This window comes from Choloepus didactylus, chromosome 7 (genome assembly GCF_015220235.1).
Source record: "Choloepus didactylus isolate mChoDid1 chromosome 7, mChoDid1.pri, whole genome shotgun sequence".
Classification (NCBI taxonomy): domain Eukaryota; kingdom Metazoa; phylum Chordata; class Mammalia; order Pilosa; family Megalonychidae; genus Choloepus; species Choloepus didactylus.
The window spans coordinates 100,327,509-100,399,597 of NC_051313.1; the positions used below are offsets into that span (position 1 = coordinate 100,327,509).

The 72,089-nt window shown below is 41.4% G+C and overlaps 1 protein-coding gene across 2 annotated transcripts; it reads right to left on the reverse strand.

Annotated features, from left to right (window-relative positions):
- Nucleotides 1-20,297: 20,297 nt before the first annotated feature.
- TFAP2B (transcription factor AP-2 beta) lies at nt 20,298-45,060 on the reverse strand. Of its 2 annotated transcripts, none has more exons than XM_037843527.1 (7): nt 44,980-45,060; nt 40,126-40,584; nt 35,288-35,348; nt 27,684-27,903; nt 25,788-25,906; nt 23,533-23,674; nt 20,298-20,645 (listed from the first exon to the last, which is right to left on the reverse strand). In XM_037843527.1, the coding sequence occupies exons 1-7, from the start codon at nt 45,058-45,060 to the stop codon at nt 20,345-20,347; spliced, it is 1,383 nt and encodes a 460-aa protein (XP_037699455.1). In that variant the 3' UTR covers nt 20,298-20,344. The 2 variants fall into 2 exon arrangements, with proteins under 2 accessions (XP_037699455.1, XP_037699454.1); XM_037843526.1 differs by lacking the exon at nt 44,980-45,060 and adding an exon at nt 41,776-41,802.
- Between the last annotated feature and the right edge of the window lie 27,029 nt (nt 45,061-72,089).

Below are 72,089 nucleotides of genomic sequence, written 5' to 3' on the forward strand. Positions count from 1 at the left end.
TACCGAAAACATATTACCTCATGTTTTACAAATGTGTGAGTTATGCTGTTTGACCACACTGAACCTTCAACACTGCCTAGTTTTTTGCATTTAATATGAAGAAATATGGCATTATCTAAGCCTGTTACTTTTACCATCAATTAAAACTGCAAAGCTATTAGTTGTAGAAACATATATTTAGCCTAAAAACATATTTCAGTTTTCCTCTTTTGGCAGCAGAAAGTCCATTCTTGGAAAAAAATGCCTTCTCCACTTAAAAAAAAATTATGTAAAAATAATTTCAAACTTACACAAGTATTGCAAGACTTGAACAAAAACTCCTATATCTACCCCAGATTTACCATTTTACCACAGTTGTTACCTTACTCCCTCCTCTCTCTCTCCTAACCATTTAAGAATAAGTAGTACACAACATATCCCTTACCTTTGTATACTTACCAAATCAAGAAACAACACTGATACAATACTATTTTCTAATATATAAATCCATATTCACATTTCATCAAACTCCCCAGTAAATACTTATAGCAACTTTTTTTCTTTGATCCAGGTTCTAATCCAGGATCATGAATTGCTTTTTGTTGCAAGTCTCTTCAAACATCTTTAATTTAAAACACTTCCCAGGCCATTCTTTATCTTTCACAATATTGATGATTTTGAAGAGTATAGACCACTTATTTTGTATATCATCCCTAAATTGGGGTTAGATTCAGATTATGCATTTTTTGCAAGAAGTGGCATTGTCTCCTCAGGATATCATATCTGGAGGCACATGGTGCTGATTTCTCCAGGATAAATTAGCATTTTTTCCCTTGGAATTAATAAGCAATCAGAGTTGACATACCTTGAGACTATATAAATACGCTATTTCTCATCAAGTTGCACCCATTAGTTTTAAAATCCAATGGTAACTGACTGAGTTAATTTTTGCAATGAAGTTTGCATCATTTTACAATGATGATTTTTTTTAACACTATGACTAATTCTGCTATATTTATTACTTGGCATCCTACTATCAAGAAGACCTTTCCCTATCTCCCTTGTATTGATTGATTGGTTGGACTCATGGATTCTTATATTTTCCATGGGTTATAACCCATTATAGCCCAGTACTATCCTTACTCATTTCAATAGGCAAATTGTCCCAAATTTGATTAATGTGAGCCCCTACAAACTATCTCCTTTATTCAAGTTACTGTAACCAAAGTTCTAATTTAAAAAAGAAAAAGCCTTCCCAGGGTTCTGGGGAGCACTAGTTTTGTCTGATAATCATCAAAATTATGTGGAAAAGGGAAAATAGGGCTAGATTTTCAAATAAATGTTGGCATCTTGTTAAACAAGGATAAACAGACTTCTTCATTGCAGGATTTCTCAGAACCCTTATTATGCTAATATGCATTGATTCTCTAAAAGGAATATCCTGTTAATAGTTTGAAGTCATAGAAACCTTTTTCCATTGAGCTTTTAGGAGGACCAATTTCTTCAGAACATTGTTTGTTAATGATAAACTCTTTAAATCCAAAAGGAATGTTCCCATTTTCAACTGAAGTAAAGTTCTGGTGTAGGGTGTGTGGGGATGGAGGTGAAGGGCAGGGAATAAAAAATGTGGGCCCATCTCTAACTTATTTTGTTAAGCATCCTCAGAGTAAACCATAAAACTCACTCTAGGATCTACTCACTACCCATGAATAAAATTATCTGATTTCTAGGCTAATATCCCTGAAGGGGCAATGACACAAAAGTTTTCTTAGCATTTTTGAGGCCAAGATGTGCGTCAGCCAGGCCGCAAGATAAGAGTTTTCGCTACAACAACCAACCCACACATTAACAAGAAATGGATGAGCCCTAGTTTGGCAAATTTGTTTTCCTTGACGTTTGAGCAGTGAATTTGGAATTTAGTGTACATTAGACTCCCCTGAATGCTTGGAGTAATGGGATTCATATGCTCCAACCAAGAGACTCTGAGTCTGTGAGGCTCAGGAATCTGCATTTTTAACATGATGCCCAGGTGATTCTGATGCTGGTGGTCTTTGGCCACCCAGTGAGAAACAGTGCTCTGCAGGTTCATCTTTACTACCACCAAGGCTGGGGACAATAAAACATTTAAAGGTCATTCATTTTCCTGTCCTTGGCTTTACAGGTAACATAACCAAATCAATTTTATGTTCTTCTTTCACACACAAAATACAAAACAGGGGGGTCCTATTCTTTTTCATTTCATAAATGAAAAAATTCAGCTTCCAAATAAACTAACATTTATAGAGCTACAATTGAAAACGATTTCATATATTAATTCAATTAACCATCACAGCAATCATAGAAAGTAAGTGCTGCTATCTTCATTTTACAGATGAATAAACTGAGTCACAGTCCCTTAAAGCCAAAAATAGCTAGTACTTAGATTTAAAGTCAGGTCATGTGTCTCTACCTAGTGCTTCTTACTTCAAGATTCATATATTTGCCGCCTTCTTGTGTACTTTGACACACGTATAAACCCGACTGGCATGTTAGGACTTTGTTTTTATGATTGACTACAGCAAGAAGATCATCCTTTGTCAGAACTATCATCTTGGGCAAATGGGTGCAGATGATACTCAGGGAAACAAACACATAAGAAGAAAAAAAGGTGGATGGATGAAAGGAAGAAAGGAATGGAAGAAGAGGGGAGGAATGGGAAAGGGAGAGGAGGAAATGGAAGGGAAAGAAAGGTCAACTTCTCTTTGATGAAACATTATTTTTTATTTCTCATCAACTAAAACCAGCCTAAGAAATGGCATCTCATTTCCTAATTTGGTTATCTGGATATAGAGGCTGTGTCTCTTCACCATTCACATTCCCCAAAGTAGCTAGTGCATTTCCCTCTATATATTCAACTTTATTAACTATTAAATAATTGAATCATTTGGTTGGGTTCATAAAAATATTTATCAACAAGATGTAAATTTTCTGAATCTTTCTTTAAGATTTGGAGTTTCCCTTTTGTTTAGGAAAACCATTTCTCTCTAAACCCGTAATTTGGCCAAGTATCTGAGATCTGTACCTTTGAGAGATGGGTCAGATAGGCTACTTCAGAGTAGATTTAGCTTTACTACATATATCACATTTGCTAGAAAACTGAATAATACCCTTTCTGTCCATATGCGATCGTGGCAAATACTTACTTCAGGAAAATATATCCTCAGAGTTTCCAATGACTTTCTTCTTTCAATTTTAGTTCAGTAGTATCTCCATCCCATTGCCCAAAGCACAAAGAGTATTTTATTATGAGTCCTTCCCCTATATCCAAACAGGAAATGACCTGAGTTCATCATTTATATTTTGACTGAAAATCAGGCATACTAATATCCTGTTTCAACTATAGGTTTGTGTTTTAAAACCTTTAATGTGTAATAGCAAACTGAAAAACTTTGCCTCATGTCAAGGAAATTTCTGGCATCAAGAATCAGGTAGAAGAGATATTTAGAGGGGAAAGAAGCCTTTCCTTGTCTTGGAATCTTATTACCTGTCTGGCTGACTCTAATTTACACTTAATATTTTAGGATCCTAAATGTTCAGAAAGAACAGTGATATTACTAACAATGCCACTCTCTTGTTCACTCCTTAATCCATTCTTTCCTTTAGTCCTTCTCTCTGTTCTTCTATATTGCTTTTCTTTCCATTCCTGCATTCTCTTCTTTCCTTCTTTCTTTGCACAAACATTTAACCTACTTTTTGCCTTTCTGTGCTTCTAAGTTCTGATGCTAAGATGCCAGAAAGCAGAACTCTCTCAAAAAGCAGTGCCTTCTCCTCCTATACTACCACCACTGACCCAAGGATTGGAGACACACACACACACACACACATCACTTCAAAAATCATCTAATTTCATTCTTCCCTTATCCACCTAAATTATTGTAGTCAAATTTATAATTGTGCATTTTCTATTGTAATTTATAGGACTCTTGAATGTCCTATTGCATATTAGAAGACTTCCAGAGTATAAATTGAAAAATCTCTTTTTAATTTCTGGTCCCTGAACAAGACTATTAACATTTCCCAACCTCTCTTTACTCAACTGATGGTATGGGGGCCATAATATTCCAGAGTATTATGGATTATGTGAAACAAAATATGTAAAGGAAACCTATAAACTTTAAAAAGCCAAACAAATATAAACTATTATTTTCATAATACCTTACCAAAAAAATTGAGTTTGCATAAGGCCCGAATCTAATATGCTTATATATGCATTGGTTCTGAAGATACCAATTAGAAGAAAAAGATACAGTGTCTCAAGTGAAATAATAAAATTTCAAGATACTGCAAGTATATTGGATTTCTTCTATGTATTTCCTGGGAGCCTTACATTGAAACTGGAAATTTGATTGGCTTACTGATCTTTTTAAAGAAGAGGAAGAAGGAAATGGAGAAGAGTGGCCATTATATATGTTTCATGCATCTTGTCTTCACTTTTTAAATCTCTAAAATAAAAAAAGAAGATGATGACAACAACATCAAGACAAAATATCCATGCATCTGGCAGTTGTGACTAATTCTACCTCTACGGTATTCTTGATAACCTAGTGTCTTTTGATGAATGTTAAGTGTTAAGTTGCTTGTTTTTCTTCCCTAAACAAAGAGCTCAAATGCATTGCCTGTGCTTTGCTTTCTTTAATGCCACTATTGTGCAGGGATTCGCTCAGCAAGCTAGGGAAATAGCATGTGGATACTAAATACAAAGAGGCAGCAGGTTCCACATGCAGCCTCCAAAAGACAAGGCTGTCCCCGTACTCTGCATGGGATGGAATGAAACTGTGTTTTGTCCAAAATTAAAAAAGCCTGACTCGCGGGTCCTTTAGAAGAGAAAAATATTTCCTACGAAGGTGACATCTGGATTCCCTTCTTGCTCCTGCTACTACTGCTGTTTTTACCACCTTTTTCTATATTCCCATTTCTTTGTTGCAACAGTCAAAATTCAAGTTTGGAAATGACATTATATCCTGCCCTCTTGCACTAAATAGTTCAGGGGAGAGGGAAGCTGTGATTTCTCAAACGGATATAGTCATCTTATTTTAAAAGGGTTTAAAGGCCCTACCATTTCTTCCAGAAATTTTAATAAGCATATAGAAATAACCAACTGGCTAACCTGGCCATATCCCTCCTCCCTGTTCATTTTATAGAAAGATCCTGTGGTCAGGAAATATAAAGCTTTCAACACATTGACCACAGCTAGGATTATAGCCTCATATGGTAGAGCTTTTTCCCACTGTCTTTTTCTGGGTGTTGGCAATATCCAGCAACCCTCTCACTGGTGTTAAAGTCACCTTCACCCTTCACTCACCAGGGAGAACTTCAAGATTGACTGCACTAATGAGGGAGCCTGGAATTGAGACATTACACGTAAATCCATCAGTGTGATTAAACTTAGCATGCACACTGTGTGTGCTGGGTAGTTTCAAAGAGCCTGGCTATTAAATGGCTTCATATTTTTATACCTTTTGGCACCCTCATAAAAGGACTTAAGGAAACAGAAATTTTCCTCCACTGCTACAGATGGACTAAGGCAAATCTACGCTAAGAAGCTATAAAATAATTTGAAACGTCTCAGTTTTATTGATAAATCAAGTCAGTAGCTCTGCAGAATATTTTTAAATGTATAAAACATATATTAATAGGGCTATATGTATATATAAATGTAGATATATAGATGCAAAAACCTATTAAGTTGCAAATAATCTGAAACCTCATTAATTCAGACTCCCTTAAATCAGAATTTCTCATCTACCAAAGGTCTGACTGAGCAAAAGTTTGCCTTTACTATATCAATGGAGAAATGATCTCATGAACAAATTGCTGGTATAATTGAAGATTACAAGGAGAATATATAAAATGTTTAAGAGAATGCAGTATTTTTAGTATCCTTGAGCATTTGGGAAGAACCATTTACATAAGAAAAATTAAGAGTATAATTACAAAGCATTCTTATGTATTAAGCAGAGTAAGCACACTGAGGACATTTAAAAGAACTCATTAATTATTCCAAGTCCACTCCTTCTATATACTTTAAAGAGGTAAAACTCTATACTTTTTTAATATTCTATAGTTCAGATTTCTCACAAATGTATGCACATCTTTCCCCAATTGATGTAAATTAATGCTGTCAAAATATACATAAGGCTACAAACTCATTAATATGCCAGTGTTTGGGAATTTTGGGGGGGGGTGAGGAGGGAGCTTTTCAAGTATTTTAACACAACTTAATGTTTGTGCATTTCTGTGATGTGTATGGATGCATACTTAAATTTAGCATCACACATGGCAGTATGGAAAGAGTATTGAACTTATCAGCTCTGCTATTTTTCAGCTAGGTGAACCTGGGTCTCAACCTGAGCCTGGGTTTACTCCCCTGTAAAATCAAGAGAGGTGCCTTTGTACCCATTTTACATAATTTCAAGCTTGTTGCAAGGATCAAATCAAATGATGCTATTTAAATTAACGAAGTAGTTTATAAAGTGAAATGCAAATGTAAGTTATATTTACTTTCTTTATATAATGAATAGATATCTTTGATTTAGAACAAAAATCTCACAAATGTGCAGCATTTAGGAGACTATGGATGGGCCAATCCACAGGCCAGATGAGACAGTCCAAACCTGCAACCAAGTTCATCTGCTTTGAATACAGCCAGGACCTAGAACAGTGGCTGGCACATAAAAGGCATTCAATGACTATCTGTTGTACTATGATGCCTCTTGGTGAACTACCAGCTAACCCTACATAGATCAGCAAATGCAGTAACATCACACTTGCCCTCAAAGACAAAAGACTGCAAATTTCTCAAGGTAAGATATCAAGTCTGTTTTGTTTACAGATACTAGAACTTGGCAATTGCTCAGTGAGAATCTGCTGCATGAATGAACAGCTACCACATGCCACGTTCTATCTCAATTGATTAAGCCATGGTCCTTACACTTTAAGTTTATAATATGAGGTGGCCAGAGAGACAGATATTTATACAATTATAGGACAATAGGGTAAGTGTCATATTATGAACAAAGTGCTCTGAGTAACATAAAGCAGTGGTTTCCAAACCCAATTGCATATTAGAATCACCTGAGGTTTTTTTGAATGCATACCAGTATCCCAGATCAAATAAATCAGAGGATGGGTCTTGGACAAGTGTTTTTTAAACTCTCCCTAGGTGATTCTAATGTACAGCCAGGGTTGAGAACCATGAGCCGTGAGTTTAAAAAGAGTAATTATGACACAAGGTAAAGGAGTTAATAAATAAAGTTTCCTCACATGAGGTGATCTTTATCCTGGGCCTGCTTTTCCCTGTGATCCATGAGCCAGAAAAATGCTGAAATTGCTCCCCTTCCAAATTTCCAACAGAAATTCTCCTCCCCCAAGGACTGTGAAGACCAGCTCCTCCCACCCCCTGCTCTTTCAGCCCCTTTGAAGCACTTCTAAATCCCAAGGACATTTTGTCATCAGAGAGTCTTAAGAGTTCTAAATCTCACCTCACAATATCTTAATCAGGAGCAAGACTGGATGAAAAGGGAGAACCAGGGATATTGTGATTCCCAAGTTGATGAAATGTCCAATATTTTCTATTTTTCTTCACTTTGGTAATTCTTCACATGTGGTAATACCCAATAGCATGTGGTTACCTAAGATTTAATGAAGGCTGGCACGATCTGAGAAGTCATGGTCTTATTTTTATCTGCCATAAGTTTCAATCATGCTCAGTATTAGTTATGTTAAAACGCACTTTTATTTATAATAAAAAGTAAGCAACCTGGTCCACCTTAATGGGAGGGAAAATAATGGGGTTCTTCATCTTATTATCCTGAACTTCCAATGCCAACCTAGATGGAGAAACAAGTTTCACGCTCTTCTTACAAGCTATCCAAAGAATATCCATTGTAAGAGATCTATTTTAAAAGTACTGTACTTCAGTCCTGTAGGATCTGAATTTTTCATGCCCTTTTCCTTCAAAATTACTAAAAGATATGGGGGGTGGCACTAATTTCTAGAAGGACACCCCAAACCTTGTTGTAGAAGAAAGAGCACTTGGAAACAGAAGTTCTAATTGCAGTTCTGCCAGGAGCTAGGTGAATGGCTGTGGACAAGCCATTTTCTAAGCATCTATAAAATGAAGATGGTGTTAAAAGAACCCTTTCCATACTAACGTTCTAAATTCAGCATATAAACTATAGTTTTCAAATTCATCCAAAGCAAGCAAGAGAATATCCTGAGGTAAGAAAAAGCCAAGCTTCAACTTTTGTTTATGGGTGCCAACATTCAAAATCACTTAAAGTTTGATCCCATCGCCACTACCTTTGGAAAAGGCCTTTTACTTGTCACTCTTAGGTATCTTAGCACTAAGGCAGTTCTACCCTGACCAAGTTATGAAGAATCCTGGAAGATTATGCATATTACTTTTGATTAGTTGGCTCAGACCATCTGAACTTTATTGGTACCTAGAAATTTTTCCTCCACAGCTATTGCTATCTAAATTAAAAATCCACCATTCATGCGCTCTTATTTCCTTGCATAAGTAAGGGTGTGTGTGGATAAAATGAAGGGTCTGCAAGGCAGTGGAAGGCAACACACAAATGGTACTGCTATCACTACTGTTTTAGGCCCCATAAGAATTATTGAAGAGCTATAAACCAAAGAATAACAAAGACACATGAGTAAAATCACAGGATAGGTCAGTCCTAAACACAATCCTACCTTCAGACCCATCACTATTGGGTCCAAAATCTATTCAATTCAACTGTGCACTTATAGACCTACCCAGAGCCTGAGAGAATTCATGACCGCTATTGCCTGTACAAACTTAGAGCAGGTGCTTCTGGGAGAGCATAAACTCCTTCCCTCATTGCTATATATTTCATCAGCCTTTCTCTCATATTAACAAATGACATTGGGGATTTCGGATATTGCCTACATGACCCTAAAATATTCACTATCTTTCCTGTGTGGCCAGGTGCTTATGAACCCAAAGACCTTCAAGGAACTGGTTAGATAGAAAAGGAATATAGTATGCATTTGATCAGCATCATGAATTATATTATTAAACCAACCCAGGGTATGGATGATGGCAGGTCCATAGAAGAATTAAAATCACCCAAATCCTCCCTTTAGCTGAGAAGGGCCACAAAGGACTTAACTGATTATAAGGTTAGAAATTATGTTTTCAAGTTCCCATCTGGAGGCATGTTTGTTTCTGGCCGTGTAAGTCTGCTCCTGAGTTCTTCAATGGTCTGTTTTGAAAGGGTGCGACTGAAACAAATGCCTCTGTTTTAAGGACTTAAAAAAAAAAAAATCATTGAAAATAATGCAGGGATATAAATGTCTGTGCCCACAGCCAAGATAAAAAATGCAAAGTCTGGGCCACCTTGCCTTTAATTTTCTAACTGCTGTTTTGTAAGGCTGTGTCATGCTTCTCAGTTCAAACACGCTTTGGCTCTTTATTATTCATGGACCTTTTTCTCAGTCAGTGGTGTTGAATAATAAAACAGCCCAGGATCAAATGGGCCAATTCTCCACGCCTGACACCAACTGCTACTGTTCGCTGGGCTCTGCCAAGCGTTGCCTCTGATAATGAGTGGGATTTGGTTAAACAGTAAATTAATGAATAATGAAATATCCAGGTTGATCAGTTAGAGAGCACGCTTGCTTTGCCCTGGGCTAAACGCTTGGGGCAGAAATTACTCTCAAACGGCACTTGCCTGGCTGCTGGTCTGGATAACTATTTTACAGCCTATTGCTTGACAGAATGCTGGGGAGGGGGGGAATCAGTGGGGGAGAGGCAAAAAAGGACAGAGTTATTAACAGCACACATAAAAGGTGGGGGGGGTGTGGGAGAGAGGAAGAATAACCTAGTTATCACCTTGTAGGTTTCTAAACTGCATGTGTAAGAACAAAGTCACAAATATGATCTGGGGAATCAGAGTTCCAAAATTCCCAACACATGTTTAACATCAGGGAGAAATGATGAATGAAAACAGTCTTCTGTGTGTGCCTGTGCACATATGTGATGTAAATGTAGAGCAATTCAAATACAAAGTCATGTTTCTGTATACACATGAGAGTGATGACATGCAGGGAAACCATCCAGTTGATGGGAAAACTACCCTCAATTCATACTACCCAGGTTTCATACTCTGGTTCTTAGACACACCCCCTTCTACAGATTTTAGAACATTAAAAATAGAAGAGGTTTTCCAAAGGACCTCCATCAGAAAAAAGTTTCACTGCAACTGAGGTTGGTATTGTGTGTGTGTGTGTGTGTGTGTGTGCACGTACATGCACATGGTCACTTTTCAACCTTAACTTCACCCAAGAGTTTTAAATTGTTACATAGTTTCACATATGCATTTATAATAGGTTTGCTTTTTCAAGCTCAGATGTATGTCCTTTACAAGAAACAGGTTTTGGATCATCAAAAACCCACAGCAGAGCCTCATAAGGACAATATGTACAAAGAAAATGTGTTATTTCACTCTTGACGTTTGTTTTGGAGGTAAATTTCTCTAATTGGTTATCTATGGAATATCTTATTCTTTCAGGTCTTTGACCTTTTCAAATATACTCAGGATCAGTGGACTTTACAGTTTTCTATATTGAATCCTGAAAACTTTTCAACAAACTGATAAACATCTGGTGGACATTTAGGTTTTGTCAAGTTGTTTGGGTTGTGTTTGTTTTCAGTTTGTTTTTAGGTGGAAGAGAAAGAAGTGCCTTTGTAAAATTGGCGGGAAAATGAGAATGTATTCAGGAACCTAATTTACCAATCCTCACAGCTGAAAACAGACAAGGCCAGAGAGAAGTGGACATTATTGTCTTTTCCTGGTGTAGAGGTGACAAACGATAGGATTGTAAAAAAAAAAAATGCTCAATATTAATAAAGATGGGGAGGAATGGAGCCATCTCAATTACTATAGCATCAGTGTAATATAATTACAGCATCCGGTTCCTCAGGGCCTATGAAGCAGCAAGGCCTAGTAACTGTCATTCCCGTTGTTTCATTCTACAAAGCAGTGCCATGGACAAAGATCTAACCTCTCCACTGGCACCCAGCCCTCCCCTGCAAAGAAAAAAATAAAAATCCTCTAATTGTCTTTATTACTTTCAGACATTAGCTACCAAATACACATTTTCACTACAGGGAATTAAAGGAAGGGTAAAAGGTCACAGGGGCCGGAATCAGCTTGATCCTTCTTTGGATTATTTGGCCCCATTGTCATGAATGGCCCTTATCCTTCAAGAAGAAAAGAATATTTTGATTGAACGTAAATGTGAATGAGTCACTCAGTGAACCTATTTTGTTCATATGGCTCATGCCCTCCACCCTAAAAACAGCAAAAGGGAAAAATCTGTAGAACCCAAAAGAGAAAGCTTGTGCTGCTGCCTCAAATCTTGGTAGTTCCCTATCTTTAGGAATCCCTGAACAAAAGAACTTTGTCTTGAAAACAAAAATCCTGAAATGAAATAAATAAATCTTTAGTCAACACAAGAGACTCTGATAGCAAAGAAAATTCACAAGGGCAAACACTGTTTTATTTGTGGTTGTTTTTGTTTAGTCGGATATTGGGCAAGTTCCCATATTGTGATGTAGGGTGTTGTGTGGTGTGTGTGTAAATAACCCTAACTCCAAACCCCAAAGAAGTCATTCTAGCTGGTAGAATCATTTATCAGGGAGGATAACATACACAAAATTCATCCTGATCCAGGATTTATATGTTGACCTAGAAGCTGTGCTGGCATTTTTTTTTTTTTTTTTTTTTTTTGGTGAAGGCTACCTAATGGAATGCTTAAGTTTGTTGGATTTTATGCTTGTTTTATTTATATTAACTGGGATTTTCCCAACTATTCTGTACAACCTCCCCATCCCCTTTCCAAACCTAGAACCAAAGGTCGACAGTTTAGTAGGAAAATCCACGACTGGGCAGAAGCTATCTAAAATCCTATTTCCTAAGAAACTCAGATTACCAGTAGTTCTCTCTTTGCCCAAGATCAGCCACAGATCTTTCCACGTAATCCACTCAAAGCCCTCACGCATTGCTGTCTGGTCTCTAACCGCGCATCTGGACTCCTGAATCAAGGGCTCAGGACCCGCCCGTTCACATGATGAAGGCTAAAACTCATTTGCTCAACTTGATCCCCCACCCCAGTCCACCTCGAGAATTTGGGTCCGAATTTCTGCCCCGAAGAAGACCTGCAGGCCCAGTCCCCGCCCCAGTCTCTGATAAGCTCCTTTTCACCCCTTCCCACGTCTCGGTACCCCCACTGCTTATGTGCCAGCTTCTTTCCTCTTTTTTCCGGCCATTTGATAAATGTCTGCACAGCTCGGGTCAATATTCCACGTTCATAAACCCTTCCTCCAGTTACGCAAACGGCCCGGTGAACAGCGTCGGCTAATGACATCTGACAGCCACATCCTCCAAACGTTGTCTTAATATCTCTGCGAACCGGCACGTTCGGGACGTTAACCGGTAGATTCACAGATGGTTGCGGGAGCTGCCCTCCGTATGGCGGCCAGGGCGATTCATGCTTTTCTAAGTCCATTAGCCATTCTGCTGCCTTAAAAAAAATTAAAACAGCATTTTCTATGCGGAAGCCTCTGCCCGCAGCAAGTGTGACCCCTACTTGGGTCTGGACATCTCTCGCCTGAGTCAGCTCCAAAAGGCGGCAGCATTTCAGGAAGACGAGAAAAAAAAGAAGCACGGTGGGAAAGAACCAGTGTTTCGAACAAGTGCGCACAAAATCGCCGCCTGACCTTAGCAGCTTGTGACTAGCGTAAAACGTGTCGAACTTGTGTGTCAAAACGGCTCCCTCAATCTGAGCATAAGCAGTTTGAAAAATAAATAAACCAATAAAAGATTGCCCACGCTGTGGCTGCGGCCGTTTGCAAACAAGGCCTGGATACCGAAGGCGCTCACCAGAAGCCCTCCCCGGGGGGCCGCGCTCCAGGCAATCCCAGAGTCTGGGGTTACGCTCAGGGGTGCAGAGGCGTGTGTGGGGGCTTATGTGCGCGTGCGTGGACGTCCGCGCGCACGCGCCCTTCTTTACACCCTGCCCTGCTACCTTGAGAGCGCTCCCAGACGCGGGCAGCCGGCGCTGTAGGCGTCGGCTCCGCGCAGGCCCGCGCGTCACGGACGTAGTGTGTGCGCACGCGGAACCTGTGCTTGAGGTCTGAGTATCGCTGAGCTCGTACGCAGTCTACAAATTACTGTCGGCGGCTGCGTTGTAGAAACCTGGGGGACAGGCGGTGGGAGTGAGCGAATCTGCGAATTGGGGGAGCGGGAACCCAAGCGAAGAAAGTGGACCCATGGAGACGTATGACTGCCCTCATCCTAAGGAAGCCGATGGGGTTATTTATGAGGCCTGATTTGAAAGTAGTGGCTGCCCGGGAAGTGAAAAAGGAGCTCACCGCAAGCTATGAGAGAAGCTACAGTGGCAAGAATGCTGTTTATGACGATATAAATCAATGTGGAGCTTGTGATGGGAAATATGGAGAGCTCGAGTTTGGGAAGGAAACAAGGAAGCTAAGTCAAGAAGGAAAAATGTGTTTTCGCCCTCCCTTTTCCACCCACACCCTTCGCCCCCGCAGTTCCCTCCTTCCCCCAGGAGGACACGATTCCAGCGTGGAGGGAGGGGAAGGGTGAGCACACGCTGTCGCGGGTCGGGTCTGCTTGGGTCTTCCCCAAGTTTAAACGAGGCTCTTTAGAGGGCGAGGGAATACATGTAAATAAACAACTTGGAAGATTTATGGGAAGGAGTTCAATTTTATAGGACTGTATTTATAGAGCCAGCGCTGGCTCACTTATAAATAGATTAATGGGAAGCTAAAATTAATGGACTTGTGAGCTGCCCGTTTAATTTCCGAGGCTTCATCATGACAAGACAACCGCCCTCGAAGTCGAAGCGTGGAAGGCAGCGTGCGCCAGGAAGGGGCACATTCTACAGGGCCAGCATCTCTCTCTGGTGGCTCCAGGCTCTTACGCCCGGGCTGCCTGAGGAGCGACAACACGGGGCTATTAATTGCAAATAAAGATAAAGAATGTGGCCCCATTTAAAAAAAGGGGGGGGGGCGTCGGGTCTTCCTCATGGTGTTGTTTTTAATCAAAGCCCTTAACTAGCTAATTCGGGCCGGCAGACGGGTTTCTGGGGCACCTTAAGCCGTGCACCTGGCCCGACAGCCTCCTGGCAGTCAGGGACTGCAGCGGCACCTCCTCCACGGTGACCTCGGGGCCCCGTGCTGGGCCTGTGCTCAGAGTCAACGTCTTAGCGGTTCCAGCTGCGACTCTTTCCTTACTCCCTCCACAACCTCGTAAGTCAATAAGGAGGGCAAAGATTTGTAACACGCAGCCCGGAGGCATTTTGTTAGCACAGACTGTCTCCGGCTTCCTACCCCCTTTCCCTCCCTTTGTGATTTTTCTTCCAGGGCGTTCGTCCACTTATTTTCCCCCATTTGGATTCCTCAGGAATTTGGCCTTTCCAAATGGCTGTGGGGACAGGGTGGTGACGATCTGGCGATTACCGATTGGGTAACAGGTTGCAGATCTGTTTCTCCAGGGCTGGGGCTAATCTGAAGGAAAACCTCCCATGGAATATGGAAATTACCCCCCACACACACACACACACACACACACACACGCCTCCTTTGTATAATCCCAGCGGTAACCAATCACTCCTGCAAAGCAAAAGAAAAGGAAATTCAGTGCAGCACAACTGAGCCAGAGACTAAGGCATATGCCTTATTTTCTTTCTAGATAAATAGATCGTGTGTCTTCAAAATCACACTTCCCTTGGTTTGCTTTGCTTTCTTACTTTCTTCTCCTTTCCTCCCTCCCGCTCCCATTCCTCCTCATCCTTTTTTGGTTTTCCCTGTAGTTCTAGCCATGATCTCCACCCAGCCCCCCCCCCTTATATTTAATTAATTGAAGAAGCCAGTATAGGGGTAAACTTCACATAAAGCAGATTCCATTGTCCCATCTGCCTTTCCTTATGGGAAATTCCAACTGGGAATAAGTCTCTTAAAAAGCAGAAAATGGATATGGGAGGCATATTAATTGAGCACCAACTATAAACTGAGCACTCTCGTATGATCTGGGGTTACAGAGATTTAACATTACTAATTCTCTTTAGACACATATACATGTTACTGTTTGGGTGTGTGTGTGTGTGTGTTTGTGTGTGTGTAATTAAGCTAGGCAATGTTGACATTGGGAAGGACCTTAGGAGGCCCACATTTTACAGATAAAGACCTTGAGGCCCAAAGAGAATCAACGACTTGCCCAAACTCTGTAACAACTTGGATGACTTTGCTTTCCTGGCCTCAGGGAAGCTGCCTGAAACTTGGGATGAAATACAGATTGAGATATTTGATCACTGCAGCCTATCAGGGTTGGGCTGCAGCCCATTAACCCAAGTGAGACAAGCTCTGGCTTCCATAGGCAGCCTCGGAGCTTGAGGTAAAAGCTAACCTCCTAAAACATTAACTCCTAAAGAGGAGTTAAAGCTTCCTGTTTCCTCCTCTGTTTATGGAGGATCTCACGCAGATGATGAGGTCAGAGTCGGACTCCATCCTGAAATGGACCAGTTAATCCCTCCAGATTCCAAGGTATTTGGTGCAGGGTCCCACATCCAGCCCCATGGGCATCTCTTCTGGGCGATCCCCTTCAGGGAACAGAACCCAGAATGCCACCTCACTAGTGGTGAGAGGGGAGCATGAGCTTTGGCTTGAACCCATAGCCCAGCTTTTAGTTACCTGAAAATTGAACTCGACGCCTTATTGCCTAAAGGGCAAAATAAACCAAAAGATGCAGTTAACATGAGCTTTTATTGCAAATCTGGCTAGAAATAAGAGAGAAGAGTGTCAATTTGGAATTTAAAAAATTGAAAACATCTCCTAGTGAAAACCAAAGTGCCCGTTTTTCTGACAATCAAAATTTATTATATTTCTGTTGCAACGAGAACATGGCATGTGTTTCCGGTGGGGAGGGAGGCAGCTTCTTGTCTATACTTTTTTTTCTATCTGTAAAATTAAACAGTACCCATATTCAAGAAACTGAAGATGGAAACACAACAAAAACACAACAATCTTTTTATTTATGTAAATCAGATCAACACTGGACAATAAACCAATTTCTACCCATTACCATAACAGCTTGTCTATAAAGAACAGAAAAATTCAGATAGGATTCTACCTAGGGTCAAGCGTTTTTTTTTATTTTTAACCACCCATTCACAGAGGTATAGCTTCACAGATAAATAATCCCAAACTACTTGCTCGCCATATTTACACATTCCCATTAAATTAAGCATAAATAAATATATACAAACTTAACATGGATACCCTCCAGAGCTCTTCTTGTGAAGAGTTAATAGATTGATATTTCTTGATTGTGTGGCAAAAACAATGTTAGTGAATTAGAGACCAACTCAAAAGAGGAGTCAATTTTGGCATTTAAAGACAGATACTTTCGTTCTACTTTTTAAAAATTCATTATTTCTTCTTCTTCTTTTTTTTATCCCAATAGTTTAGCATACATCGGCACAGGAGGGAAAATGCTATTTGGGCTCTTGAGGCAACATCAGATGATTTAAGGTTATTTCCTTTCCACATAATGTATTACACATACAGGGTATCTGATGTGATGACAAATTCTCTATAAACACTCTAAGTAGGAACGCATTGCCCTTTTAAGTAAGACTCTGTACTGGAAGAACAGTGTGTAGATAAGTTTGGGGTTTCAGGTTTTCCATATGGGCAGTGTTTTCATAGGATATGAAATAATTGCTTGAGAGAAAGCTTTTTCTTTGGCCAAAGAAAATAAAACAACCAGGTCTTTGAAAACCTCTTCAGTTCTTTATATGGGAATGGAGAAAGCTAAGAATGTGGAAGCCAGAGAGAAAGAAAATGCAAGGTGACTGGTAGGGAAGGTCAGTTACCTTCCCTGTTGGGAAGAGAAGTTAAAGATCCCTTCCACGCAGGAATCCTCGCCCAGAACAGTCCTTTCCTTGATCCCCTGAGACCCATAATAAACGTTTGAGGACGCAGGGTTGGGCAGAGAAAGGTCAGGAGACTTTCGAACCTCCAAAGGAACTTTGGAGGGGAAAGCATAAGGGGCAGCGCTGCCACATCCTGATTCCTTGTTTCTACCTTAACGCTGTTCTGGTTCGGGACTGAGCATTTACCAAGGAGCACGCGATATGCTTAACATGTCTAACGAGCGCGCGGGGGCGGGGGGGATGGGGGAGCGGGGGAGATCTGCTACCCACCTGTTTGACTTGGAAACAAAGCTCAAAAGGGCTTGCCTTAAACGTTTCCCTTGATTTAAAAGGCAAACTCTCGCGTTAATCCTATTGTTTATTGATTTATGGGCCCAAGGAAACCAAATCTTTTAATAACTCAATTATCAGATAAATGTAGCCGGCCTGGCTAACGAAAACAGGGTGGGTTGGGAAGGGGTTCTGCATGAAACAAGTGAGGGAGTGTTGGGACGTGGCGCTTAGAGAGGCTTTATCCAGCTGGGCTGCGGGAGGAACGGACGACTGAGGGCGAAGGGGGACGAAGGGAGCCTGCATAGTCAAACAAGACACTGTTCATCCCATCACCTGCCTTTAGGAGCGTGTGGGTGGAGTTTCCGTCCTGGCAGAGGTGGGGGAGCTTCCAACACCCTGGACATTTCCAGGCCGAGCTCCGGGAGCAGGCGCCTGGGGGTGGCCGCTGGTAGCAAAGGGGCTAGACAGCTTTGGGACTCCACCCCGCCTGCAGCCTGCAGGGCACCGCCCTATTACCTACTGGAGAATGGGGCTTTCTCGGTAGCTTAGCCATTAGGGTGAGACCGAGAGCGGGAAGGGCCCGCGTGGCCAGCGGACCCTCCAGCGGCTGATTCTATATCCTCAATACGACTGGGCCCGAGTGGCCCACGCGCTCTCAGGACCTGCACAGTTAGAGCAAGGCGCGTCCATCACGCCTCTCGCACGTCACACGCGTGGGGCGCGTTGCCCTGCAAGGAAAGGAGACGATGGTGTTCAGTGTGGTTTCTCCCGGCCTTGTGCCATCAGAATACATCTAACGCAAGCGTCCAGACCCTCGGACAAAGGCGCAGGCCGCGGAGTTGCAGAGAGATGGGGTGTCTAACCTCTCCATTATGTTTAGCCCCAGGCCTTTGTACACCTCTCCACAAGTCTAGGACCTGGGCCCTGCAAATCCAGAGCCACCCCCTACCCCAGGATATGAGAGATGGAGGATGGGATATAGCGTTCCCTTAACCGGAACTTGGGACCGCTTGGTGACTTGAAAAAAGCTACCAACACCCCCCACCCACCCACACATGCCCACACTCAAAATGTCAAAAATGTCTGCCCGTGGACTCAGCAGGTTCCTAAACCTCAACCCCTACCCTCCACCAAGGCCCACCCAAGGCGGCAGATCAGTGGGATCCAAGTGGGTCCTAACTGTAAAGCCTGCATAACAACATCTGGATCTTTATCTTCAAGGGACTTTGCAAAGGTTCTAAAGTCCTAACAGTCTACTTTGTTTAAAGAGGTGCATGTATCTACCATTCATCTTAGAGACCTATCTCATCTAACACCGCCTCTACCTCTGGGGAATTTTCATTGCTTTTGAGGGACAGAGAAATGGGCTACAGATCTTATTTCATGTTAATGCTCAAATGGAGCCCGAGAAATGAGCTGGGCTGCCAGAAGTGAGAGATATTAAATGCATGAAGCTATCCACTGGGAATAGTCCCAGTGTATCCAGACGGGAAAATTCAAAGCTGAAATATATCTCCTTTCACTTTGCATTATTTTAGCATTATATGCCAAAATAAGTGCACGTCTGGGAGGGGAAAATGCCTCATTCATAAAGCATCTTGTAAGAAAGCAATTATTGCAGAAACATGGGAGCTTGCGCCACCCTCTCCCCTACTCCGACTCCCAAAGCTGTTTCTTTCCCTTTAAAACAGCACTCACCAAAGAACCCTGGGAAACTGAATCCATTTTAAAGGCAGGACAATATTGTTAGGATATTCGGCTTCTAGAACCTTATTCTTTTCCCCCAAAATTCATTTGGGAGGCCCCACTCCCCACCCAGAATTCAAGTGTTGAGGTATCTGTTGGCAACTGGATTCAAAGTTGCTTCCATCTCATACTGGCCACTTTCTAAATTTTTCCCTTTGAGCTTCTTTAAAGAAGTGCACCTGCAGAATTCTGACACACAGGCTTTGATTAAAAGGGGATCAGGTTTTTTTTTCTCTGTACCTTATGGATTGTGTAGGAAGCCCAAGTCCTCTTTGAAGAAGCTCATAAACCATGCGGGCAAAGCTTTGGAAAACAGAAGAGAATGAAATGGTACATACCCCCTCTGAAGGAATTACATACTAATCAGCGTATTCATATTTTGTGTGTGTGTTTTTTTTTTTACTATAGTTCTTAAAATTGGCAGATGACACAAATATTATAACAAATGTAAGGTTCTCTGTATGCAGATGCTGTCAAGGCTGGGAACTAGCACGTTTCTGAAAGGAACAGCTGATGAGTCTGAATCAACTTATTGGTCCGGATTTTCCTCAGCCGCAGAAGCTTCTGCTTGGCCGGCCCCAAAAACTGAAGCCATCGCCTGCATCTCAGCTGGCCTCCCGCCCCGCTCGCCCCCACCATCCCTAATTATTCAAACAGTCAGGGAGCTGGGCACCGGTGAGTTAAGAACGCTAGGCTTGGGCCGGGTCGGGAGTACCAAGGGGACTAAAATACAATGCAAAATGGTCTAACTCACACTCATTTCATCCCGGAAGATTCCCATAACAGCGTGAGAAAAGGAGGGGAACATAGAAAAAGGTGTCTGGGAAAGGTTGAGATGGGATGGAGGGGAGGGAACTGCAAGAAAGTTTCCTAAAAAAATATTAAAAATTAAAAAGTTCGTGCGTCTCAGTCAACCAGCTCTCAAAGCACTGACACCAGCGTTTCTCCGATTTTCTTCCAATAAGTTAGTGTTTTTTCATGTTTAGTCTTATGTTTATTTTCCAAAGGGGGAGGGATCATGGTTTTCTTTTATTATCAGTATTACTAAGCTCTAAAGAACCGAAGTGGAAAATCCAGGCAGTTGTCTCCAAGAGCATCTTGAAATAGACACTGAGAAACGATATTGTTGCTCCGTTGTACGCCTCAGGTTTTTTTTTTAAAGTTATTTAGCTTTCTTTTTTTTAAATTTTTTGTATGTATGTTCTACCTAATATAATTCTTCCAAAGCCAATCCAATATTTTAAAGCTAAAATTAAAATTTTTTTCTGTTTTCTTTTTGTATTTAAAACATTTTTCCTTCTTTTTTTATTTAATTTTTTCATTTCCTGTGTTTCTCCTCCTTGTCGCCAGTTTTACTACCTGGGCCTTCCCCAGACGTGTGCCTGTTAGTGGTGGTGTTGTTCAAGAACATCTTGTCCATGCCTTTGAGCGCCTCGGTGAGATAGTTCTGCAGGGCAGTGAGCGCGGCACAAATGGCTGGGGCGCCGAAGCCGTGCGTGATGAGACTGAAGTGCGTGAGGCAGCTCTGGATCCCTGGCTCCAGGATGGGGCTGGGCCGACTGTTGCCGATCGGTGTCCGGTCCTGCGCCAGCAGATCCGTAAATTCTTTACAAAGTTGCCTGCAAAGGCGTTAAGGGGAGAACAGAAAATCACCCTCAGTGTCGTTGGCATTGGCATCAGAAGGAGACGCTCACACAAGCCCAGAGAGGCGCCGGGTCATCATCGAAGAGCGGAGGCTAATGCGGGCGATTCCGCTCTGTTTCCTTTCCCAGCCCTCTCCCTTCCCGAGCAGCTGGGACTGGAAGGAAGGTGGGGGTGGGGAAGTAACGCACTCCTTCCCTCGCAAAGCCTTTCCTCCCCCTTCGCCTCTCCCCTTCAGTCTTTTCCCCTCCATTCCTGCCGCATAGATTCTGCTTTGGGAAATCCACCAGGCTTTAGTGTTTGATTTTGAATATTTAATATTTTTGTGCTAGGAAATCTCTTTTTAAAGTCCCCTTCTCTCCCCTGCCTCTCCAACCGCTTGGTGATCAGATGCAAAAAACTCTGAAAGATTTAGGCCCCTCAGCCACAAGCCTGTCCCTGGCACAGGAGCAGATTGCTGGAGTCTTGCATGGCCCAGGGCAAGCAACTGTTTATTCCAGGAGAGAATACTGATTCCATTCAAGACAAAAATCTGTTTACCTGCAGTGTTTGGGGAGGGGGGTGTTTTCTTCCTTTTTTCTTTCTTTCTTTTAAGTGTTGGCTACTGAAAATCAATCTTTATACCATAGGATTGTTAAAATATATAAAAGGATTCCCACAATTGTTTAAATAAAACCTAAAGGTAGATGGTTAAGACACTGGGGAGAGTAGATTTTTATTTGTTGAACGTTTTTATTTCCTCGAGGCACCTAGAATTTAGAGGAATCTCCAAGCCTTAGAAATCCTTCTTGCCTAACTGTAGATGAGGCTTATTTGAGAAATGTTTAATATAGGATGGGCTGGGAGTGTTTTAGCCCTGAAGGTTAAATGGCTTCGCTCTGGTAGTGGGCAGAGACAGAGCATCCCAAAGGCCACAGCCTTTCACAGACTGGCAGCCTTCTCCTGTCAGCCTGCCTCCATCCTGGCTTATGGGGCAGTGAGAAAAGCAAATCTATAGCACTCCAGTCCCACGGCCCCTATGGGGTGACCTGGCAGACACATAGTGATACCTGTCCTGGACAACAGGTTAACAGGGCCAATGCCTGAAGGCAGATGTAACGGACCCTGGGGCATCCACACCTGGGGCACTGCCACTTTGGAGAGAGGCAATGGCTAAACTAGATCGGAAAAACTACCCCCCTACGTCCACCAGCTGAAAGGTTGTTGGTTTTAACACCGTTGGGCAGAGAACACTAAGAGACACCTTCTCTCCATTCAGGTTTCTCCATTTGAAACACACAACATACATCCTCACAACTAAAAAGAAATAGGTACCGGTTTGGACCTAGGTAGGGTAATTCTTAGCCACAGCGTACCTCAGAAATCACCTATATGTTTTGGGGGTACAAGTGGTATTCAAATATACACCTCAAAAACCCCATTCCCAGTGATTCAGATTCAGGAGGTTTGGGGCTAGCCCCACACAAAGACACTTTGAAAAAGCTCTGCAGATGATTCTGATGCTCACCCAGGGTTAACAAGTGCTGGCCTAAGAGAGGCCCCAAAGCTTCGGGGGCAGGGCGGGGTGGGGGGCGGGGGCAGGTCAGTTACAAGCATCTCTTAGAGTTATTTGTGGAATCCTGTTATCAGATTTATATACTTTATTGTTGTCCTACCCCTTCCTCCCCAATTTTCCCTTCCTATTCTATAAAGCACCAATAGGTCCCCAGCCACCGGACACTAGGCAGAGCGTAGAGGTCAATCTGCTGACAAAGATCTATTTTATTACTACTTGGTACATCAGAGGAAAACCTTCTCAAAAGAGGATGGGTGTCAGGGTTTGATCGTTGGGAGAGCTGGTTAAAGTCATTTCGTAAGTTTGTACTCATTACCAAAGTGCCAAAAAGGAAATTCTGAACTGGAGAGAACAAATGCTTAGAGTCAAACATTTTAAATCTTCAAAGCCCAAACCAGGGTCTGTAAGCAATTAAAGTACTGGGACATTAATATTTTTTGACCCTGCGGAAAGGGGCAATCAAATTCCAATCACGTCTCAAAAACATCTGGACAAATTTGAGCAAATGATTTTTCAGCCTTCCATATATTTCTTTAAATTACGCTGTCAACGGAACAAACCGCGTCCTCGAGCACTAAATAAATGAGCGCCGCTGTTTGGGCCTCGCCTGCGAGAGAAACGTGCGGGGGCACGCAGCACCGCCCACTGCAGGCCTGAGCCGGCCATAAAACACCAATAATATGACATCGTAGCCAAAGACAGGAGTAAATCAAATAAATAGAAAACCCACTGTAAAAGTTCAGATGAGCTCTAGATCTAAATTTAGCTAGAGATTTACTATTTTCCCCTCTGGAGTTGTAGTAAATTTTACAAGTCTGTGGAAGATGACAAACAGCAACGTTGGAAACGTAGTAATTAGAGCTGTGGGTCGAGATGGGTACACGTGGGTGACATACAGACACACTGAGCATGCACCCATCACCGTGTGGATATGACAGGGAGACAGATGTGAAACCCAGGCAGAAGTAGGCATCTAGGGATTTAGGCTAAAGCTGGAACAAGACCCACCCGGAAAAGGTTTGCCTGACATCCTCAGGGTCGTGGAAGGGAAGTGTAAAAAAGCTCAGATTCAAGTTGGTAAAACCATCTTCCCCCAGAAACTTGGAAAGGGAGAAGAGAACTGCTGCAAGCCCCACAGTCCACCAACTCAGAAGGCCCAGGGGAGCCGACAGGGCTTCCTAGCCAGTTCTCCGCCGGCCGCAGAAACTACCTCTAGACAACGCTCTGAGCTCGCGTCGCTTCTCTGCCCCATCTCCCAGGAGGATGGCCCTTCGGGGTGGGAGGCAGAGACGAGGGCGAGGGGCACTCACTTGGTGGCCAGCAGCATATTCTTTCGGGAGTGCAGGTCGCTGGGGTCCGTGTGCTGCCGGTTCAGATACTCAGAAACAGCTTTGGCGGGAAATTCCGTTTCGCAAATGTACCCAAAATCCCGAGCTAAATGAACAGCTTCTCCTGAAAAGACAGCAGCCAAAGAGATAATCAGCACCCACTCCTAAATGCCCCAGGGCAAGAGACCCGCCCTGGCCAGCTCTGCTAGTATTTACAGAGGAGACTGACTGCTGAGTACAAAAGCGAACGTGAGATGGATGCCCAAAGGGGAAATGATTCTCAGAATATAATAGAAGTTGGTGGGGAAAACTTGGCTGCTGCCCCTCTTCCCAGCCTCTCCCTAAAAGTGTTTCCAGCCAAATCCTAGCTACGCACTCTCTCCCTTTGTTTTAAGGGAAAGGTAGGCCAATAATTCAGGAGCCACCTTACAACCGAACCTAGACATTTGGCTGGATATTCAAATCAGATCCTCCTCCCCTTCTTTAAAGCATCAGTTACACCTGCTTTAAATAAAATTTAAGTCATCTTGACTCTCCTAAAATAAGAAAAATTATTATTAATAACTAATATACAAACATAAAGCCATGTGTACATATGTCCATATATCTAAGAATATACACATAACACATATGAATACAAAGTGTTTCTATGCAGCAATGAAATAATTCTCCTTGTCAGTTTTTCTGCTAGTCAAGTTTCAAATTTCTCCCTTTCAGAGGTTCCTGTCATCATCCTCCTACTTAAGGACTTTCTACTACACAAAGGTGACATGGCAGCTATAGAAAACCCAGGCATTTGAGGGATTCCTCAGCTTATATAGCAGACCCCTTTAAAGAAAACATTACAACTCTTTAAACCACAACCCTGGGGCTCCAGGGAAGATCCCGAATATGAAAAAGAGATATGTTAAATTATAGCATAGCTACGTTATTTTTAAGGAGCATGACTTACTTTTAATCATCATTATCATAATCACAACAAAAGACTTCAGGCATGGTGCTTACAATGATTCATAAAACTGAAAACCGCTAACCAAATATCAGAATTTCAGTGGGTTTTCCAGTTTCCTCACTTCTCCACCCAAAAGCCTATCTTGGGCCGAGATTACCTTTGTCTGCTTTTCAAAATGAGGACTGTGATATTAGCAGTTCCCTGAAGGGCAAAAAGTGAAACCCCCAGGCTAAGAGTCAACCATTAATAAGTGTGGTCTGGAAATTCGGTGACTGCTGTCCCTGGAGGGTAGGTTTGGACTAGGCAACTTTGCTTCAATGATGGCAAAGTGCAAGGCTTATACTGTGATGACTTTATGTGCTGCTTAAATATTCTAAGATCTCCTCCTCCAAAGACCCACTCCTCACAGGCATGTCATAATATCACATCCATAAAAGTGGAAGAAAATAAAAGACATCTACATGCTAGGCTATAGAGAAAATTCTTCGACTTCCTCCATTAGGATCATCTGACTGTATTTCCTATCCCTTCCCCATTCCACAAACTCAACTGCAGAGTCTCTTGTTCTAGACTATGTAGGCAATGTAGGCAATCTTGTTTATTTGTGCACTGTAACTATCATCCCAACCCCCAAACTGATGAGCACATTAGAATGTGCTTATTACAATTAAGGACCTTTAATTCACAATTGATGAATGCACAATTAAATATCATACCTGACTCTCCATGCTTCTCCACCACCACCCCAATTTTATCCTAGGTATCACTGTCCTTATTAAGCTACATTTCAATAAAAATAAGACCCAGCTCATTAGCAGGAGATAGGATCCAGGGAGTGACATGAGTTTTATTGTAACCATTAGGTTACAATAAATGCAATAATAGTTTCATAAATGGACAGCAGTTTCTAGTACTGGCTATAAAGAGGTGAAATATGGAGAGGGCGAGGGGTGTAGAATGGATTGTTGTTTACAAAGGGAGTTGCTCTTGCAAGAGTTCATACAGAAGGTGCATTGGATGCTGTGTCAGAGATGACCCTTCACTGGCTCAGAGGCTGGACCTGAGAGCTTAGAGACCCTCACCCAGCAGCTTGGCCTCCCTCTCACTGCCGGTTCCCTCTAAGTAAAAGAACCTTTGAACTTCTCTCAAGCAGTCGCTTGACATCAACTCATAAGGGCACAACAATAACAATGATTTCCAGTTAATCATGAAACGTGTAAAATGTCAGCCTTCGGCCGACAGTTAAGTTCAACCCCTTCATGAAATGGCCGCACGTCTTGCTTACCTTCCACCAGGGAGGTGAGTAACGTGACATTTGCCGCTTTGCGCCTGCCCGCAGGTAAATTCAAACCGATTTTTTCTAGCCTTTCTCGCAAAGATCTCCCCCCATTTTTCGATTTGGCTCTGAAATTGCAAGAATTAACATTCTGATTAACCTCAAGTGTTCCTGAAACAAAGTTTAGACTTAGCAATCTAAAGCCCAGTGGAGCTTGAAGAGGTTTTAACTTGAGGTTAGCACATTTCTTTCCCTTCCTTTTGGTTATTTGCTGATAGTTTGCTGAGGTTTGCTTAATTTCTGCAATACAGAGCATAAAAAAATGAGTCGTTTTCTTTTTTTTTTTTCTTTTTTTATCTCCTGAGAAAAAAAATGATACCAGATGGGAATAATTAGAGTGTAGGTTGTGGGTCCAGAGAAGGTAGAAGTAGCAAATGCAGAAACACGCGCGCACTCACGCACACACACGTTCCCTCCTTGACATGGAATCAGTGTGGTGAGCAAAAACTGGGTGAGCACAGCCTGGCTGAAAAGAGGAAAGGAGTCAGTCGTTTAGAGAGGAGAAGGTGCTTGCTGAAACAGGTGGGTTTTGTGAGAGCAAGGGGTCAAGAGTCTCTGTATAATGGAGTTAGGTTAACAGGTGAGGAAACATGAAAGTAAGGATGCTGATAATCACAATAGCAGTAAAACTAACATTTTTAGAAGTTCAGTCACCAGGCACCATGATAAGTACTTTATATTGGTTATACATCTCATAGCAAATTGTACACATACACACACAAACACTCACACGCTCAATGCCCAAAGGGTGATTCAAAGGAACTTCCACGCTTTGGGCCTCAACAGGACTCACTTGAACACTGAAACAAAGTAGACCAGAGCAAGAGGATTCAAAATGAGAAAGTCTCTGTGTCACACCCTTACTTCCTTCCAAGGTTCCCCCTGTGTATGCTGAGGTCTGGGCCTTTTTCCAGATCACAAGACCTTTTTCCAGGATACAGCTGCTCTTAGGAAAAGCGAATCTCGACCCCCAAACTCAGATGGATTAACTTGTAAAGCTCATCTCAAACAGTGTCACCTTCATGGGGGGGGGGGAGGCGCGGAGAATTGCCAAAGTGCTCAGGTGCTGGCAGGAACTTGTTGAGAGGCTTGAAATCTTAAGAAAAAAGCCACCTTCCCCCCAGTTTCCACCTGGAATCTACGGATTGTCTTCTTTCAATATTGCGGAGCAACTGAATGACCCAAGGAAATATTGTTAATGCTTCTAAAATTCTTTTATTGTTATTATTGCTGCTGGTATTATTGTTACTAAAGGAAGAAGTTTACAAATATAGAACAGAAATTTTCCAACTGCGGAATACAATGCATTAGTAGGTCGGGAGGCTAATTTAACCCGTCACCAACTCATTTGAAAACCTGTCACACAACAGAGAAATATCAGAGCTCATTGCAGGTATAAAGGAGGGTTGCTAGTTGAAACTTTTGCTTTAGATAAGTATGCGTGTTTGTCCCGCGTCGCAGTCTTGTGTTTAATACGCGGCTGTCGCCCAAAAGGATACATTAAGGTCCCTAGGCTAGGAAACGCCCTGGAGGCATCCCCGAGGTAGGAGGGAGCGAAGGCACCAGGCACTTAGAGGGAAAGTTGAAGGGATAGGGTGCGGTGCAAACCGCAGGAGAGCAAGGCTGCGCGTGCGCGACGCGGACCCGCGGGCGTAGGTCCCAGGGCGGTGGCGTTTGCGCGCGCGGCCCCGCGCACTCGGCGGCCGCCGCTCCCCGCACGGTCAACGCGATCCGCGCTTCCGCCGCCCGGTTGCTAGGCAACCGCGTAGCCCCTCCTGTGTGTGTTGGACTGAATCCCTGCTCCCTCCTGCTTTCCCCAGTAAAAACTGGTTTGGGGGTTTTTACCTTCTGAGGACGCCGCCGAGGAGAGACGCATTGAGACATTCGGGGGGCGAGAGCCGTCTCTGAACTTCCCCCACAGTTACTTTGTATTTGGAAGTTGAACTGAGAAGAGACAAGCGGCCCGGGACCGAGCAAAACACTTCGCCGGTGTTGACGGACATGCCTCCCAGGAAGCCATCTTTATTCATCATCAGAGAAGTCACAGATTTTGGAGGAACCGGAACTAGAGAGAAAAATAAAATATACCGTAAAGGTGACCGGGTTTCGATCCTGGTGACCGGCTGATAGAATGTGTCAGGGCGTGCGCAGAGGCAAGGCCACAGGACAGGGGCCAAGGAAAGCTGGGGAGGAAATGTTTGTTCCACTGGGGCTGTCGTGCGTTCAGAGCGCTGGGAACAAACAGAAAAGCCATCACTCCTCTGGAAACTTACTCTGTATGTGTGCAGACATGGGTGTCGCTTGCAGCAACCCCGCACAATACACAAATCAAGAACACATACAACCCAGGGCTTGGATTGTGCTGTGAAAACGGACAAATCCTATTCCATCAAGTGTTAGCTGTGTGACCTTGGGCACCTTACTCAACCTCTCTGAATCTTAGTTTCCTCATCTGTCACATGAGGATAATAATGCCTATTACATTTGATTCTGAAGCCCAAAGGTGATTAGCATCATTCAATGAAATAAAATTGTAAGAACAATGACCTTTAAGGGAATCCCACCCTCTTCTATTGGACCAACATCTATAGTCCTCACCAGAGAGGACCAGCAGGGTGAACCCCACCAGATGATGTGCCCAAGAACAGCCAAGTATTACCATTGGGCAGGAGACTTGGACTCAAAAGAGCTGCTCATCTCTTTGAAGTGGGTCCCATTCCTTTTCTGCATAATAATATATTCATTTAGAAATGAACCCAAATGCTGTCTCCAGTGAAAGCAATTCTGCAGTGACATGAATTTTGTTTACAAATTAACGTAAAGCACTGGCTGGTGATTGTTTGGAGCGGTTATGATTTACAACAGGTGCCCTGATCAATCAACCAATCACTTTAATTCATATGAGCGGCGGTCTTGCCTTGCCCCAGTTGTTTCATTTCAGCAAGTAATTGATAACAAACCGCACTCAAGGTATGTTTTATGCAGAAGTTAATAAGAGCTGACAGCTGGTTGCCACTGCTACCCTGGCACATTCAGCCTCTCCAGCCTGTATTTCTGTTTAATTGTGTTTCAGTGTCATCTGCACGTCAGGAAGAGGCGGGGCTCAGTGGAATCAGAAGGCTGGGGATGAGCAACAGTGAGCGGTCAACTTCCGGGTTCCCTGGCAGTCTTGCCTCTTGGACTTCTACACCGCTCAAGCCCATTTTCTTTCTGTAGACTCTCAAGGCCACTGGGCAGGTGACTTCTCCTCCTGACCTGCCCTGCATTTTTGCTTCTTCCATTGGGAAACAAAGCCCCCAAGTCTTCAAACAGTATTTGTTGATCACCAGTACAGGGAATCTGTTGAAACATGCATCTTTAATAAAGGTGCTGTCCCATTTTATAACCCTGGCAGGTGCAAGATACACTCTTTCTACCATCTGGGTCTGAGAATCCTATACGTCAAACAAGTTGCTAATTGCATATCCACCTTTTATGGAACAAGCTAATCAATGCTGATTATTTTTCTAACAGCTGATTCTCTCTATCACAGATTCCAGCATTTAAACCTCTGCAGTTGTTTAAGGAGACTCCTAAAAGCCAGCTAGGTCCCAAATCTTTTATTTCCTATGAATTGCATTTGGCCCTTTTCAAACACCTTGTGGAAAAGGGCTTTCCTAAGGGAGTGGATGAGGTGTGAGGGACCGAAGCATTCCCTTTTGCTGCTTCTTGGTAATCTTTCTTTGATCTTTGAATTTGTCTACAGAGCCCAAGACCTTGTTCCAGGCAGATGAACGATGTTAGGTGATCTTCACTCTCATGGGGGCCTGCAGAAGGGGTTTTCTTCTCTCCAATTCCTCCCCCCACCCATGATGCTCATGATACTCTCATCAGTGAAGCTGTTTCACATTAGAGAATGAACCAATGAAAAGTCCCAGTGTCAGCATTAACGAGATTTGAGTGTCAAAGACACTGGAGTTAAAGTCACTTAACAGACAGTGATTGGGGAGGGAACGCCCCATATCATGTAATTCTCTCACACAACATCCACGATCTGTTTTCATCTATCTTTTTCTCCACAACATGAGATCCATGATATTGAAGATACCATAAACAAATATTTTATGATCATGGGAATTGACATTATGTACATAACCTTGGAGAAACTTTCCCCCCAAATGTAAATGGCCCTTTGTAATTTTAACATGGTGTGAACTGTAGAAATAAACTGTATAAAAATCTCATCCTTGATGCTCAGTAAAAAAATCCTTTATCTGCAAATATTATTTTAAAACAATATTTTAATGACAACAACAGCAACACTAGGCTGAAAATACTAAGTTCTGTTCCTGATTCCTACACTGGATAACTGAATATCTCCGGAGGATTAGAACTTTACCGGCTTCTCACAGTCACAGATGACAAATCTCTTGAAAAGCCAGGCCTTTAGAGACACTTTATAACCTGCCCTCTAATTTCACTATTGTTAATTGTCTGATTTACCTGACAAGAGCTGTTTCCTTTGGGGAATGTTTTTCACTCCCTCCTGTGGGCTGTACCTCTCTGCATACACATTATACCTGCACATCCAGTCCACTTCCATCAGCACACTATCTGAGGGGAGTTATTTTTTCTCTCAAAGACACACAGACTATTTGAACTAATGTGCTTCTGATTACATTTCCATTTTCTAATTCAAGTATCACAATCGTTCCCACTCTTTACCCTCTCATCCCCAGGTTCTATACCTCACTTTTACTCTGGCCCCAGTATTGATATCCTAGACCAGATCCTACCCATTTCTTGTCCCAGCTTTCCTTTAAGTCCATAACTCTGTTATCATCTCCCGTCCCCACCACTCTCACACCTGCTTAGCTCAGCTGATTAACCCCATACTTTATTCTCTTTGTCTTTTCCCTTCTGCTTTCTTCCAGCTTATCAATAAACTGAGAGAGCAACAGGGCCCGGTTGATTTGTTAGTAATTATGAGCACACTGTTCCTGCTCATGGAACCCAGAGATGACTGAGATAGGTTTAAAACGACAGCAGGAAATGGTAAGGAAATGGAGCATGGCAAAACTCAGCATGAAGCTTTCAGTTCTTTACATGTTTACAATTTTCTGTGCATACATTAAAACTGGGTGTTTATTTATTTATTTTTTTAAATTTCCTCTTCAGTTCTCAGTTGGATGGCATGACCAACTTCTGGATTTAAAACACCCACAAAACTTATTCCCCTCCCGTTTTCCCTGCATCATGTTTGGGAGAATTAAAAAAGGTTCACAAGCCAATCAATATTTCATTACACTGACTGGAGTTTTATTTAAGAAAGAGGAAGGAAAAATGTTTAGAGAAAATATTATTCATTAGTGGACTATATAGAGCCAAAATGTTAATAAGCTAGCTCTTAAATTCTCCTCTTTAAACTTAAGTATGTAATCATAACTTTGAGATCTTTGTGCCTGACTGGAAACAGACCTCTGTGGGTCTGTTTTGCTGGTGAGCAGAAGGGCAGAAGTCAACCCACCTTATAGATTTAAGGGGTAGGTCTCTCTGAAAGGCACGCTGACTTAGGTTTAGCATTGGTATAGGGTGGCCCCCCAAGGTTGAAATAATTAGTTCTCATCAGCAGAGTACTGCTTTCCTCACACACCATTTCTCATCTACCTGAGGGCTAAATTTTATTCCACATGTATAACATGTGTACAAATGTGAAAAGAAAAATAAAAGCAGCCCCATAAAGAAAGCTGGAATGTAAAATCAAACTACAAATATTCAATCTTGGCATCCATTAGGGGCAAGTCTATAAGTCTAGATCCCGAGTAGAGTCCTATCACATACTTGCTGTGTGGGATCTCAAGTCATGTGTCTTCTCTTTGTCTCAGTTTCCACACTTGAGAGGTTGGAGAAGAGTGTCTAACCTTTCCAGCCTTGAAATTCTATGAGTTCTGATCACTCTTGGGGGGCTGGAATTTATCGCAGGGTTTCTTGTTGACTAAATACCTATTAGGATCCAACTCAGCTCTGCAAAAGCCAACCTCTGCCTTTGAGAGGAATCTCATACCTTGAGAGATTCTGACAGACACTCTTTACTTTCTACCCCAACAGAACCCATTGTAATTAAAATTTGGCAATTTCTTAAACCTGCTCCCCAACCCCCTCCAGAAAGAAATCAAAGTGTTTTTGTGGGGAAGGGTCCAGAACTAACAGGGGTGAAAGGGAAGGGAGTGAGAGAGAACTGAAGTTGAACTGAAACTAACCAAACAGGATATCCCTAAGACCAATGAAAATGCCCCACAGTCACAACATTTGGACTTTGGACTCCAGCCACACTAGCCTTTCCAAGAAATCCCAGCATATTTTCTGCTGTCTAAGGTGTCAAACAGATTGCATCTTGACCTCTAAGAACACCAAAAACTTTTTCTTAAAGCCTAGGTGAGCCGTTTTTTAGTCAGGCTGCATGAAGGTGGCAGTGATCATCTATATTAGCTAGGCGACCACCTACCACCCCCCCCATTCCTAATCTTAACGGGACTGAGAGTTAAGAATGATTTTTTAATGTCTAGTTGGATTTTTAGACTGTTAATGTACCGCATCCTTCTCATTATTACTTTATTGATTGCTCATTGACCAGCCCCCTTCAAATCGTATTAACCACCCTCTGCCGGTTTAGATTAGGAGAGTTTAAAAAGCACCTTTCATTACTCCCCCACTCCTGCCAAGGAGTTGAGACTCGGCAGCTTAATGGGAGCTCTAATGGGGCAGCTAAGAGGAAAGGGGCCACGGTCCCTGCCGATTGCATTAATAGCTCAAAGGGGGCCAATACAGAAAATTAGCCGTAAACGAGCTCTGGAGATCTTCAAATGAAAGAGCCATTTATCACGCTGGCTACCTTCACTCCACTCGTTTGCACTCTCTACTGGGAACAACTCATTTCCTCTTAACTAAATTACTTCAGAAATGTCAGCTAAGCCCAGATAGCAAACATAACAAGAGAGGAAGCCTGTAATCTATGTGTGATATCAACAAGGGTGAAAAAATGGACTGGTTAAATTTTAGGAGGGATCCCAGCCACAACTGGAGAAAGACAGAGAAACAGAGACATATACCATATGTCTAAGTCTTCTGGCTTCATAAGAACAGAGCCAGGGACACCCAAAGCTGGGCCAGTTGCTGGCCTTTTATTAATAAGGTGGAATTTTTTTTAAATCTCTCTGAAAGCCCATTAGAAAATAAATTAAGCAACTGAGTCCCCTGCCAGTTGTTGAAATTTAGAATATATAGTTCAGAAAACTTTCTCAGCTCTTCTTTTATCCAATCTCTTAGGAACATCCCTCATGAAGGTTGAGTGGGTGGCAAAGATGGGAAATCAGAGGTCAGAGAAAGGGCTAATGAACCCATAGATAGCACTATTTTAAGTGGTCATAGTAATTTAGAAAAATAAAATCAGCCAGTTATTCCAATTTTGCCCATAGCATTCTAACAATAAAAATGTGATTTTAGGGTCTTCCTGTGATAAAACAAACATCTCAAATGTTCAATAATGGAGTTGACCTAACATTTCATATTCATATCATGCCTCCTGAATCAATTAAGGTCACTGGCATACCACTTAGAAGTTTTAAGCTTCACATTAAAAAAAAAAATGCTTTGGGGAAGCATAAAGGGTACTCTTGTTTTACCTAAACAGAACCAGCAACTTTAAATCAATATTCTCTTTTTCTTAATTTCTAGAGATATCCTAAATATATGAATTTTTCACCTTTTGCTGACAAACACCTACAAGCCCTAAAATCGAAGCATCTCACATCTAAGAATATTTTCATCTCTATTTTGCTAGGCAAGCTAAATTCCAAATATTTTAATTGGCTTGGCTATTAATCACATTTTTGATTGGCTGTTGGTTGGGCATGTCCCATTGCCAGCCCAAATGATGTTGTTAGGCTACAGAACCTTGAGCTATGAGGTTCTAGCTTCCCATGAAAAGGGATGGGGGAACTAAACAAAACAACAACAGCAACAAAAATGGAGACGTTCCCCACTCCAAACCACCCAGCAATCAACCAAAAGAGAAGACCTAAGAGGAAATGATGTAAGTGAGCTGTCAGCACAGTTGCAAGTCTAAGCACCTAGCGAACCCAAAAGCTGGCAATAAAAACTGGAAGTACACTATCTAATGAAGAGAGGGAGAAAGATTTGGTGCAACACTTAACATAAATAGTTTTGCCCCAAACCTTCTCTTCTTCTTCAGGATATTACATTCCAAAGCCAAATGACACCATTTCAAGCACACTTCCCTCACCAAACCTCAAAGAAAATCTAGAATGCCGCACCCTTTTTGGAATCCTTTTATCACAACCCTTTTACAATCCCAGTTTGACTCTGGATCACTTTCCAAAGCATCTTTTCTTTTAATTGTTTTTGTGAATGTCATGCAGCTCAAATGAATCATAAATGACTGAAACTGCGGACTGTTTACACCAAACATAAGGACAGGCCTTCTCCAGCATTGCTAAAGAAGGGTTACAGTAGTTAAAATCGTATCTCCAAATACCAGTTCCCGCAATAATTAAAGATTGCACTGTTTACACATTTGAGCTCCTAAATTTGTGGCATGTGAGTGACAATTCAGGCCTTTCAGCAGCCACACTAATCACCAGGCATTCTCTCAGCGACTGTTAGTGAAGAGGGGAAAAATTAAGCAGCTGCAATACGCCCGAAATGAGTTATTGTAATTACATTTAATTAGTTTAATTAGTTAATTATTTTGCTTACAGCTGTACAAGAGACTGCAAACATTTGTTAATATCACATGCCCTTTAACAGTATGGGGTGATTCCACAGTCACACTAAATCATGAATGCATATGTAGGAAGATTTAGAAATGCGCATAGGCTGTCTCAGCTTCTTGGGATGTGCATATTTAGCAACACATTTGGCACAATTAAAAAAATAAGGAGTAACATCTCATAAAACACAGAGAACTGGGAATAAAATTACCGCCAAAAATCAAATTCAAAAGCAAGGAGAGAAGGGGCTAGCTACCTCAACAACACAGAGGTTACCTCAGCGACACGAAGGTTACCTTGCTTTCATCAGCAAACTCCGGTTATCAATGAAATAATTTGAGCACGTTTTTGGAAGCAGTGTTCCCCTGCCAGTTCCACATATTACGGTGGATCAATTATTTAAAATGTTTCCAGAACGGCTACCAAAAGTACCATGAGAAGAATGGCAATAGTCTCTGTCCCTCTGTCTCTTTCATTCAGGCTTTGGTCTGTTTCTCCCTCTTCCCACCCTATTTCCGTCTTCCCGACATGCCCTTTCACCCAGCCAGAAAGCCGCTGTCCTATCGTTGTGAACAAACATTTGTGTCTTACAAAATAATGAAGTCCCTCAAATTGAAAACTCACCATAAAGATATTAATGCACAATAAAACTTTGCTTACTTTTGGGGATATAATCCATACCTTTTTTTATGACGGACTGGTCCAATAGATTCATGCCGCTGTTATTGGCATCTTCAACTGACTGTGAATATAAAAACATCACTATTCAAATTGACTGGATATTACAGAATTGCACACATAAATCATGTCATTCCAAACCGGAGTTTCTGTTATTTCCATTTATATTAATTCACAAAGGGAGGTTTTATTATTATCCTTATTACCTCCAAATCGACATAGAAATTAAATTCACCCGAATTATAAATTCTTCCAATGGAAGAAGGAGTAGAGGGAAACTGTGGGAGGCATCTGGGATGCAATATTGATTTAGTTCTTACATAAACATGCATATTACACTGACATATAAACCTTCATATTATTCTTATGAATTGTAAAAATTTGGCAACTGCGGAAAGATTTTCACCAATATTAGTAAGAGCAATTCCTGCTTTCTATTCTATCCCAGTGCATCTTAACCCCAGAGCCATTTTACAAATAGATAATAGTTTACATTATGGGATTTTAATTAAAGTCTGAGCAATTTGGAATGGAATGCATACAGCAACAGATAGGAACACGTTTGTAAGCTGCCAGGACCGCACACCCACTGCAGTCCGGACACGTTCCTGTCCGCGTGCGAGCTTCTTACTGCAAACCGACAATCCGTCGGAGCCTGCACAATTTACCCCCCCTCCCCCCAACCCCGCTGCTGCTGCTACTGCTGCTGCTGCTGCTCCTGCTCCTGCTTCCCAGCAAGAATCGCACCTGTTAGGAGAGCAGTAACTACAGACACACATTCACACACAAAGGCCCATATTCTCCCAATCAGCACCGAGGTAAATCTCAAGGAGCATTTATCTTCTGTGCCAGTTTCACCCCAGAGAAGGAAAGTTTCAACCCTGGGCATTGGCGGCATTTCTGAGAGTAAACAGCTGTTGGAGCAAGTATCTTACTGCAGGCTGCACAGAAACAGTTCTGGCTGTGCATCTCAGGGTGTCCAAAGCAGTGGATTTTTCCACCCTAATGAAAATAAATGCTACGTCTCCCTGAAATATATGGCTGCTTTCCTTAGTCCTTTGAAATCCAAGTTTGGACCAATCTGTCACTTGCTCTACAAAGAAGTAAAAAAGCAAAGGACTTGAAAGTAAGGTATTCTCACAGCACTTCCCACCCACTCATGCATCCCCAGACAAGATGTGTGTTCATCACAAGAAAGAGACTATCTACCCAAAACAGCCTCACATTGGAAATGAGATGATTTAATCACGGAGGCGGCATGTTTATTTGTTTTCTTTTCATTTTTAAAAGTGACTCTTCTGTTCTCAGAAAAGTGAAGAAAATTGTTATTTTCCATAAGAACGGGTTTCCATGTTGCAACATGCCATAGACATCTTAAGAAATAGTAAAAAGCTTTTTATAAAACAAAACAAAAAAAACTTCGTTTTTATTTGTTCGAGTCTCCCCCAAGGGACCCCAAGCACGCACAAATGAACACGCACACACAAACGCACACACAGGTCTCGCCTTTCTGTGATCACGTGTCTAAAGGGGCGATGTGTCCACGCAGGACAGTAATATTCGCCCGTGTCAGTGGACGGGCAGACCTGCGCTCACACCGGCCTGGACCCATGCGCATCCACACCTCACCCTCACGTCGGTGCGTAAATATGTATATACGCCTCATCAGCGACGTGGGGTAGTTGTGGTAGTTAATGAGAAGGCTCTTGTCTGATTTTCTATCTAATTACGGCCGCCTGCTGGGTTTTTGTACAGGATATTCACGCAGCATGCTGGCGCTTAATCGTCACAGGGAGGATCGTAAAGATTTAATTAGGACTGCATGCGGAAGCACAGAAAAACAACTCAGAGTCGTAATTACTAGACTTCTTTAGTTAAAAGTGATACCAGGGGTTGCTTTAAGACACTAGGGTGTGCTTGAGTATTTGTGTGCATGTGTGTTTGGGGGGTATCTTAACATGTTCATATTCCTGGTGGCAGAGGTGATGAGAGGTTAGAGATCAGAAAGCAAGATTGAAGAAGAAAAGGTGGTGTATATGACAACTAAACAAATCCCAAACTACACGTCATCACTCTCTCCCTCTTTCTGTCGATGCTGTTTTCTGAGTTTTCAACTCTCCCCCTTCCCCCCCCCTTACACACACACAGACATACAGACACAATGAGTGAAATGTAGCATACCCAGAATCCAAACAGCGATTTGCTAGTTTAACAGCCCCTGTGAGTAAATTGAAATAGAAATTGACAGGGTTTTATAGTTTCATTTAAAAAATATTAGAAGCATTTGGTTAATTAGCTCTCCTTCTCTTCCCTTACGGTCAGAACGGAGGCCCCTCGTGTGTGGGTCTAGGTCGTACAGCAACCCCAGACTCCCTGACCCCCACGCCCAGCCAGGGGAGTGTTCCTCGCGATTGCTGGCAGCTCCCTTAGGGTTTTGTCCGCAGCTTGGTGACCTCGAGACCCAGACGGAGGCACTCACTGACTGGCCCTAAAGACTGGACCTGCCCAACCAACCCAGCGTAGATCCTGGGAACCTTGAAAGCCGGACCAGCTCGCGTAACTTTAGCCCCGGCGTTCCAGCTCCCTAACTCGGGCGTGGATGCTTCCGGATCGAACAGATTAAGCGCAGCTTCTGGATCCAAAGATCTGGTCCTAGGTACATCTCCTTCTCTATCTTTTTTGTCACTTGCCGTGTGTCCACGTCAAGCACATCCCATACCCATAAGGACTGTCATCGCGGTGGAGACCCTGTCGCCTCTCTCCTGGAACCGGCGCGGAGTCCCTTACACTGACAGTCGTCCCCAAAAGGTCCCGAGAGCGTCCCCACGTCGCGGGGGACTGAGACGCGGAGGGAGTGGGTCAAGGGGGTGGGGCGTGGAGATAATCGAGGGCCCGGCCTGCTCTTTCTCTGCTCTTTCTCAGCTCCCTCCTCCTCCGCTTCGGACCATATCCCCGACGGCAGCTACTCCACCCGCCGCGCTCTGCTCATACAAACACTCTAAAATCCTCTCGGACGCTTTGAAAGGGTATTCTCCCAAATGCGCACTGCCCTGGCTATGTTTTCTCTCACCCTTCATATTTGTCCAAACACTGAAAACCCTCACAATTCTATCTTTAAAAAGAATTTTAAACCGAAAAAAAAAAAAAAATCTGTTTCGGCTTCTTAGGAGGAATTCCCGGATTCGGCCGCCTGAGCCACACGGCCCGCAGGGTGGTGGTGACCCGGCCGGTGTTAGCATCACCAACATTAACGGTAATGAGTTGATCCACCTTCATTATTCAGCACTTTGAACCATACTCAGGAAGATTAATTTAAAAACTCCTCCACCCCCCCGGCCCGAACACATATTACCCCACTGCATTAAAAAAACAATCCCCCCAAACAAAAAACAAATAAAACCTATTATATATTTCCCTTTTCATACACTATTCCAAAATGAACAATATCTTAGAAAGGTAGAGTCGAGCTCAGTAAAATCAACAAAATTGTCACTCTTACTATGGGTAAATCCAGCCACAAATCAGATAATTCCATCTTTTTAAAAAATAATAACTGAATTTCCTTTAAAACAATAAACCACCATAGACCACACACAGGCAGCATTTGAAGCTGTCACCACACTTTAGCCATTAAAAAATTTTTTTCCCAGCAAGGTAAAAAACAAGAACTTGTGCACCCTTTTCCCTTTCCCATTTCATTTTTCTTTGCTTCAGAAACATATCTAAAATGATGCATAGTGTATATGACTATGCCAATGAGACCGAAGTGTCAATTAAAGACCTTTCAACCATATTTATCTTTCCTGAAGACAATTTAAATTAGGGGGAAAAAGGAGACCTGCTCAGAATCACCCAGACAGTTTTTAAGAATCATTTCTTTGATGTTTCTTTGTTTAGTTTAACGAAGTATTCTCATCCAAATCAAGCTCCATTGTGTAGGCTGCAGATGGGATAGTGGGTGGTGGTGGTGGTTTGAGCCTTTTGTTTTAAGAAATAAACACGTGATACCTCTTCAACTAGAAAAGTGGTTGGGGAGAGCAGTGTTAATGGACTAAAGAGGGAGGTGGCAAATATTGCCCCACAGTCACTTAATGGACCAAAAAGCAAAGAATCTCCAAAATGGTATGTGTCCTCAAGGAATTCCAAACTGAATTATGGTTATCTGAGTCTCTCCACAAATATTCCATTTTTCAGGTGATGGCTAGAACTCACTTATCTTGGAAAAGTGCTCTATAGCCTATTGGACCCCCAAACCAAGGCCTGACTTGGATGAACACAGCACAGGTCTTTCTTCCAATGTGCATTGTCGTGCTTAGCAAAAAAAAATTCAAATCCAGCAGGAACCTCCGGAGCTCCTGAAGGACCCAGGGATTCCATGCTGGAGCCCTAACCTCCTGGAGGCCAGGAGACCTGGCAGAGTCAGAAGGCCAGGCCCACTATGAGAAGCCATTGCTGGAGGGGGAGGGGGTGGGGTCAGGATACCGAGCTTCCTGACACAAAGCGCTAGAGAATATGCAGAAGTTGGGTAGTTTAGACAGAGGAAAACACCTAGCTTTGATCCTGATGATCCTAAACCAGCGAAAGACACGCACAATTTTTTTCCTTCATGACTTAATTTCTGGTGGTTCTGGCTTTCATAATTAAGCTCCAGAAGTCATCCCTATAGAGCTAGTTTTATACATAAACACATACACAGCTATATATGTCATATCCAGCGGGTACTGTTCTAAAGATGGGAAAAACCTCCCTCAAAGTGACAGAGCTGCGCCTCCCCTTCCCCTCCCCCATCCCGGGGGACAGTCGTTATTTGTTTATTGACTTTTTCGTTTGTTTGTGGTTACCTGGACGTCTTCCATGCCAGGGTGGCCGAGGCCGTGCAGTGAGAGGCTGTCAGCCATGCCCGCGTCCAGGCCGTGGTGCGCCGAATGCAGCAGCACGTCCGGCCGGCGGACCGAGTGGTAGTCCCTCCGCGGGTCGAGGCCCGAGAGCTGCGGCAAGGCGGCCCGAGGCTGGGGCAGGAGAGAGCCGGCTTCCGAGCCCACTTCTTGCCGCTGTCGTTGCCCCCAGGGGTGCTGCTGGGGTTGGTGCAGTGGGTTTAGAGAGTAGGGGTCGTTGACATGGGAGTAAGGGTCCTGGCTCTGGTGGTAGGGGAGCGGCTGGTAGGGGGGCGGGAAGTAGGGCGGCTGGAAGTCCGACGACGGGGTGTGGGACAGCGGCGGGGCGCTCGAGTAGGGTCCTTGGGACACCGAGCCCAACTGGGAGAGCCGCGAGCTGTGGCTCGGGACGCCATCGTGCCGGTCCTGGGAGTGGAGAGAGGGAGAGAGAGAGAAGAGAAGGGGAGGAAGAAGAAGAAGAAGAAAAAAAAAAAAAAAATACAAGCGACAGATGGAGAAGCCCGGCTTTCGTAGGTTGATCCCGGGGCAGGGGAAACCACAGTCTGAAACTTAGACCCCCAAGTTGACTGAGAGGGCCATATGATTTCAGCAATTCCAAAAGCGAGGCTTTGGGGAAAAAGAAAATGGGGGTGGGGAGTGTCACCCACTTAACCAACATCTGACCCTTCTTTGGGGAGTCCAAAGCTGGCAAAGGGAGTGAGGGAAAGGAGGGGTATGTGTATGGGGGAGACTCTAAATGCCTTAATTAGAAGTGTAGGAATCTTACATGTGGTGTTTGCACTTCTAGGCATTTTAAGCTATTTCTTCTCTTACAGAGGCCCAATGCATAACAGTAAAACTTCATAGTATCTACTGCCCTGCCTCTCCTGTTAAAAAACCAACTTCTGCTTTCACTGGCAACACAGCCAACAGACCAGGAGCTCCTCATGTAACCCAGTAATTCCAGGAGCTCTGAGGAGTCTGCCTGATCTGAGTTTCCAGTCATCCCTCCCTTCATCAAAGGAGTTAAATAACCAAAATAGTTTTTGATTGAAACAGATTTGGGCCTGTGTTAAATTGAGTTGTGGTTTGCAGGAGTTATTTCTAAGGTTGCTTTTCTATATACTATTATACTCCAACACTATTATACTCCAGAGTGTGAATATGAAGGACCTGGGGTAAGGAGGGGAGCCACAGATAACTTATTCTTGTTCCTATCTGGAATGGTAAACTAAGTGAAAAGAGAAGGGGGAGGTGTGGAGGGGGGGTGTAAATTTCTCCCTCTTCTCTGTGGAAATGCCATGGTCAACTCCCCTAGGTTCTCTGTGGAAATAGTCGCCTAAATTTCCATACTGCAATGGCAAAAAAAAAAAAAAAAAAAAAAAAAAGTTTTTCTGCTTAGCCTCCCCCCTCCCCAGCTGACTCATGGAGCTCAGAGGAAGAACACACAATGCAGAGAGAAGCAGCTGCAGCCTCGTCCAATTATGGTGCTAAATTACCAAGCCAAAGGCACTCAAAGGAAAAGAGACAGAGAGAGTGAGACATACACACACAGAGACAGAGAGACAGTGAAAGGAGGGAGCATGCAATTCTGGTACAACGTGAATCCAAACTCACCATGGATGAATAGGTGTGGACTAACATCTGGAAAAAAAAGCCTGGTTACTGCTAAAAATCAAATAATGACTTTTAAAAAAAAAATCAAGGGGTCCAGCAGAGAAGCGAGCTGGACACAGGAGCCAAGCTTGAGGTATTTCCAGGACAAGCCATCAAAAAAGAAAAAAAAAGAAACAAAAACGCCCCCCCCCCAACAAGATTGCCGATGCCTGTCACACACAGACAGAATTATTCATCTGTCTCTAGCTGTCTTTTTGGCCTCTTTTCTTCTGCCGTTCTTCGAGGCTCCAGATACAGTCCTCTTCCACCCGAAGCTGGGCTCAGACTGCTCGGGCGCCCCTTCCTCCCTCCGCTTGCCTACACCGCCTCATAATAATTGATATTCATGACTATTAATATTACACGAGTACTTTAAAGGGAGAATGGAGGACAAATGGAGCGTGAAGCAGCAGCGAGCGCAGAGCTCCCCTACTATTGTAAATGACGTTCATTCAGTGGAGAATTACTAGATGTAATCAGACGAGGGGGCTGGCAAAGGCAGACTGGGGAAAAAGTTTAGCAGGAAAGAGGCAGAACTTCAATTAACTGAGCCGAGACACGCGTAAAGCAGCCCTTGCTCCTTTGGACAAGGCAAGGAGCAAGAGCAGCGCTGGGGGCTGTTTATAGAACGTAGATGTCCGTTTTGTACCTGGAGTGAGACTTTCTTACAGGCAAGAATTAATCATCCTGGGTGCTTTGTGTGCAGATTAAAAAAACAAATCAAAACAAAACAAAAAGGCTGATGCCTCATCATTTCTAGGGGGAGAAAAAAGTTAACCGGTGGGTCCCGGTTATTTCAGTTAACATTTGCAGACTTTTACTGAATGTAGGAGATCAGGCTTATTTATTAAAGGACAGGGGCAAGATGGGGGCTTTGCATTCCTTGTGGAGGGTTTCCCTCTTTAGTGTTCACGAAGTCTGCGATTTTTCACCTCCATTAAAAATATATGCAATCAATCTTCAAGTACACTAAACTTATCCGTTCCAGGTAAAGCCAGGGGCAACAGAAAACCTTTTTGGATGTTTCAGGAACCCGTTCAACTGGCCTGACTGCCATTTCTGTTAAAGTTCAACCTTCCTCCCGACTTAAATAGGCTCCTTCCACCGCGGGTTCTCCTGTTTTCTGGGCAGAAAATTTAGGCAGACAGGAATACCTGTAATAATCTCTCTCTCTCTCTCCCCCTCTCCCTCCTTCTCCTTTTTTCTCTCCTCTCTCCCGATTCACTCCACCCCTCCCTCTTCCTCTCTCCCTCCCTCCTTTTCCATTTAGCCAGTTTACTTTTCACAATCAAAGAACGAGTTTTATCCTGATTACGTTTTTAATATCCACCGAAATCCCTTTATGACACCCCGAGCTGTTTATACCTTGGCCCTATCCCTGCCGGTGTTGTACCCACTTCGGGGCCCACACATTCTTTAGGACAGTTCTAGCGCCTTCGACTTTACCACTATCCCGCCGGTTAAAGAAAGAAAAAGAGGCAGGACCGAAACAAACCCCACCAGGCGCAGAGGCGCGGCTCTTCGTTACAGTCACTACACAACCACAAAGGGGGAAGAAAAACCCCAACTATCATTCCTCAGAAAGATGAATCGCTCTTCTCTCTCTACCTTCCTTCTTTTTTCCCTTCCTCCCCTCCTCTCTTCCTCCCTCCCTCTCTCTCTCTCTCTCTCTCTCTCTCTCTCTCTCTCACACACACACACACACACACACACACACACACACACACATTAGGAGCCAATTCAGGGCTCTCCAAGGCTAGGGGGCACTGAGGCACGGGTACTGCCTGCGGGACACGAGTAGGTGGCGGCGGGGCCCGCCCGGAACTCTTCCGAGCCCCAGTCGTCCTAGAGAACAGGGTCAGCGGCTGCGGCGTCGGTAAGGAGCTTGCCGACCGCTGCTGTGAATTGCCCATTCCTAGTATCTACAAAGCGGCTCCCCGCCTTACTTTCAGGAGTCGTCCCGGAGCAGAGAGATCCCGTTCCTTCCCCAGCCATTGGGGGAACCTCTGTGCGTTCTCCTGCGACTGCTGCTTGCGACCTCACGCTGTCCGCGCTCGGTCGACCATTTTTCCCTTTCTCTCCTCCTCTCTACAACTTTTCTCTTTACATTCTTCATTGCCCCGCTCGCCTGCTTCGACGCCCCTCCCCCTTTCCACAACTCCTCTTCGGCTTTCAGTTTCCCTTTTTCTAAATTTTTCTTCCTTTCTTCTGTCCCTCGACGTCTCCTTGGAGCCTTCCCTTCCCGCCTTCTCCTTGCACCTAATTTGGGGTGTCCCTGGCCTTTCCATTACGCCCCGGAGCGAAATTCTGGGGACCCAGCTGGCCGCCCCTTCCAAGACCCGCGGCGCGCCCCGCGCCCCTCCTAGCCGCCGGGCAGCCCCCTCGGTCCGCGCGGAAGAGTGAAACCCGCCCCGCCGAGCGCGGTCCCCGGCCCCGCGGAACAACAAACCTCTCCTGCCCGAGAAAGAGTTGTCCTTCCCTCAGCGCTAAGGAACCCTGAGCACTGAACGTGGACAGAAAACGTCAAAAATGCTAAAACATGGGGTGGCTGAGATCTCTGGACCCACACACCCTTAAAGAAGCAAAACACCCGAAAATAGAAAATAAATAGTCTTGTCCGGCTCCTTGGCTTGTAGCTCTATCCACGTCCATCTGTGCCTGTCTGTCTCCCTTGCTCAAAATTTCGGTTCTGTATTTGAATGCGTTTGTTATTGATTCCAGAAATTTTATTGAAAATAAAAATTAAAAGTCCGTGTCTGTCACAGATGAGGCTTAAAAACCTAATACTTCCCCGTTCTCCAAACGAGGAGAGCCCTTGCCTTTATCAGAGTCTCTATTTTCGCTAATATTCTGCCCACATTCAGTGGCACCACGTTCCCCACCAGAGCCCAAAGGCGGCGGTGGAGGGCGGGGGCAGGATAGAGAAAGAAAAATAAAAGAAAAAAGAAATCTCCTAAGTTAAGTTGCAAGATTTCACCCTTAAATTCTTTCTTTCAGAAGAGCGAAGTCTCCCCGAGCCAGCTTTTCTAAAAGTTAGAGAAAGCTGAGAAGACCGCCCGGGAATCTGCGAGTAAATAGTTTAAAAATATATATCAGTTGGGGCGTCAAGCACTTCAGATTCTCTATCTGCAAAGCTCTAAGATGCATCTGGGGGTGTCGGCTCACCTCATAGATATCTTCGTACTTGACATTCTCCACGAGCTTCCAGAGCATGATGGCAGCCTGGTCTCTAGGAGGTGAGTGCATTCATGTGAGGAGCAGATGTCTGGCTTCTCAGGACTCCGCTGTCTGTAATGATCCATCTATAATTGGAAATGGGGGATACACACCAAACCCGACGCTCCTCTCCCATCGCAACTTATATCTGTTGTCTCAAACAATAGGCTGCAGAAGTAAGCCTCAGCAGAGAGAAAAACATTATTGCACACGCAGGAGTTAGATGCAACCAACACACATATATATTATAAAAATGATAAACATGTATTTACACCCATACACTCACATTTAGTTATATAAGCACCAGTGGGTCATACAGAGTATAGACTTCGAGTGTATTTAAAAGAGAGATAGTTGTATATATTTATATTTAAATCTCTATATTGAAAATGGTGAATCATTGTAACTACTGACTCAAGTCTTTATTATTCAATAATGAGAAACCAGGGGGCCATCTAGACCCTCATTTTTCTATGAAGATTTTTGAAAGGGGATCATTACTGGGATTTTTAATCACAAAAGCTCCTGAAACATGAATGTGGTTAAGGGAGGGTTTTTTGGAAAGCTGGATTTTGAGATTTGAAGGGCGATCTCACTGTGTTGATGGCTACATGACTTTTTGTTGTTGTTGTTGTTTAAAAAAAAATCTGTTATCTCTGTCACTGTAGAACAAAAAAGCCAGCTCATCATGGTGACCTGTTGTAATATTTCTTGGCCATTTTGCCAAACACATTTGGAAACTTAAATACTGTATAAACACTTCAGTCTGTACTGTTTGTCGTTTTAGGGATTGTTTGTGTGTGTTTTCAACGGACTCCATGTGCCATTCTTTTCTAGGCTGGATTTTTTTTTTTTTTTTTTTTGAAGTTATATCAGATGTTGTGAGCACACACCAAGGCAATGTTAATTTTGAGCCTCCTTTGCAAAGGCATAGGTCATTTTATGTTTGCATCTGTTGTCTATAACTTTTAAGAAGCTTTAATCATAGAGAGTAAAGAAATGGTCACCTAAATCTTTGGAAGGTTTAAGCAGATTATCCTCCTACAAAGAGATGGTAAAAAATCATTTAGGGTGTGCAGGGTTTTGGGGATGTAGTTTTTAGAGGTAATTTTTATATTTATTTTCTTTTTTAAAGAACAACAAGGACAAAGTCAACCAAACCTCGAAAATGGGCTCCCTTAAGGCACAGGGTTTCTGCATTTCAGCAAGAAGTGAATATTCACTTCTTTATCCTTTTATCACCTTCTGTTTTTTCTACCTACTTTAGGGATGCGGAAGATCTCCGCAGCCAGAGGAGAAGCCCAGAGGGCGATCTTTGCCCCTGGGGCAGAAAATAAACGGCAGGAGGGAATGAGGAGGTACGGGGGCAATTTGGAGTGGAAGTTATTAAACTCGATAAGTGGGAGTCTGCAAGGGGCGATTGCCTTTAAATCCAAGACTGCTGTGCGCTGCCGTGTGCGAACAGGATGTGCGAGCAGGGTCTTAGAGCACAAGAGGGTTCCGAACTACCGCTGTGGACATCGATTCAATGAAAACCGCGTTGACGCTTCATATAGTGCAAAATGGACAGTTATGCAAATTAATTTTTTTAACAAGTCAAATGAAAGAAACACAAATAAGGTGTTTCAGAAGGAACTTCAGGAATAAACCATTTCTTCATTTCCAGCTCTTCAAATATTTGTTTTCCGTCTTGTTCCCTTCATCCTTTCTACTCTGTATCTCTGTCTCTCTCTCTCCCCCTCCCTCTCTCTCTCTCTGCCCCTCTCCTTCTACTTCCCTCCCTCCCTCCTTTCCTCCCTCCCTTTCTTTCCGTTTCTCTCCTTTAAACATTAACACCTTAAACCATGCCGAATCTATACATGTTTCCCACTATGAGCATTGGTAAGATTTTCTTCTTTGCCCCCAGAGCTGGTTTGGAAATAGTACATGACTGGGAAAGCAGCCTTCCTAATCTTATTGTGAGGTGGGATTTGAAACCTGGCACACACACCACCCCCCACCGAACTAAAATTAGTCCCAGATCAATACTTTGTAAGATAGATATTACAGACTGGCAAATTCAGATTCTCCAGACACAAATTTATTAATGGGAATACTTGTCCTCTCCTTTTTCAAATCAATAAATTTATTATCTAAAGAGCATTCCTAGCGAATGAAAAGCTTTTGGAAGATTCTCGTGTTTTTCTCTCTCAATGTTTTTAACAGATTTTCAGGTCTTTCTGGTATATCATTCATTAGTCCAAAATAGATAAGCTCTAGGCTTAACGAAACCAAAGAAGCCCGAGAGAAATAATTTTATACGTAAAACGATTAAATAATATATAATGTATTGTGATTGCATAAGTATTTTAGAACCTTATGTATCATTTCAAATTTTGCACGTTATTTTATCTTATGTTAATATTTGATATTTTTGGACATTAGAAACATTTTGCAGCATTTGGTTAAGATTTATTTCAAGTCTTTAGGAAAACTGAAAAATAAATTTGGTTTATAAAGAATGAAGTATAAATTTAAAAATACACACACGGAAACACCTAAAGAAATATATAACGACAATTAAAACCTAAGTCGATTTTTCAACGTGAGTATTATTCGAAAAATCCTAGAAATTGTAAGGCAAACCTTTTCCAGGGCGCCTTCACGAAGTCATTGAACGGGCAACAGCGCCCTCTGTCGGGGTTTTGTACAAGCAACTCGTGCGCAGTTGCACCGTTTCCTTTTCGGCGAAGATTTCTTTCGGTTCTCGAAAACCTGTTATTGCTAAGAGCATTTTAAAAGTTCAATTCCTAATAGCTTTACTAATTTTAGAAGCCATTATTCCAGCATTTAAAAAGTTCAAACGCCTCAAAAAATGTACAAATAAAAGCTCACACTGTACTGAGAAAATCATCCTAATTTATCAGCGCTGGCCTCTTCCTGCTCTTAGTTACTGTTTCAGATTCGCGTTAATGTCCATTCACGTGATGTAGAAAAAGAATCCCTCAAGAACTCGATAGCTGCAAACGAAAATGAAAAACAAACTCTAGATTCCTAAGGGTAGTTAAACTAGGTAAAAAAATAAAAAGACTTTTCGTCATCATATCGTTTTTTCATTTTGTCTTGCTTTATGTCCGTCCACCTCTCACGTAAAGTGGAAGCCTACCGGCGACATCCCAGGTAGTTTATATTCGTATTTTCACTTTCACATGTATTTATTTCCGTTTACTACAGCAGAGAATAAGTCAATAATATTCTCCTTTTCTCAGCCTCAGTTAGAAGGAATAGTTTTCGGTAAATGTAGGAGCCAATAATCGAAAACAAATTCACCTAGGAAGGAGCCCTCTGCTGGCGGTTGACAGAGTAGGTTTATAACTTTTTCTTAAAAGAAAAAAAAAAATTAACGAAAAACATCGTTACATTAAATCAAGGTCCAACTATTAGCACTCTCATGTCTCTTTTCTTCTTTCCTCTAAAAAATCTAATTACGGATTATCTCAATTTCTTAGGCTTCCTTCCTTCCCTTGGCATCTAGGATTTAAGGCTTCACTGGCTTTCTCCCCCTGCCACTGCCTCATGGACCTCCTTGCCTTTTTCCGTTCCACGGTCAGCCGGGGTTTCCCAAACACAACCTAATAAAGTAAAAAGCCAGGATTTAGAATTAAGATTATTGGGTAAAGCCAGAGACCTGATCCTTCTCAGTCCTGGGTGGTTGGGCGAGAGCTCTGAGCTAGGACATGGGAACGTTGGTGAGAATTCATTAAAATAACACTCAAAAGGTTACAAGCGATATTGTTGGTTTGCAAACAACTAGATTTAATTTATCTTCTTCCCAAGTCGTTGTGAGCTAGGTGTCTGGAAAGTGGAGGCTTCCACAAGTTAGACTTACTTGAGTTTCTGATTAGAAATGCAGTGGTCTTCTGGCCACTACTCAGCACTTTCCCCACAGTACCGCGATGCCGTCTTTCTTCCTCCTCCCTTCCCTTCCTCTCTCCCTCCCGCCTCCCAATATGGAGAAAGTATATTTGGATTATTGCTCTTCCAGGATTATCTTTGGCCTGGAGTTATGAACAGGCAAAGGAAGAGAGAAATGGAGGCACTGATCTTACTCGATATACCTAGAACTGCCCCCACCCCTTGCCCATCAGGAGCATTTTCGTTCACCAATTTGATTGATAAGACATGACAGCTAACTTCCTATTGTGACAGTCCTCCTTCTTATTTTCCTAGCTTTCTGAAGCTTTTTCATGATTGTATTTTTTGGCAAAGCTTGAATTTTGTATTTTTAATACCAATTTGGAAATAATTATTGTTAGATGTATAGACTATGCCCTCAGATTTGTATGACTCTGATATCACATAGGTATCAATGATTTGGGGGTGAGGAAACAAAATGGGAGGGACTAATGTTTGCACAAGTGTTTAAAAAATTAAATGAGGTTGGAAATATGTCTGGATTGATTCTTTGTTGTTATACAGGTTGAGGCAAACACTGAAAAGGAAGCAACATTTCTTACTTTAACCATAATATTTAATAAGTGGTACATTTGTGAATTTGTAAAAGGATATTCAGTTGAAATCACTTGTGGCCATGAAAATAACTGTAACTGTGAAACTTCCCATTTGCTCTTGGACTTTTGAGGAGCAGTAGTAATATTAGCTATCTTAGGTGTTCTGAAGTTCTTAGTATTTTCTGTTTAATTTTGGGAGCATTAAGTGACCAAGGGGACATAATGATGAGTTTTTGATTTTTCACATTTCTATTTCCTGAAGATAAAACGATAAGGAATGGAAGTGGGGAGGTGGTTTGGAGTAAATGATGCAAATAGGCATAGAACAATTGTTTCCAGTACCAATGGATCTTTCACACACAAAATGTGAGAGGTGTGTGGCTTCTCTGCTGTGGCTAATGCAGAAGGGCAGGTATTCCCATCGTGGTGGACATTTTCCATGCTATTGCTTTAAGAAAGAGCAATATCAGAGGGCGAGAACACTAAACAATTTGCTTTCAAAATGCACCCAATAGACCAATGCATATCTGTAAGGAAAAATTTGCAAATAAAGACTTGGAAAGACGTAGAGCAGAAATATAACCTTTAAAGCATGAATAAACACATACAGTGTATAACATCAGAGTAGAAATTACTCTGAAGTACAAGGAACATTAAGGAGAAATTAGCGTTACATTGGAATTCCATCTTAAAATTCACATTTATGTATTTTTAATAAAAATAGAGAATGATATTTGTTTTATGACTATTTCTTTAGCATAAGATGATTCCTTTATTTACCAGCTATGTCATCTTGGGCAGGTCCTTTAACCTTTCCTTGTCTCAGTCTTCTCATCTATAAAATTAGGAGATTTTACTGAGTGATATTCAAGTCTCCTCCTTAGAAATGGACTTCATGACATTTATGAAAGCATCAAATAGTAATTAATGAAAAGTTTAAAATGAGAGTGTTCCTTTCTGAACATGTTGCTACCAAATCTCATCTCTCTAGGGGAAGAGTTTTAAAACATAGACCCCAGTCTTTTGATAAATGGTAATAGCAACAGTTATAACAAGAAAGGTTTTTGGAATATACCTTGGAAGAAAACAAACAAAGAGAGGAAAAAAATATGGCTTGGGGTAAGAAGATATCATTTCAATAGTTAATACCTAACAGGCATTTGAAAGAGTTCAAGTATCCAAGTCTGGAAGAATTACATCCTAATGTAATAAAAAGAGTTTATAGTTATGACCTTGAAACTATGGTCAGTAATCTTTGATAAAGTCTGAAGAATGGAAGCAGCATCCAATAGCAGCCTGGAAAAGTTCCAATTTTCAGAAAGTGGGGTGCATGGACATATGACACTACAGATAGGGAATCATGTTATTGTTTCCCCAGAAAAATGATAGTTCAGGTAGTCCAAATGCAGTCAGCAATGAACTCTAAAAGGGGCAGAGGAGATCATTATGAACTAGCATGTGTTCAGAAAGAACAAACCATGCCATATGTTCTCATTTCTTTTTATTACGGATTTGCTAGATTGCGTATTGGAGACATAGTGTACCTGGAGCTCACAGAGACCTTCCATAAGTTTCTTATTGGCTCTGCAGTCTGGAGGGAGTGATGCCATGGTATTTGAAGGTAGTCCTGCTTGTAGGTGAAGGACATTGGTTTTTGTGTGGCACTGACATATGTGACTTCCAGATCTGTCACTTACTCTCTTGGACACTGGGAAAATTACTTAATCTATCCAAACCTCAATTTCCTCACAGGTAACATATAAATGGAAATAATGATAGCTTGGGGTAGTCATAAAGATTAAAAGAGATAATACATGTAAAATGCTCACCATGGCCTCCAGCATAAGGAAACCACTTGGTATGTTGTATCTGCTGTTATCTCAGATTTGTAGCTATTTGAACACTTCTCTCCCAAAGAGGTTGTTTAATTACTGAAAACCAATTTGAGTCCATAACTTCAATGGTTTGTAAGAGGACTTTGTCCTTCATCCTATTCCTTCTAACATTAAAAACAAATTTGTGGCTTGGATGAAGAATAGAAGACATGTTTTTTATTTTCAGGTGCTAAATATTAGAGAGTATAGTCAATACATTGGTTTATAAGTGGGCATACTAAAATATTTTGACAGGATAAGCTACAATTTAACAAAGAAAAAATTAAAAACAAAACAAAACAAACAGGCATGAGTACCAAGGGGAGGATCATAGATTGGCAGAGGAACACATGTAAAAAGATTTATGGTTTTCCACTATTTAGGGTCACTATGATTGCTGGAGCATGGTAACCACATCAGCATCATGCCCAACAAATTTTTAAGACTGATACACTCATACAGTGAGTGGAATCCCAGCTTGCTTTGGTAAAGGTTATGTTCTCAGGTCCAGAGAAATTGCAGTCCTACAGTTGTCTATGCTGGTGTAACTACATATGAAGCATTGTCTCCAGTTGGAAATTGGAGTGGTCTGCTTTGTATCTCTGACAAACAAAAGGGTCTCTAAAAGAAAGCAACCACACAGACATAGGGGACTGGTGGTTTGATGGGCTGAGCCCTCTACCACAGGACTTGCCCTTGGGAAGACTTGCTGCAAAGGAGAGGCTAAGCCTCCCTATAATTGTGCCTGAGAGCCTCCTCCCGAATGCCTCTTTGTTGCTCAGATGTGGCCCTCTCTCTCTAGCTAAGCCAACTTGAAAGGTGAAATCAATGCCCTTCCCCCTATGTGGGATCAGACACTCAGAGGAGTGAATCTCCCTGACAACGCGGAATATGACTCCTGGGGAAGAAGGCAGACCTGGCATCGTGGGATGGAGAACATCTACTTGACCAAAAGGGGGAAGTGAAAGGAAATGAAATAAGCTTCAGTGGCAGAGAGATTCCAAAAGGAGCTGACAGGTCACTCTGGTGGGCACTCTTATGCACAATATAGACAAGCCTTTTTAGGTTCTAATGAATTGGGGTAGCTGGTGGTAGATACCTACAACTATCAAACTACAACCCAGAACCCATGAATCTTGAAGACAATTGTATAAAAATGTAGCTTATGAGGGGTGACAATGGGATTGGGAAAGCCATATGGACCACACTCCCCTTTGTCTAGTTTATGGATGGATGAGTAGAAAAATGGGGGGAGGAAACAAACAAACAAACAAACAAAGGCACCCAGTGTTCTTTTTTTACTTTAATTGCCATTTTTCACTTTAATTATTATTCTTGTTATTTTTGTGTGTGTGGTAATGAGGGTGTCAGGGATTGATTTTGGTGATGAACGTACAACTATGTAATGGTACTGTGAACAATCGAATGTATGATTTGTTTTGTATGACTGCATGGTATGTGAATATATCTCAATAAAATGAATTAAAAAAATAAAATTAAAATTAAATAAAAAAAAAAAAGACTCCAGACTGAAGAAAGTCCTGGAGGCCATGTCAAGGAAGAAAGAGTTGAGAAAATTGGGTTGGTCCCACTAGAACAGAGTAAACTTAGGGATGTGATGGCTGTCTTTCCATATTTGAGGATGGTCTTGGAAAAGATTGAGTAGACTGAGGAAAAAGTTGGCATTTGTCTTGGTCCCTTTTGTATTTCCAGCATATAGCGAAGTGGAACTTGAGTTAGGTCATGTTTGCACCTTCTGAAGCCATCTGATACTTTTATGGGGCCTATACTATCGATAAATATTTATCAAGTGCCTAATTACTGCACTGCTATAAAAATAAATCAGAAAAGGAAATTGTTTAGAAGGATTTTACTGTTTTAGTAAAGGAAATGAAACATTATGGAATGAGAAGTGTTTGTGGCTTTGACTATGCAACTGCATTAAGTGGTGTTTTAGTATCTAAGTTAAATCCCAAGTAGTTTTATCACATTCTACTTAGTGCTTAGATGCCCTGGTTCTAAACAATTTTGCTTTGAATTTGCTGTTTTAAATAAAAGTCATGATTAGTGATTAATAAATTAAATGTTTATGTATTTGTGGCAATCTATTTGGTTCATATCAAGCTGAGAGAGTCTAGATTTCATGTTTCTTTATAGGAGGAACTTCCATATTCTGCCAGCGGTGACTTTCTTCAATAATGTCTTGCCCTGAATGTTCCCAATTTGTGCACTTACCCGTGGAAACCTTTGTCAAGGGCCACGTCTCTTACCACCATCTTAGCTTTTTCATGCTTGACCCAAGGAAAACAAAGAGCACTGGATTATGAATCAGTGAGGGAGATAGTCTTGGCCTGACCCCCAAGGTACTATCTGGCCTGGGCTGTCTTTTTACTTTCCTGGGTCTCAGAATTCAGAAACCAGATTCAGTGACTGAATGTTCAGGGAAGTTCTGCTAAGCTCAGGGAGAGAGCTGGATCAGACAGCAAAGGTCAGTTACTTGGTGATGCTAGAAAAGTTCTGTCCCAGGACTTAAACCTTATTTGGCAGACACCCTTCTGGTTTTCACAAATCTGTAATGAAAAACTGACCATGGTTTACGCTTAACCTGGTGTTTGGGGGCAATAGCTATTTCTTATCAATGACCTCAATGTTATTTTTGCAAATATTTTTCATTTTAGTTCTAATTATGGAGACAGTACCAGAAAATTAGAAACACAGTTTTAGAGAATGTGATGGAGTTGGCTCCAAAGTGACCTTTTATCCAAGGGCTTAAAGGAGAAAACGACTTTGGCTAAAAAGAAAGACCAGAGGTCTGTGGCTCTCCGAGTCATATTGAATCTAACAGAAAGAAGCATACCAGCTTTAGCCTTTTGATATCAGGGTGCTTTGAAATTTTCTCCAAATGCTGTTTGGTGAATTATTGTTTCTAACCAACATTTATTTTATTCTTCAATAGAAGAAGGGAGCCATTTCTTCTAGAGCAATGATTATGAAAATAAACTCTAGTGCCACTGACTTACATTTGAGATAAATGCAGTTGTTCCTATGTGAATTGGTCACATTATGACATTCCAATTAAATTAGCAATTTGTGGGCAGAAAGACTCAAAGGATCACCATCATTAATTCTGCCCCTCACTCCCATATTTATTTTCTTTAGACTGATTAGATTCTACTTGTTTTGACAACTCATAATAATAAAGCTTTCATTATTTTTATGGGCTCTTGTCTTAAAATCTCTTCACTGTGGTTGAAGCATAGCTTCCTTCTCTCTGTAACCTATTATAAAACCTACTGAGACATCACCATATTCCATGACGTGTGCTAAGAAAATTAAATGCTTTATTTCAGTTTAAGCTTCACAAGGCCTTTATGAGAAAGACATTATTTCTCCAGATCTTCAGATGAGGAAACCAAAGCACAAAGAGATTATGCAACTTTCCCAAATTGTCGTAGAACCAGTAACAGAATTTGAGCCCAACTCAGTCCGACTTCTGGGCAGTACCCTTGGCCTTACAGCTGTGCTCTGGGTGTTCATCGAGGCCAAGAGTCAGCTTTTCTCTGACTTTCATAGTTTGGAAAGTGGTTTGGACAGTGGCAATGAAATCACACGTAGTAGAGACAGAAAAAATAGAGAAGAATAATTGGAAGAGAAAAAAATCGAATGGAGGAAAGGAAAGAAAGTTGAATGGAGAAAGAAAGTGAGAGAATGGACAGCAAGGGAAGAAAAGAGATACAGTGTGTCATGGCTGTTGACTTTCCATCTAGGCAGTGGTCTTCATGGTGATCTTGACCCTCAAAGGACATTTGGTAAAAAAGAGACATTATTTAATTGTGACAACTGGAAGGGGTGTGTGGGAGCTACTGGTGTCTAGTGGGTAGAAGCCAGGAACTCTGCTCAACATCCAACAATGCATAGGACAGCTTCCACAACAAAGAATTATCCAGCCCAAATGCCAACAGCACCAAGACTAAGAAACCTTAGTCTAAGGTTTACTCCAACTTCCATTAGCCAGCACCAACCATTAGGATAGGTGATTTCAGAAGAAATTTGTAATTTCTTAAGTGACTTTCAATCGTAATACTCGGACAAGTCTAGAGGACACAAGAGCACGAGAGAAGCTGTAGAACTGCTAATCTCCTTTTTTCCCCTCAAAGGTCTGTGAGAAAAAAATTCTATAATGTAGTTTCAGAGTGAAACATTTTGTATTTTTGAAAATGCAATTCACTTATATTCAATCAACCCTAAGGAAGCAAAACTGGGTTGAACTATTGGTTCTGACTGTTCTATGTGAAGACTTAAGAAGCCCCGTGTTAGCACCGGGAGGAAAATAAAAGACCATTATTTCAGTATCCTCATTTGCAAAGGAGGGAGAGAGAGCTCAGAGAGGTGAAATGACTTATCCAAGGGTTCACAGTGACTGGGCTGGGGGCAAACCCCAGATTTTCTATCTTTTAACGCTGAGTTATTAAACTCCCCATTTTGATTCTGTAATTTACTACTAACTTCCTCCTCTGAAATTAACTTAAGCAGCATCTTTCTCTTTAATTCTTTAGGATTTTTGTATAAAAGCACATTAGGGTGCAAGCACACATCCTGATGCATATACACACTTTAAAATTCACAGATTCTCTTAAATTTGTTTTTTTTCTGAGAAAATAAATACAATAATAATGAAGTATTGCATTGGCTTGAACCAGATTATAACTTTTCAGTGTACATGAATGAGCTATGCATTAATATGCAAACTTTTATTAGGTACTATTACTTGTAATGAACATTAGAGATAATGATAATGATGGCTAACACCCACCAGGTGCTTCTGTGTGCCAGGAAATGTCTAAGTGCATGAATTACATGCATTAACTCATGTGCTGCATTAGCCACTGCAGGATTAAGAGGTGAGAAAAAATCAAAATTGGATTCCCTTTTCCTTTGGGAATATGTATTTAATTAGGGAACCAAAGCACATGGAGCTGAAACCCACCTGTATATGGAAATGCCTGACACAGTCTAGAAGGGAAATGGGTAGAAAGCAGGACTAGTCAGAGAAGGCATTTTTGTGAGCAGGAGACGCTCACATCTAAAGGAAGCGGAGGAGAGGAAAAAATGCAGAGAGGCACAGGAGTAACAGGTTCCAGGAATGGGTGAAAGAATAAATAAATCCCCTCCTAACCGCAAGTGAGAAACCATGTTGATGACATTGGAATAGGTATTTGATTGACTGATGTTTTTCCTTAGTTACCTTGGAAGCTGGAGTTCTAAAACTAATGAGATGACTTAAGGTGTATAGAGTTCGACTTGCCTCATATGAGCAAGGGACCTGAAGTTGCTGTGTATAAGCTAGAGGGGAAGCTGGCTGAACCTAGATGTGGAAATATAGTTATTTTTCCTTCCAGGGGGATGCTCAGGAGTCAGTTCACACCTTGAAGTGCACCTTGTAGTTTGTTTCTTCAGACAGGCAACAAACAACCTCATTTTGTGGAAGAAAAAAGAGAAAATGCTCGATTTCAGAAAAAACAGAAAAGTTCAATTCAGTTTCCTCAGTGATCAGAAATGTGCACAGAATGATGGATTAATTGCTTCATGGATGTGATTGAATCTTTTCTGGTTCAGAGGTATAACTCATTCAAATATTATGTATAGAATGAAACAATGAAAATTGTAGCAGTCACACCACCTTTGTTTTAATGAAACTTTTTAATTACCTTAAATAATATTTTAGAAGAAAAGTAACAAAATCCTAAAGTCTAGGCATGAAATTTCATTATGCAGTTCTTTACAAATATGTTAAATATATATCTTAGTGATTTAGTAGAATAATGGGGGTGGTGGTGGTGCTGTATCTAGGTGAATTCATATAGGGGAGACCTGTTTATAATCTTTGTTATGCAGTTAAAGTGGGAAGAATGGCAGGGTTAAGGGTCTATCATGGATCCAGGCAGTGAGTGAGAGGTATCACTTGGTCACGCTGAATTGCAGTTTATGTCATTTGGGAGGAGATCATGCTCTTTTGAAAGCAAGTCTGACTCTATTTTTACTTTTTGATTCATGTTTGCTTTGACATTTTTTTTTTTTTTTTTTCTGGTGGATCTCATTTACTCCATTTACTGGATCATTACTCATATAACTTCAAAAAGAAGTTATTAGAGACTGTTGACATTCTTTTTCCACAGGATTTAAAATTGGGAATAAACTATATTAAAAACCATATTTTAAAAGTTCTGTAGAGAGGGAATCTGTAATTAAAATCAGACATTCCAGATTAATCCCTGATACAAAATAAAACAAAATGAATGAAATATGGTGGAGGAAGACAAATAATACAAGCTGATAAAGACAACATGTTTCTTTTCATTGCCATGTAACTTGAGTTACATGAAGAATGAGACTTCATATGACTCTGGAAATTTGAATTTTGGCATAGATTGCTATTAGAGAATGCATAAAAGATAGCTTTCATTCTCTTTGCAAATAGTAGCAATACTGTACTTTGAGTATTCATGGGAAAGGGCCAGAAAATTCATTTGAAAAATATTTTAAATCTTTTTTTGTTTTTTGGTCTGAATGAAGCATAAACTAATTTTAGGAACTGATTAATAAAAATAACACAATGAGCAACATTCTTTGTTTCAAATTCTGGAACACTAAATGAAAACTGAATTTTCCCTTCTGCTTTCCAGATTCTTGGTCTACATATTTATACACAAAGAAATATTAAAAACATAATTGTGGTGGAAATTATGGAAGTCTTGAAACACAGCTGTGATAATGAATGAAAAATATGTACTTGGCATTACCTTTGTAGCACTGACCCTTCTCTGGCCAACTATCTATAGCTTGCAGTAAATAAGGTGGTTGAGCTCTGTACTAGTGATATAATCCCATATGGTTCATCATTCAATTACAACAGATTGACAAGGGAAGCATAGAAAAGAAATTATTTTACTTGAACAATTTTCACATATTACAAGAAATAAAATGATCAAATTAGATTCAGATTATACACTTCTGGCAGAAGTAGCACAAAAATCATGTGTTTTCATTGCATCATAACAATTGGCAAATGATGTCAATTTGCACCATTACTGGTGATATTAACGTTGGCCACTTGGTTAAAATGTTGTCTGCCTTGTGAGAAAGAAACACTGGACAAATGCAATTTAAAGATATACTATAAAATAACTGTTACTATTATGAAAAAAAGACTGAGAAACTTTTTTATTAAAGAATACTAAAGAGATATGACAAACTAATGCAATGCATTATCTAGGGTTTTCTTTACTATAAAAGATGCTATTGGGATAATTAGCAAAATCTAAGTAAGATTTTTAGATTATAAATAGTGTTTCATCAACAATGAGTTCCTGATTTTGGATATTGTAGTGTAACTACTTAAGAGAATGACTTTGCATTTAGGAAACATATACTATAGCATTTTGGGGTAAAGGGGCATTATGTCTACAGTTTATTTTCAAATAGATATATAAAGCAAATGAGGTGGAATGATAACATTTGGAGAATTGGGGGAAAGTGTATGTTAACACACACTTCAGCAATCTGTAAGGCAGATCTAGAAGAGACCAGATTCTGGATTCTGGTCCTTGTTTTGATTGCTTGTCTAATCTTAGGAAAAATACTTAGATATCCTGTTCATTAACTGCCTCTACTATCACTCACCATTTTTCACTTCTTTCTGTTCCCATCTGTGAAGACTATAGTCAGATTTTCGAATTCATTTGCTTTTTAGCCCTGGTGAACTCAATTTTACTGGTAATGAATTTTACTAAAAGGCTCTGTTCCTCAGCCTCCAAAAGTCATAGAGTCATCTAACCAGTGAGCATGGTGTGAAGCTTCAGGAGGGTGTTCAAAGGGAGCAGACTCTATTTGGAAGGGTAAGGGTACACTTAGTCTTTTCTCTCTTCCTCATTCCTATTGCTTGTAATTTGGGCATGATGGCAGCCATTTTGGACATGAATTGACTCTTGAATGGAAGGAAGCCTGTGCTCAGATGGTGGGCAGAGGGACAGAAGGGGCCTGGGTCACTGATGACTGGAATCATCACACCAACCCTGTACTGTCCACCCCTGGATTTCTTTCATATTAGAAAGAAATAAAGTTACATCTCATTTAAGCCACTGATATTTTGGATTTTCTGTTAAACCTATTCTTAACTGACTGACAACATTACTTTGAGATTTTCATTAAGATAGTTTCTCCAGCCTCTTACTATTTTAAGCTATCATGCATATACAGATTGGATTTTCCATATGTCTTATGGAATGAGAATATGACTGAAGACCAAGCTATTCTTCTTTAGCCTGTGAAGAGAAGGTTGAGCCAAAAGTTTTGTTTCACCTTTTAGCTTGTCCCAAAATAGGTGAAGCTGGAGGATCCAAGGTGTATTGGTAACGTTTCTTCTGGTCACAGGGATACTTGTGGTTCTCTGCTTCTTCCTGACTCCCAGTAGAAAATCAGCAAACAGTGCAGATCCTCATAAAATAGCACTGTTAGCATTTCTCCTCTATTCCCAAGATCTCTGTGCCAGTTTGGATGTGTTATGTCCCCCAAATGCCATGTTCTTTTATGCAATCTTGTGGGGGCAAACATGTTAGTATTGATCAGGCTGGAATCCTTTGATTGAGTGTTTCCATGGACATGTGACTCAATCAACTGTGGATAAAACTTTTGATTGGATAATTTCCATGGAGGTGTTACCCCACCCATTCAGGGTGGGTCTGAATTAAATCATTGGAGCCATATAAAAGAGCTGACAAACAGAAGGAGCTCAGTACTGCTGTGAGTGACATTTTGGAGAGTAGCTGAGAGAGACATCTTGGAGATGGCCATTGAAAGCAGACTTATGCTAGTCCAGGGTTTGCTCCAGAGAAGCTAAGAGAGGACAAAATGCTGCAAGAGCAACCTTTTGAAGAACACACAGGAGCTGAGAGAAGAGCTGAACACAACTCGGGATCAGCACACACCATCCACATGCCTTCCCAGCTAACAGAGGTTTTCTGAATGCCATTGGCCTTCCTTTGGTGAAGGTATACTTGTGTTGATGCCTTCATTTGGACATTTTCATGGCCTTCAGACTCTAACTTTGTAACCAAATAAACCCTCCTTATAAAAGCCAATCCATTTCTAGTATTTTGCATAATGGCAGCATTAGCAAACCAGAACAACTTCCATTGGCTTCCTGGTCCATCAAACTTTCTGCCTGCATTTTAAGGCCTCCAAGATCTTTTTCTATGTCCTTTAGTTGGCCTATTATTTCTCCCATTCCTTATCAAGCAATTCTTATCATTTTATATCATTCATTTATCTAGACTTTTCTTACTCTGCCTAATGATATTATTTGAACTCCATACAAATTCTAGCTTCACCTTGAATCTTCCCCCAGTTAACTGAGTGCTCACTGATTTCTCCAATTGCAGTTAGAGCCAACAGCACACAGTTCTGTGATTAATCATTATTATTTGTTTCACAGCTTAGCCATCTCCTTTGGCAAGATTGCAACTTCTTTGAGGGTAGATAGCATGCCTTATTTCTCAGTATCTTCTGCAGATAGCTTTTAATTCTTTAGTGGGTGGCTTTCTCTATGCTGTTGTGTTAAATTTCATAACACCTGGGTGAGGAAGGTAAAGGGTGTTTTAATAGAAAGGGTATGAATAGAAAGTCAATCTTTGAGGCCTAGAGAAGTGGAATGATTAATAGGAAATAAGTTGGAAAATAAGGATTAGAACCCAAATCTTGTTGCCTGTATCTTCCTCTTCCTATTAGGTAACACAACTTAGAATGTAAACTCCATGAGGGCAGGGACATTAGTTTGTTTTATTCACAGATATATCCCCAGTCCTGGGGATGAGTGCCTGGCAAGAAGTAGGCCCTCAGTAAGCATTCACTGAATAATTGAATAGGGGCTTTTGAGCCTAGAAAATAATTTGACTCTATTAAAGAAGACCATGAACACATACATAGCTTTTCTTATATCTTCAAGAGGGAGTCAGGAGAAGTTTAGTTCTATTTGACTGCAGAAAACCAAAATAAAAATATAAAGGATTCTGGAAACAAAGAAACATGTTTATACATATAGACAAAGCACCTATCTCTTCCATGTTCCTATTTAACTGATAAAATGAGTCTTCAATTAACAAGTTAGTAAAACTGCTAACACTAAAGGAATTCATTTTAGAAAAGGAAAACTGATAAAATTATTTTGTGAAGGACTCTCTGCAGTGTGACTTTATTTGCTTTATAAATTTGTGTATTCACATGACAGTTTTGCTTAAAATGCAGTAAACTAATAATGGGGGGAAAGGAATTAGATTATATTTCCTATCAGCTTTCCACAAACATTTCACATATATTAGTAGTTCATCATTACTGATGTATGGTGGGACTCTCAATGGAAATATGTATTGGTAGGAATTTAGAGGAATTTAAAATAGATATTGCACATGGACTTGGAATTCCATAGTTAGTACTATGGAAATTGACCTGAAGTTAAATGGAAATCCCCTCAAATTTTCCAACCTAGAGTTGTGAAAGCCTATTTCACCAGAGAGTTTATGACTGAACCATATAATTTTGTGGCTCAAGAGCAATGTGTAGTAATGACACCCTCCCATGTGTCATTTACTTATATACGTTGGAGCCACGGACACATGAGAAAAGATCTGAAGAATAACGTTTTGACCCTTTGGAGGAATCACATCAAATGGTGGCAGCAACCAAGGGGTATACATGTAGATATGATGGAATGTTTAATGGGTAACAGGTGCTGAAAACATACTGGGAGGAAACAAAAGGTGTCTCTCCTAATGCCATTGGCACTGTGGAGAATGCCTGCATTGCCCAAGGATCCTCCTTGAGTCCGGAATAACAACTCTACTAAGTCTCTACTGTGGTCTCTGAGTCCTCCATTGCTTCTAAATAGTGACACATTAAAAAAATAAAAAAGATTTTTACCTGTTCTACACCATTGGGATATAGAGTTTTAAAATAAGAAATCAAGCAAGGTTGGCTGGGTCCTGATCTAGGTAGATCAGGGGATGGCCCCATTAAGTGATGTGTGAGTGTTGGAAGTAGAAACACTTCACCCTCACACCCACTCGGGTTGTGTACACAATTTCAGTTAGGCAGGGAAGGAGAAGGCATCTGAGGGCTTCATCCTAACCAACCTGGTCATGAATAGACCAGAGGGAAAGAAGAACTGGGGAGGCCATGGCACATGTGGAGAGAAGGGAGTTTTCCTCTCACTTTCTAATGATCCATGGGGACTTCACTTTCTCCCAGATGGTCAGTTTCTCTTAGGCCTCATTTTTCTTGTCCTTCTCTAGTGGTACTTGAGATGTGTGAGGGAGATGAGTGGGCTTTTCTGTGTTTCTTGCCCTCCTCTGAATCCTTTGCTCAGCTGACTGGCCAGAGATAAGTCCTTGAAGTCCACTGACCCCACCAAGTCCTGAAATGACCGCACTCTATGTGATTAATTCACCCCAAATGAGTTGTTATTTTAGTGAGAAATTGCGTAATGATATCCACTGAAATTTTATCTCCACCAGAAAGGAATTTTATTTAGAATCTAAATATGTGGAATAAATTAAGAAAAGTGATGAAAACCAATGATCCTTAGCACACACATTTATACCTATCTGTAAATGCTCATCTGAACTCAAAAGCATCTAGCCTACGCAGAAAACATTTTTACCAGAGGAGAAGCAAAATGAAGAGAGGGGTATGGGGAGAATGAGGCATGATAGTGGGGGAGACAGCAGTGAGAAGGTGGGAGACTTTACCCTCAGAAATACTGAAATCAGGAGTAGGGACTAGAGATCTTCCTTTAAAATAAAAAAAAGAAACTCAGAAAATTAGGATTCAGTTGGTCCTTTCAGAGGATGATGATGATGATGATGATGATGATGATGTGTGTATATGTGTGTGTGTATTAAACTTCCCTCTGAATAAATGTGAATTTACTGGAAATTTAGGGTTAGTTCTATTGCAAAGGAAAAAGAAAAAATGTTTCAGTCAAGGAAGGGGATGGGAAATTCTCTTTACCTGTCAGCTGCCATGAGGTCTATTAGGGGAGATGTACTGTAATTATTTTTCTATTTTGCTTCTTCAATCAACACTGATATTATTTTATTAGGTTTAGGACCATTCAAGCTCATGAAAAAGCAGTCTAAAATTCCTTACAAAACTTTGAGGCAGTAGGGCTATTCAGACAACAAGTTAAATCAGGAGAAAACAGTGTGTTGGGAACAAAACACCAACCTGACATGAAAAGTTCTGTGGTCCAGTATTGGTGTTTCTGTATATGAGTGGGAACAAAGCTCTCAAATTCTCTAGGCATTGTTATTTTTATCTCTAAAATGATGGGTCTGGAAAAGATGGTCTATGGGTTCTTCTCTAGCTTTGAATTCTGTGGGAAGACTTTGTAGGGGCCTTATTGAATTATTCATTGCTTTTAGACATTGAAAAAATATCAAGTAGTTCAAAAGCGCCAAGCTGGTAAGGGACAAAAACACTAGCAACCATTTAACAGCACCTACCAAATACTAGGATCTGTGCTTCACTCTTCATATATTAGAGTTTTCCCCAACCCTTTCCCAAGTCCAGTAAACAGGTTTTATTGTCTTCATTTTATAAATGAGGAAAATATGATTCAGGAGGAGAGGCAGCATAATGTAGGGGTTAAGAGCAAGGATTCTAGAGCCTGGAGCCCTGGGTTTGAATCTGGACTCCACCACCTACTAACTGTAATCCTAAGAAAGTTACTTAATACTCCCTGGGCTTCAGCTTCCTTATTTGTTAAATGAGAATTATAATAGTACCTCCCTCGTGGGGTTGTCATGCATGGTATATATCATACAAAGTGTTTGCTCTAACAGTTATTAAGTGCTTTGTTAGAGCTGAGATTTGAATCCAACTTTGTTTGACTGTGAAGCCCATGCTAGTTCTTGCCCAGTGATTGAACTAATACTGCTGAGCCAGTGTTTGAGCCAGACACAACCACAGTGAGTCAAGATGCATCATTCTGACTTAAAAGTGAATGTCAATAGTAACTGGCAAGGAAGGATTCAACATGTTCCCCAAATGGGACCGATTAAGTTTTTAAGGCATTGTATTTCACAATGATCTTTTGTAAATCCATGATTCAGAAAATGTTTTGAGATTAAAGACAACACCCATATTGTAAGGAAAAAAAACTATTACTTGATAGATGGGTGAATTAAGGCACAGCAGTGAAATTATTTACTGCGTGTTGCCTAAGTGGTGAGCTAAACTTGGTCTCTTACCTCTGTTGAGCAGCTTCAGTTTATCAATTGTCTGCACAGTGGTTAGGATCATCCCTTTCTACATTTTCTACTTGTTAAAGGCTCATCATTTGAAAAATATGGTCCTGTTTTTATTTTTCAGGTTTTTGAAAGTTCAGCTTCATGCTGTAAATATAGTTGCAGAGTTTAAATGCCCACTCTTGTTTCTGAATAATATACAATCTCTATATACTGTCATTTACCTATCTATCTATCTATCTATCTATCTATCTATCTATCTACCTATCTATCTATCTATCTATCCGTCTTCTATCTGTCTATGTATACATTGGCTGGCAGGTGAAATTTGTTGTTGAACGAATTCTATAGAGAGCAGCCATTTCCTCCGCTTGCTCTAGCAGCCCATGTGCACCACAGGCCAGCAGAGGGCAGTAGAATACGCTCGTCGCTTGCCAAGGTCTAGGGATGTACCGTTGATATTTTAAAAGCACTGTATTCATAAATGTTTGAAGAGCAATGTGGGAGTTTTTGGTGAAAAAAGATTTAGTAGAAGGGGAAGTTTCCATTAATTCTTATTATAAATCAGAATAAAAAACTGTTTCTCATTCTAACTTTTTTCATCTTCAGAGATTGGTAATTGGTACCTGACTCAAAAGCACCACATAGTCCAAGACTTTTAAATTATTTTCTATGTGTAAATAATATCTCATCAATACTGTATCTCCTTGTGGGATGGACTGTAGGAAAAGTAAATCTGTCATTATGGTACTACTATACTCAGTAAGGTAAATCAGTGCCCTATAGTTATTAAATATTTAGTAGTCACATATATCTGTGCTCTATAGTTATTAGTTTATTTAGTAGTTATTGAACAAAATTTTTTTTTGAGTAAGTTAAAAAACCATCATGTTTAGGGCAGACATCCTTTGCCCGAGTTCCACCTCTATAGATAATTTCTTTCCGAATCTTGTTCGTTCTTGCCACACCTGTAAATGTGTTAGGATATGCAGAGAAAAAGTTTCTCAGTCCTCACCCTTTGATCCCTCCACTTACTGGATCATGTTTCATACCCAGCCACTCCCATGTACACATCTCTATCCTCCACACAATCCACATCACCCTTGTTCCTCTTTCCACTGTCTGTGGCAATTTTCAACCACGAAGATGGAAAGTAAAAGAAAGTAAGAAAATCCAAATGTTCCCTCAGATCATGACTCTCTGAGGTATCCCAGTGTTGGAGACTGACATATGGCATGACGGATTTGTAGCTCAGCTGTTTCTGAGTGATGCTCAGAATTTGAGGAAACAGAGTGGGTGGGGAAGGAGAGTAGCCACAATAGAAGAGAAGAGAAAGGAAGGGTTTGCTGAGCAAGGCTACATACACAGCAGTTTTTAATAACTGTGCTGGATAAAGATTTAGAGGCTATTTCTTCATAAATATTGTATAATTCCTATTTTTTATAGGACCAAGAAGCTAGGTTGTATGACATCTATGATTCATCCAACTCCAAATCTACATTTCTCTAAATTGCTCCTCTTACCTGAGTATTTGCCCCAGTGATTTGATGTAACAATTGTCACCATTTATATGAACAAAATTTTCTGCTGCCCTATGCTCTACAGGAATAAGACAGACTAGGCACCTCCTCTCATGGATTTTTTAGACCACTAGGGTTTATAAGTGAATAAAGAAATGGAATAAAAATTATAATGTGTGATAACATCTTCAGTTACCCATCCATTTATTCTTTGTTTGTTTGACAAATATTTATTCTGTGCAGTCTGGTCCTATCTACAGACATATTCTCAGAGAGGCTGGGAGGTTGAGGGTTTTATATACTCACTTTTCTTACTTTTAGTGGTTTGTTACCCCTGTCCTTTCTGTTTACATTGAATTTATATACTTGTATATAAACATAAGAACTACTTATGATAAAATACTCAGAAATAAATTACTCCTCAAAAATTAATTTGTAAAATTGTCAAGGCAGTATCTCTTAAGAAATTGTTACAGAGAATTTTCTGGCCACACTTTTAACAGATATTTAAGTTTAGGGATCTTTTTCAATGGGAGCCTACCAGTGCCTTAAGTGACTTTCAATCATAATTATTGTATTTTAAGGCAGGAGTAGAGTTAATTTGAAATTTAATATTATAATATTTTCATACAACATATATTTAATTCCCTATATAATAATTGTGAGAACAAAAAAAAAAGAGGAAGTTGTGAGCTTGTGAAACGTTCAAAAACATCCATTTATTTTGGTTGTATGCATAAAAGTATTTTCAAAATATGTATATATATAGTAGAGATGAATTGTGGGAAGATAGCAGACAGAATAGAAAGCTCCAGGAATCAGTCCCTCGACCAAAACAACTAATGAACTGGCAGGAACGATCTGAATCAACTGCTTTAAGAGTCTAGTGGAACAGTAGAAGCAGCTGGGAAATTGTGATAAATATCAATAAATACCGAGGAGTTTCACCCTCCCTGCAGGGGCTACCCTCCCCCTTCCTCCAGCCTCGTGGTGGCAGCAGTGGGAACCACAGCTCAGGCTCCTGGCACAGCTTGCTAGTGCCAGGGTGGGACATAGAGACCTAGTCTTCCAAACCCTGGGTTGTGGTCTGATCACTGATCACTGCTTTTGATTAGCTACTTCAGATCCCCGGGGCCCCCTGCTCGGACGGAGGCTGTTGTTCCATCCCGCATTGGGCCAAGGCAGCAGAAGAATCTTTTTTTTTTTTCATTTTTTCTATTCAATTTTATTGAGATATAATCACATAACATACAATCATTCACAGTGTGCTGTTGTTCACAGTAGCGTCATATAGTTGTGCATTCATCACCATAAACTTTGAACATTTTCATTATCTAAAAAATAAATAAAAAGGAACATCCAAAACATCCCATTCCCCTTCTCCACCCATTGTTCATTTAATTTTTTAAAAATACAGTTTAATTGAGATATATTCACACACCCTACAATCATCCACAGTGTACAATTATTCACCATCATACATTTGTGCATTCATCGCCAAAATCAATTTTTGAACATTTTCCTTACTCCAAAATAAAAATAAAAGCAAAAAAGGACACCTAAATCTTTCCATCCCCTCCATCCCACCCTATTCTTCATCTAATTTTTGTTTTCCACTCATCTGTCCATACACTGGATAAAGGAAGTGCGAGCCACAAAGCTTTTACAATTACACAGTCACACTGTGCAAGCCACATAGTTATACAATCGTCTTCAAGAATCAAGATCACTGGGTAAGCAGGGGAATCTTAAAGACTAGTAACATTCATCAAAAGTATGGAAAACAGTTAAAGGACTGCATTATACTGGGCAAGAGCTGAATCAAGAAAATGCATCTTCAAAAGTCACAGAAGCAGCTCCTAGAGCCTTGCTGGCCTCTCCCCCATCCCTTCTACAACACGGGGTGGAGCCAGCTTGTGCTCCCATTGTGGGCCCCTGGCCCTGTTTCAGAGGGAGCAGATTGACTCTTGTTTGCATACTGGGGTGCAGGTGTGTCAGTATGCCAGTCTATCAGGTAGAAGGAAGCTTGAGGGGCTAGCCAGGGAACTTGTCGCAGACTGACCATCCCAGAGTTTGTCCTGATGGCAGAGAAGTGGCTTGCAGACAGCTGAGACAGGGTGAGAAACAATTTAGTAGAAGTGGCCTGGGGCAAAGGGCTACCTGCATGAATCATGCAAGAGAGCACCCAGAAGGAGTGGAAGCCTATTTCAAAGGGAGCAGAGGGGGTGTTCACTTGAGCTCCATAAAGTGTAAACTAAGGCTACAGCAAGCACAAGCCCAGGAAAAGAAGCAGCCTCCGTGGCTCCATCCAGGCTCAGATAAGAAAGAGAGGACCCTGCACTTCACATTTGCTTCAAACTGATCTTCTTGATAGGATGGCTAAGCTCTGAAGGAGACTATCAGCCAAAGCAGAACCAATTTGCAAAAACTGTGAAAGTTGTTTTTTGCTTTGGTTTGTTTGTTTTGATTAGTTTCTGGCATTCAAGAAAATCTCTGTCATATCACTAGCTAGATACAAATTTAAGAAACAGACAGCTCAGGGACTAAATCCCAAAGTTAGCATTTTAAAATATGAAAATGTACAGTATGCAACAAAAGATTAGGAGACAAAGAAACAGGCAATGATGGCTCATACAAAGAAACAAGATTAAAATCCAGAAACTATCAATGAGGAGAATGAGAGTTTGTACTTATAGGATAAAAACTTTAAAAAAGGACCTTAGTATGTTCAAAGACATAAGGAAACATGGAGAAAGAACTAAAGCATATGAGGAAATCAATGAGTGAACAATATGGAGATGTCTTTCAGATTCTCAGTAGGAACTGTTTTGGATGTTATGTGAGATGTCTTTGCATGATGAAGACAGGCCATGTTGTCTGAGGTGAAGTCGTGGGCTGGGGAGATGTTGTCTGAAGGGGTGATCACTGGGGGGCCAACCAGGGATGGGATCCCTCCCAAGTAGCTATCCATAAAGGACAGGGAATTCTGTCATGGCTTTTAAATACCATTGGACAGCTCTAGTCATGATATCTCTGTAGGCTTTCTAAATTGATTGCTGTCACAGAGCTCCATGATTTTTAGGGAATTGTCTGAGATGCACCTAGCAAAAGCTTTGGCTGTGTGTTTCCATGTAGCCCCCTGTATTTTCCTCCACAGGAAGAATATGTTTTGTCTTCATTCATATACCAATTGGATGTTGACTTTTTGTAGGCCTTCTTTGCAATCTAGGCTCTTAGTATGTCTGGAAGACTGAGGTAGAGGACAATTAGCCATGCAGGTTTGACTTGATTACACTTGTGAGGCCATTGGTGCTGTGTGGGACTCTTATTTAGGTTATGCCTGGGTTGAAAATCATTTATTCATTGGTGCCAGTGGACCCCTTTGATTTGTAGGTTGGATAGCTTTGGGTCATCACCTATGCTTGGTGGCATGCTGGGTACAGATGGTTGAGGAGCAACAGCCAGCAGTCTCCTCTGTCCCATCCTTACATATAATTTTAGGATTAGCAGAATATTATTGAGTATTCCTAGCCTGCATGGTGAGGCTTTGTGGGTCACTAAATAAGCCTATGACCCTTGCAGACAGCAAAAATTCTAAAACTCAGAGCCAGGGTGAGCATTGAAATTGCACCAGTCAGTGAGGATCAGCTTCTAGGGCTGCTAATTGTATCATCACTGCCAGAATTGGTGTTGTTTTTTCCCTTGCTGAGAGATTGCAGAATGCTATCTCTCAATGCTTGCCCACTGGTGCTTGCTAGCCTGGGAGTTGTGCCTTATCTGGGTAATGGACACTTACGGAAGGGGAAAAGGAGGTCATTTTTTGGTGTGTTTGGCATCCACCAGACATAGCTTTCCTTTACTTTTTTTAAAATGCAATTTTATTGAGATATATTCACATTACCATATAATCATCCAAAGTGTACAATCAACTGTTCACAGTATCAACATATAGTTGTGCTTTCCTCACTACAATCAATTTTTTGAACATTTTCATTACTCCAAAAAATAAAAATAAAAATAGAAAAGAACACCCTGAACATCTCCTACTTCTACCACCACCCCCATTATTCATTTGCATTTTGTCCCCCTTTTTCTACTCATCTGTCCATACACTGGATAAAGGGAGTGTGAGCCACAAGGTTTTCACAGTCAGTCACACAGTCACATCATATAAGCTATATAGTTATATGATCATCTTCAAGAATCAAGGCTACTGGGTTGCAATTCAACAGTTTCAGGTATTTATTTCTAGCTATTCCAGTACACTAAAACCTAAAAAGGGATATCTATATAATGCATTAGAATAACCTCTAGAATGACCTCTCAACTCCATTTGAAATCTCTCAGCCACTAAAACTTTATTTTGTTTCATTTCTCTTCCCCTTTTTGGTCAAGAAGGCTTTTTCAATCCTACAGCGCCCTGTCCAGGCTCATCCCCAGGAGTCATGTCCCATGTTGCCAGGGAGATTTACATCCCTGGGAATCATGTACCATGTAGGGGGGAGGGAAGTGAGTTTACCTGCCGAGTTGGCTTAGAGAGGGAGGCCATATCTGAGCAACAAAAGAGGTTCTCTGGGGGTGACTTTTAGGCACAGTTATAAGTAGGCTTACCTCTCCTTTGCAGTGTTGCTCAAGAATCTTCTGTTAGCTGAGGGCAGACCCTAGTCTCTTTCTTTTTTTCTTTTTTCTTTTTTTTTTAAAGAGCTCTCGCTCTCTTTCCTTTTAATCATCCTGTTATCCAAAACTACTTTCCTTACATGATTCAGAATTTTAAAAGGAAAATGTGATTTTTCCAATATAACGAAAGCAGTTTGGTTTTGCCCTTATCTTGCTCTTTGCTCAGTTGTAACTGGCAAGGCTGATGGTACATTGCAGAGCTTGCATCTGGGAAATGCACCGCTGTAAGGAGCCCCTACCTCTAGCGTGTGGCACTTCCCTTGAATTTGATTGCACAAAAGGTGGTAACTCTCTAGCACCAGGTTCAGTGCCTTTGTCAGCTCCAGACCACCAGAGGGTGTATTCACAACTAAAAACTTGATGTTGTCCTTGATTATCTTCACTCTCACCTCCTGCAGCATGTCCTCTTTCACCCTCTTCATTTCTTCCACCACACTCTCTAGCTCTTCTGGTAACTTGTATTCAAAATCCCTTTCCAGATACTCTTCCTCAGCTTGGTTCATCCATTCCTGCATCTTGGCCAAGTCTTTCTTCAGGCTTGCCACCTCTTCCTGACTTTTAGCAACCTATTTTTTTAACAGCATTCTCCTTGTTAAATTTCTCCATTTGGGTTTGCTGGTCAACTAGTTTTGTCTGCAGCCATGTTTTGATTGTGACAACTGGACAGCTTTGAAGGTTAGCCTTGATTTCTTTCATGTCTTTTGGAGATACTTTGATTGTTTCTATTTCAGTAACAAATGCCTCAAAAGTTCTGAGCTTGGGCATAATTTCTTCTAGTAGATGCACATCTTTGGAAACCTTGAGCTTCAGTTTGTTCCACTTTCCTTGGGCATCATCACATTCTTGCTTGTACTTCTTTTCTATGTGAGGAGGGGCATTTTTCTCCAAAGCCTTCATTTCTTCTGCAAGTTTATCTAATGTAGGTTTTTGACTCTCGAGGATTCCATCATGAGCCCTTTTTTTTTTCTTGCAGGGCCTTTTCCATGTTTCCAGGACCATTCACGGCACCGAGAAGTCCAGGCCTTATTTTCCAAATCAGTTAGCAAATCTTTCAGCATTTTCAATGTTTCCAAATAGGCCTGTCCAGGTTGACTCTTCAGTTCTGGCAGGGGCCCTTCAAACTTGGCAGGGACTACTGGGAAGGTTTCAGAAAGGTGGTGTATTTTACCCACTCTTCTGTTTTCTGTATGGTCTTTTCAA

Coding starts and splice junctions, on each gene's coding strand:
- TFAP2B (XM_037843527.1), bottom strand. CDS start 45,060: ATGCACTCACCTCCTAGAGACCAGGCTGCCATCATGCTCTGGAAGCTC. Junction 40,585..44,979: donor AGTACGAAGATATCTATGAG/GTGAGCCGACAC, acceptor CTCCACTCCCAG/GACCGGCACGATGGCGTCCC. Junction 25,907..27,683: donor CTCGGCGGCGTCCTCAGAAG/GTAAAAACCCCC, acceptor TTGCAATTTCAG/AGCCAAATCGAAAAATGGGG.